The sequence below is a fragment of the Artemia franciscana genome, chromosome 8, assembly GCF_032884065.1.
Source record: "Artemia franciscana chromosome 8, ASM3288406v1, whole genome shotgun sequence".
Taxonomy (NCBI): domain Eukaryota; kingdom Metazoa; phylum Arthropoda; class Branchiopoda; order Anostraca; family Artemiidae; genus Artemia; species Artemia franciscana.
This window is the reverse complement of record NC_088870.1, coordinates 43,409,315-43,478,686: the sequence shown is the minus strand read 5'-3', so window position 1 is coordinate 43,478,686 and position 69,372 is coordinate 43,409,315. Positions and strand designations below refer to the sequence as shown.

General features: G+C 34.9%; 2 protein-coding genes across 2 annotated transcripts; both read right to left on the bottom strand.

Moving 5' to 3' along the window:
• Positions 1 to 10,789: 10,789 nt before the first annotated feature.
• LOC136030684 (SCAN domain-containing protein 3-like) lies at positions 10,790 to 25,201 on the bottom strand. The gene is made up of 2 exons (XM_065709750.1): positions 25,073 to 25,201; positions 10,790 to 11,317 (listed from the first exon to the last, which is right to left on the bottom strand). The coding sequence occupies exons 1-2, from the start codon at positions 25,199 to 25,201 to the stop codon at positions 10,790 to 10,792; spliced, it is 657 nt and encodes a 218-aa protein (XP_065565822.1).
• A 36,654-nt stretch (positions 25,202 to 61,855) lies between these two features.
• Positions 61,856 to 62,221, bottom strand: LOC136030683 (uncharacterized). The gene has a single exon (XM_065709749.1). The coding sequence runs from the start codon at positions 62,219 to 62,221 to the stop codon at positions 61,856 to 61,858; it is 366 nt and encodes a 121-aa protein (XP_065565821.1).
• Positions 62,222 to 69,372: the final 7,151 nt, after the last annotated feature.

Here is a 69,372-nt window from a genome sequence, read left to right as displayed (position 1 = left end):
AATTTCTATATGAGGTGCATCCTTTTGTATAAATAAGTACGATTATTCACAACCAAGCTAAAAACTTGGGAATATACAGCAAAGTGATGAAATGGTTCATTCTTACGTCAAGAAAAAACCTCAGCTTGCAAAAATGTTTTTAGGATTTTCTTTAAAAGACACAAAATTTTCAATTGAGATCTTTCGATTCCTCTCACAAGGTTGGATAGGCAGCTTCATTTTTATGGCACTTGGTATTAGCCAAGTGACATATAGCAATCGCCAATTCCGTCGGTCTGTCTGTTGGTCTGTCTGTCTGTCGGTCCCGGTTTTGCTACTTTAGGCACTTCCAGGTATGCTAGGACGATGAAATTTGGCAGGCTTATCAGGGACAGGACCAGCTTAAATTAGAATAGTCTTTTTTTCCCATTTGGACTATCCAGGGGGGAGTGGGGGGCCAGTTAATTCGGAAAAAGTAGAAAAAATGAAGTATTTTTAACTTATGAATGGGTGGTGGGATCTTTATGAAATTTGATGTTTCGAATGATATTGTGTCTCAAAGCTCTTATTTTAAATCCCGACCGGATCTGATGAAATTGGGGGGAGCTGGAGGGGAAAATCTAAAATCTTGGAAAACACTTGGAGTGGAGGGATCGGGATGAAACTTGATGGGAAAAATAAGCACAAGTCCCAGATACATGATTCAAATCCGCTCTCTTTGGGGTAGTTGGGGGGGGCTAATTCTGAAAAATAAAAAAAATGAGGTATTTCTAACTTACGAACGGGTGATCGGATCTCAATGAAATTTGATGTTTAGAAGGATATCGTGTCTTAGATCTCTTATTTTAAATCCCGACCGGATCTGGTGACATTGAGGGGGGGGGAGAGTTGGGAGGGGGAAACCTAAAACTTGGAAACACTTAGAGTGGTGGGATCGGGATGAAACATGGTGGGAAAAATAAACACAAGTTCTAGATACATGATTGACATAAACGGAGGAGATCCGCTCTCTTTGGGATAGTTGGGGGGGGGGGGGTTATTTCTGAAAAATTAGAAAAAATGAGGTATTTTGAACTCACAAACAGGTGATCAGATCTCAATGAAATTTGATATTAGAAGGATATCGTGGCTCAGAGCTCTTATTTTAAACCCGACAAGATCTGGTGACATTGGGGGGGGGGGGAGTTGGGAGGAGGAAATCTAAACTTGAAAACACTTGGAGTGGAGGGATCGGGATGATGCAGGATGACACTCCACTTTCTTTGGGGTAGTTGGGGGAGGGGTTAATTCTGAAAAATTAGAAAAAATGAGGTATTTTAACTTACGAATGGGTTATTGGATCTCAATGAAATTGGATATTTAGAAGGTTATCGTGTCTCAAAGCTCTTATTTTAAATCCTGACTGGAAGTGGTGACCTTGGAGAAGTTTGGGGTGGGGAACCTAAAATCATAGAAAACGCTTAGATTGGAGGGATCGGGATGAAACTTGTTGGGAAAAATAAGCAGAGGTCTTATATACGTGATTTACATAATTGGAACGGATCTGATCTATTGGGAAGGGGGGGGGGGGGTTGAATTCTGAAAAATAAGAAACAATGACGTATTTTTAACTTACGAAGGAGTGACCGGATCTTCATGAAACTTCATATTTAGAAGGACCTCGTAACTCAGATCTCTTATTTTAAATCTCAACCGGATCAAGCGTAATTGGGGGGGGGGGAGCAGTTGGGGGGGGGGGAGGCCGGAAATCTTAGAAAATACTTAAAGCGGTGAGATCAGGATGAAACCGGATGGGAAGAATCAAAATCTGTCTAAGATACGTGACTGACATAACCGGACCGGATCTGCTCTCTTTGGTGGAATTGGAGGGGGGGGGGTAATTTTGAAAATTGAGGTATTTGTAACTTACGAAAGGGTGACCAGATCGTAATGAAATTTGATATTTAGAAGGAGCTTGTGCTTTAAAGTTCTTATTTTAAATTCTGACCAGATCCTGTGACGTTGGGGGGAGTTGGAGGGGGAAACCGGAATTCATGGAAAACGTGAAAATTGGGGTATTTTATCTTACGAATAGATGATCGGAACTTAATGAAATTTGATTTTTAGAAAGAATTCAGGTTTCAGAGCTCTAATTTCAAATCCCGACCAGATCTTTTGACATTGGGGAGAGTTGGAGGGGGAAATCTTAGAAAAACACTTGGAGTTGAGGAATCGGGATGAAGCTTGGTTGATAGAATAAACAAATGTCCTTGATATGTGATTGACGGAATCGTACTGGATTTGCTCTCTTTGGGGGATTTGGGGGGAGGGGTTCAGTGATTTGGCGAGTTTGGTGCTTCTGGACGTACTAGGACGATGAAAATTGATAGGCGTGTTAGGGAGATGCACAATTTGACTTGATAAAGTCGTTTTTCCAGATTCGACCATCTGGAGGGTTAAAGAGAGAGGAAAAATTGGAAAAAATTGGGTATTTATAACTTACGAGTGGGTGATCGGATCTTAATGAATTTTGATATTTAGAAGGACATCGTGACTCAGAGCTCTTATTTTAATTCCTGACCGGCATTAAGCCTCTTATTTTCCTTTTAAATCAATCTATTGATTCATAGAATTTTGTTAGAGCTCATACCATATGATCTCTTGGCTCTTAGCTCTTCTCGCCTCGTCACAAGTGCCATATGAGCTCTTTGCTCTTGTTTTAAAAGGAAACCTATATTCTTTAACAAGGAAGTAGTTTAATAATAATAATAATTATTATAATTTATTTGTTACCCCGCTTGTTTTGACAAATTAAGTGGAGTAAAAACATGAAGGAAAGAAAAACAAAACAACACAAACAATACAAGGCCTCAGCACCTAATCTAGCATAGAGTTTTTTCTTATAAACAAAAATAATATCAGAGGCACAAAACTTTCTGATAATCTTCTGATTTCTTTAAGAACGCGTCAGATACAATAAATATTTACAATAACAAAAATACAGAACTCTTATACCCTGCAAATCTTGATTATTAAACAACGGGCGCAAACCGGAAAGAAACAATATAGAATGATCGCAATATGTAGAATAAGTCTGGATAAAGCCTTTCGTGAAAATCTGCCTCGGTTCGGGACAATTTTCGCATACCCTTGTTTAAGTTTACATTTATTTAGCCCACAAGATCGAAAAGCCGACAAAGATGAACAAATACTAATACCAAGCCACCAAATCGAAGAAACGAGCTTAACTGAAAAATAACCACAAGCAAGATGGAGACTGCTTGTAAAACACCTTAAGACTCAAAATCGTTCATTCTTTTTATCGGCTTAAATTTTCGTACAAAAGAGCCAATTCAGCGGAATTCAAATTTTCTTAACTGGATTCTAATTTTTACATAGGTTTATTAAACCAATCGGGTTTTTAAAACGTGGAGTTTTCTTTGTGTTTCCATGTTATGCTGGCCAATCATGTGATTGGCCAGCCAAAACCCTGTCACAGCTGTACCAAAATAATTAAAGTAAACTTTTTACCATGGAATTCTGAGATAGAAACCACTCTTTTTTTTGGGTTTTACTCTGATTAACGTTTAATCTTCCATTTTTTCTCTGTGTCTGATTCATTGAAGAAAATGAGATAAAGGTGGAATTGTATAACTTTGTTATTAATTGACAACTTCCTCATTGATATTTCAGACTTAATGAATTTTACATAATTGGAACTGGCATAAAAATAAAATTTTTATCAAACATATTGTTCTTAAATTGTCATTTTTATAATTTTGGTTACTATTCCCACGGGTTGCACTTTACTTACCGTTTGTTATCACTAACAGTTTGAAAAGATGATATAGAACTAACTATTATTTTGTAGATTGAGAAAAGCTAAAATTTTAAATGGAAAACTTAACATCTCTTAACTAGTTAGGTATTCAATAGATACTTTTTTTGATGTTAGCTACTTCGGTAATTAGCATATACTTTTTTGTTGTTGTATGTAATGTTGTAGGTCTATATAAACAACTAATAAAAATACAAACTTGCAGACGGTTTCACAAGTACTTCCAGCAAATTTGCTTCTAGTAAGAATGAAACTTGATTTCCAGTAAGATGTCAGGAGGTAAGTTTCCTTTCGGAGGATCTCTAATTATTTTGGGGTGGAGGCACTATTACTGGCCAATACTAGCCAAACTTGTTAAAACATATGAGTCAACCTCTGAATCAAAACCTTCCCCCCGCACTCAACAACTGCCCAAAACCCTCGGGTCAAATTGCACGCCAGGTCGTAGATATTTGTGCCAGAATCACACTTAAGGGTTGGCTCGCCAGGCGCAAGCAGCCAGCCACTAAGCTAAAGTATGGTTCCTGACAAGCTTTAACTGTTAGTCCACAGTGAGACTTATTCGACAACTTTTAGACTTCTAATAGTTTTGATCTTTCTTAAATTCAGTGTTTCAAAGAAACAATTTATTTTGTCCTGCTAATTCTTATAATTTCTGCTACCCCTGAAAACTAAACTTTTGGTACGCGTTGCTTTATTAGCCTCCTTGGATTTTCTGACAATACACGCTTCTTTTTTTCCATAATGCTTCCAAAACTCACCCTACCCAGTCAAAATCTTGTTTTTCCTCGGCTATTCTGCAGATTTTATGCCGGTTTTTGTTGTTTTATCCTTGGCGCTGAATAAATATGAAGAAATAAACACCATAGGGAGATTAAGAAGACATTAAAGGACGCAAAAAGATATAAAAAGGATAAACAGGCAGAGTAACAACCATTTAAATATCAATAAACGCAAAGGTACTGGTAGCATTTGCGCCTCTCCCAAAGAAATTTCGTGGTAACACGATGTTGCCAAATTATGCCCTTATCCTTTGAATGTTTTCATTGGGATTAATAAAGGCAGCAGTCCCTCCCTTATTTTTGTTGTTCACCAAAATATCTTTTGTGTTTTCTACCATTTATTTATTTTCTTTCTTTTTTGATTATTACTAATTTGTTTTTTTCACATCTGAATAATTACTTTCTAATATCCCTGTCTCTAAAGTGTTTTTAATTTCATAATAAGAAACCTAAAAATTGCGAGCAAAATTTAGACAAATATCAAAATATGTTGTAACACTTTAAATTTGGTAAAGCTAAGATAATAAGTAAGTAATCCGATTGACGACGCTTCTTTGCTACTAACGTCTCTGCGTTGGCCCTCTGGGTTGCCTCTTCAGTCTCTGAGTCCCATATTACCAAGTTAAGGTCAAACCCACTGCGCCAATTCAGGCCACAAAGCTAAGATAATTCATTGAATATGCATCCTGCCATCAATACCTAGTAAATTGTAAATGACATTTAAAACTCCGATCACCGATAGTGTTCCATTCTCTTCATACTTGACTTGTCAAAATTGAATTATTCGAGTTTAAAACCTTCAATCTGAAATAAAATCTCCTGTGTATTATGTTTACAAAAAACGTGTTACCAAGTTTATAAGATAGGGTAAAAATAAAACCTTACCTGGAATGACTGCATCATCCTCTGGTGAAGAAAGGAGAAAAACCTATCAAATTCTTCTACTTCTTCATCATTGATGGACAGGATATCATCTAGTGCATCCTCTTGGCTTATGCTTTCACTCTCAGTTTCACTATCATCAATATAAGGGATAGTGGAGTATTTTGCTTTCTGATATACATGTTGTTCAATGGGATCCAAGATTATGTCTTTAATCTAAAAGAAAAGTCTACAAGTAAGCGGGGATTGCATAATGTAATACAATCCAGGCTGTATAATCAGATCCAATTCGAGGTAATTAGTGGGATTGAATTGATCTACCAAAACTAAATTGACCAAATCAATACCAAAATTGACCTAGTCGGTTATTTGACAGTTTAATATTGTTATAATAGGAATATAGAACTACCAAAACCACAAATGAATATAGATTGACCCGTTAAAAAAAATGCATTACAGGCAGTAAAGCCTTTAAAAATCAAATTATTAAAGTCTCAGCGTTTTCGAATGATTCAACTTTGGCTTCTTATGTAATTTTGGCTTCAATTTCTTCTTTTAGTGACTGGACGACGAAATTAGAAAAATTTGGTCGCCAGATTTTTATTTTTTAAGACTACTTGCAAAAATGTTGAATTTGCTGATATGTAGAGTTAAAAAGTAAGATTTATTTCAGAGCAAAAAAACGAAGCTTAAATAAAGGCACCAAAAGAAGCATTGGGGACAATAAGTATACTCATGTCCGATTCGGGTGGAGATAATTTGTTACTTTTCGATTTATAATTGTCAAGGCCTATTCGTTATTAATATTGCAAAAGGAAACATAAGACAGGTGAAAACGTCTTGAAGAGAAACAAAGCTTGAACACAAGAGGGGAACTTTGTCGTTGATGTCCCACCTAAAGGTCATATTTGACATTTTCACACTTGTAACATAACCAAGAAAAAACCGTATGCTGAGCTATTTTCAAAGAGAGGATGAAAAAGGGATAAATTTGTTCAGCGAACAACTTTTTTGTTTATTTTTTTTATACACGCTTGGAAAACACTGGTTACGACTTATAGGCAAGACAGCAAAAATACTATGTAGAACCTAAAATTATTGCTAAAACAATTATTTTAAAATTATTACAAAAAGACAGCGAAGACAAATATGTTAAAACAATTAGAACAAGACAGCGAAGAGAGCATTACAACTAGAATTATTGTACCAGATTTGGCTGCATAAAAAATAAAACAAAATCGAAAAAAAGTTTTGATGGCCCTCTTCAAGCTCCAGGTCAATTATTTTTCGTTGAATCTGTCTCTAAAGAAAGCGGTTTCAGTAATTCAAAAGGTTTTACATGTCATTGTTGTCAAAATAAAATTTAAAGTCTACATCTTTAAACTTGACATGGTCTATTGATCGGTTCTCGTTTAACTGACATTATATCAAACAATCAGACTCTTTACGGTAACAATGGAAGAAAGGTGAAGATGGTTTCTGTAACGTTTTACGGATGATAGATTGCCTAATAATTTTTTTTGGTCATCCATCTTAGGCAAAATGAAGCAGGTCATCCGCAAATAAGATGGGGAACAGGCATAAGAAAGCATTTAGGGAAAAACTTCGTGGGAGGGGTGGTGAGGGAAGCTTCGATTGAGTTGAGGTAGAGCACGAGCGTAAGCAGCTGTGTTGGGCTCGGGTATCCAGGCACGAGGCATCCAGTTTTACACGTTTTTGGTAGATCCTGTCCTCTAGCAGTTCTACTTTGGGTCCGGATGTCATTAATTCTCTGCTGTTCCATTCTTCTAGACCGCCTACTATCTATATCAGCTGGCAGTTTGTTGACGCAGTTTTGTTGGAAGGGGAAAGGACCCAATGCCTTCTAGGGCGGCTCCATCGATCGACCTGTAAGGCTGGCTAGCGTGGTACGAATCTTAGCACATGGAGGATGGACAACTGGGAGCAACAGTTGTGTGCTGGGTCGGGAGGCAAGCATCCGAATCGCTTCAGCAACTAAAACTTTATGGTAGTCATCTTTGCGACAATCAATAAGAGCATATTCTATTTTAGCTGGGAAAACAAGTGCCAATTTGCGACAAAATTTCTTTCCCTGAAAAGCGGTTACTCTTATTACTAAAATTTACCCGCGCTTCTTCTTGAGCAACCAAGTTGCATTCTTCTGATGACCATGTGCTTGACTTAGGGATAAAAATTATACAATTGTATTCTCCCTTATGGATTTGTAGCTGATGGTGGGAAAGCCTGCTTTTAGTCGTGAACCCGAGCTGACAGCCATTGATCCTGCATGCTAAATGCTCAGGATGATCTGCTATCAGATGGTCGCTAAGACAATCAATTACCATCTGACAAATGGGGCATCTGTTCCTCTTGATTGAAGGGATGGGGGCATCGGGGTGTTTCAGTCTCATATGGGTTGAAAAACCTCTAAGTGAAAATGGTTTATTACAAATTGGACAAACAATAGCGTTGGCAATACTTATAGCTTGGCCAGACTTATTGGAATTAGTAGTTGATACCAAACAACTAAGAATATTTTAGGCAGGGACCTCAATGCTTTGAGAGCTAGTCCCCCGAGGCCAGGACGGGTGGCTTTTCTTTTTATTTTCGTTACTCATTTTAGGTTCGGTACTGTAGGCATCATCAGCCACTGTAGCTGGGATATCAAATCTTGTCTTAAGACTAGAGTATAGGTAGGGACACAACTGCAGTCTTAAACAGTGGTAGGACAAAGTCCTCTCATTTATATGGGGAGCCATGGTATTCCTCTCCATTTCCTACCTTTTTCCATCAGCATGAAGAAGGACATATTAAACCCTCTATTTTATTCAACGGTAAGTAAAAACGGTGAGTAACGGTAATTAATGGTAGTATGCAGCGGTAATTATTAGTAGATAAAACGGAAAGTCAAGGGAACCTTGCAAAACAGTTGAAACTTGAAAGATCCGAAATTTGAAAACAATATACACATCAAAACAATTAAACTTTTATGATGATATCTAGTTTAAAATCATTCATCTTTAAAGCTATTTATAAAAAAGTTATTTCGGTAACAACATTTACACCATTTTGAGACGAAGAAAAGCACCCTCGAAAAAGGCCTGATAACCTCATTACAGAGATATCGGCTCTCTGTCTATACGAATACAAAATCTTGTACTTTTATCTGAAACGGATCGTCATGGATATATGCTTAATTCTTTTTTCGTACCCTGAGTTGTTCGTTGAGTGTCACGAGACGGTTCATCTGAACAAAATATTTATTGGAGTAAACAAATTTGCACAGTTTTGGTACGAAGAGAAACACCCTCAAAAAGGGCCTGAGAAACCACATAGTGAAGGTTTTAACTCTGTTTTAAGAGAAATGCGAAATTTTGTACTTTTTTTCTGAAAGCGGTCGTCACAGAGATGTGCTTAATTATTTGTCTGTGCCCAAGGCCGATCCTAGAGCATCACGATGGGGTACAATCGAATGCAAAATTGGTTCTTCAATATTGGGCTACCAAAATTATACCTAAATAGACTAGACGGTGAAGGTGACTTTGGTTCAGCTTAAATGTTGGGAAAATAAGCTTTACAAGATTACAGTTAGCCGATTCCAACAAACCTAGCCCGTTCCCAACCAGGCTACCAGCTCACTCTCAAAAGTCTAAAATTATCTACGTCAGGCCCAAGATTAGGGACATGCTGTCTATAAATGGGAAAAAATAAACTTTAATTAAAATAGATTGCACAGTCAATGCGCTAAGGGGTTTTCCTTGGCCCGTTTTTACAGGCCATTGCTATTTAAAAGAACGAAAGAAAAAAGATTTTGGCATGAACAGGACCAAATTATTTTCGAGGAAATTTCAGATAGCCACTAATTCAAAAACTAGCAAAAAGCCTCACAGCTCCCGAGGACATTCTTGTACTTAAGACGAGACACAGTTGATTTTTGAAATAATAATCGAATAGTTGGGGTTATCAAGCCATGGCTTATTGTAGAAAAAGTCAAGACAGATACTCCAGTCCAATTGAGTGAGAGGTAAATCTGGCATTACCCCCCCCCCCTTATTAGGATTATATAAAAATGATGTTAGTCTATTTGTTAATATATATTTATATCTATTATCCGTCCATGTATCATTATCCATGGGCAGTAGAACTAGGGTAGATAGTAATAGAACATATAGTTTTCAATGTGTTTTGTTAAATGGCGCAAGTAAAGGGCAGGAGTAAGTGTGCCTATCTTATTGGACCAATACTTGTTTGTTATCTTTTAGCAAGTCAACCCTGCCTAGAGTCTCAGGCAGGTTGACCAAGAATTAAAAATTGTCATAGGACCATTAGATTGCCTGGAATGAGGGGTAAACAAATTCAGCCAAAGTCCGTGCTGAAAACTGTCGATGTTTCAACCGTCATACTACAACTAAGCATTACAGCCACGTAGTATTATAAGGACCAAAGGCGTAACCAGAATTTTTGTCCTGGGGAAGGATATTACAAATTTTTATTGAAAACCCGTCAAAAATATACTTACATGCATTTTTGTTACGTTTTATAAGTCGGAAAAAAAATTTCAGGAGGGTTGGGGGTTAAAACCGTTAAAATCCTCTCCTGGATACGGCCTTGATGAGGACATAGAATTGTAGTGTGGTATATTCCACATCTACACAAACACGTTATTCGTAAGAAACATAAGGAATAATTTAAAAACTTCATGTGAATGACTTGATTCATTTAATAATTTATCCGTTGATGCTCAGTACTAGTACATTAAATGAGCATTAAATAGGAAGGCTCAGCAATTATCTCCATAAGAAGAAGAGGAAGGGATACATGAAGCATCAAAAGTTCTGTTTAGACCAGTGGTTCTTAACCTTTTTTACCCATGGACCCCTTTTCCCTTCTTTTTATCTTGATGGATCCCTTCATAGCTATTGAACATAAGAACAATTTTCTATTCTTCACTAATATAAATCTTAAGGTTTTAATTATCAAAGAAATAATATACAATTAATCTTTATTTTAAATGAAAACTAATTTAATACAAATAAAATATTCTACTATAATGATAATAATTGTTATTATTATTACTATTATTGTGATAATAACTACAATATTACAATGTTTCTTCCATGGGCAATCAACTCAAGCTCATGGAGAATAAAGCTCCCTAGGCAGTTTAATTCACTCCTACATTATTTATATAAACTGGATAAAATAAAGGAGTTGAAAATAAGTCTGTGATTAAAATAAAAGGTAAAGTCATGTTTATTAAATGAGATCCCTGTGGTTGATGCTTCTCGATGAGTTTCTTTATATTTGGTTCTATGGATGATAATGATAGTCAAAGATCATCCCTTTTCACAATGTCAAGTCTATTGCGAGTTTTTGATAACATTTGAGAAACGCGACAAAATCCCGCTTCAACAAGATAAGATGTAGGAAAAACAATAACGTAGAACTGCGCTTTATCCCAGTGGAAAGGGTACTTTGCAGCAACCTCATTTGTTTTCCGTATATTGTACTTTCGATCTTTGAATTTTGCACGCATTATTTCATCACTTTGTAATTCGATGTGGGACTCTTGCAAAGATATGTTTATTTCGGCAACATTAACTTCGAAAGGAATTGAAACCCAAATCGGTATATCCATCCCGAGTAGGTCGCTAAACCGAGTTTGCATATCTTCATGTATATTTTCCAAATATTCACCATATAATGCAAAATCTTTATCTTGCAAATCACTGCTAACACAGGCCAAACAAGGAAACTGTTCAAATGCACGATGCCTGATATTATTTTTATACAGCTTTAGTTTCCTTAGTAAAGTAGCAATTTTAATAGATATCAGATCAGAATCGTTTCCTTGGAGCTATTTATTACGTGAGTTAAATTTTTCAAATATATCTGATAAGCAAAAAACATCACATTTCTTGCATGCAGTTTTGCTCCATGTTGTGGGTCAGCAAGATAGGAAACAATAGATTCCCAAAGTGCAATGAAACGCTTAAGACAACTCCCCTTTGATAGCAATCTCACCACTGTATGTAATACAAGCCAATCAAACTCTTCTCCATTTTGCTTACAGAATTCACGAAAAAGGCGGTATCGGAGAGAATTTGATTTAATATGGCAAACTACTTCTATTAAAACAGTAAGGGCATGATGCAGACGTGCACTCATTTTCTTTGCAACGATGTGTTGACGGTGTATCACACAGTGAATACAATATACTTCTGGGACTGCTTTTTTTAAATGTGCAATAAAACTTTCGTATCTGCCTGTCATAGATGGTGCCCCATCAGTAGCACAGGCAATTATATTTTTGAGTAGGATATTGTTTTCTTGGAAATAAGTAGCAACTTCATTAAAATTGTTTCACCTTTTGTGTCTGTCGTAAGACTTCTAGCAAAAAGCATTGCCTCTTTGGGTTCTTCATTGTTAAATCTAACATATGCTAAAAAAATGGCCTCATTATCTCTTAAAGTGGGTTCATCAAGTTGAAGGGCAAACTGTTTCACTTGCAAATAAGCAATCAAATGTTTTTCTACATCCTCTGCCATTTCATCAATGCGATGTGACACAGAAGAATTGGGAACAAAATTATAGTAGAAACTGCGGGTAGAATTGCTGTTTCACCAATATTATGGGGTTTTCCGGCCTTTACAATTATTTTGCTTATTTCATATGATGCCAGGAAACCATCACTCATTTTACTCACTATGTTATCAAACACTTGAGACACCCTTTTTCTTTTTTGGAAATCATCACGAAGTTTTTTAAAGTATTCTTCTGGATTTATCTTTCTTTTCTATGTGCTTCTTTTCAAGATGGATTTTTTAGTTTATTTGGTTTCATGCCATCATTTGACAGTAAATCCTATGAGGCACATTGGTTTCGTTTTATTTTGTGATGCTGGAATAAATCCGTAAGACAAATATTCAGTGGAGTACTGTCGGCACCTCTTCTTACTTGGAGCAGACATGGGATATCTTTAAAAAATAAAAATGTATATATATATATATATATATATATATATATATATATATATCAGTGCTTCCACTATCCCCGAATTTTCGGGGATTTCCCCGAAAATCTAGAAAAATCCCCGAAAAAAAATGACGTTCCCCGAATCCTTGAAAATTCCCCGAATTTCTTTCTTTTCCCTTGATCTACCCGAAACTAGAGTTATTGGAAGGCTCACTGTTCGTTCCACAATTTAAATACAGTTTTGCAACTTTATACTATGGTACGCTGGCGAACATATGATATTGAAAACTCCATTTTGCAAACCAAAATGGGAATGAAACAATTGGATGCGGATTCCTCCTCTCTTATTGTGACTAGGAATGGCAAAAATGTTGTCATATGTTAAGGCTGATGCAACTGCCAAAGGAGAAGCTACGATTATCTCTAGACTTTCAATTTAATAGTAAGCCAATTTTGTCACATTCTTCCAATTTTTCTAGCTGTTTATCGTTTTTAAATCGCTCATTCCTATTTTGATTTTGGAACATCAAAAACAAAATACTTTGAAGTGATTTTCATTGCTTTATTTTACATGATAATAGACCAAATATATGATGATTTTATCTCTATTCAGCATTTAAGGTTCTATGTAAATATGTCGGTCATCAGATAGTTCATGGGTACAGACTGTAACTAAGGAGAACGTGGCTCAATAGCAGCAGTAGATCCATGGGAGGAGGAGCTGGGGGCGCGCACCCCCTGAGTGAGTTGGTGGATTTGTGTTTGGGAACATTTGCTCTGATTTGGGTTGAGACAAAAGTTATTCTTTTGTAACTGGTTTTTAATAAGTTTTTAATTATTACGATTGTTTCTTTTTGCTATCAAGTTTGAAACAAGGTTTTAGTCACTTTGTGTGGTTTTTTAGATTTTACTAATATTGCATACTGCCAAAAAGTATTTAATTAAATTTAGGTTTATCAAGGGAATCTGTCGGTATTACCACAAAAGCCAACTGGGAGGCGAAATCTTCATTTCGTAATAAAAAGGAGGGGAAATTTAAAACCTTAACTTCTTTAGGCTGTTGAAATGATATTTCAGTATTGTGCTGTCACAACGGGGCTGAAAAGCAAAATATTCACTTCTTTTTACTGTCAAAAATCTGTTTTCGAATTTTGCTAAGACACTGAGATGAAGAAATTGATATCATTATTTATTTGGCTGTTTGTTTTCGGTTTTTTGGTTTGCTTTTTTGCAAAGCAGGGTGATTACTTCAACAATATTGTTTTTAGGCGATTTGTATTATAGGAAGTAAATGTATGAGAAGTGCGAAAATTATTAATTTCAGTTCTGGATTTTGGCGAGGAAATGGTGACCACTTTACTGCCTATTTTCATCAAATTAAAGCTCTGCATTATATGACATATCACCTCCTCTGTTCATCTTAAAACATTAAAATCAAGGCCAAACTCTTCAGGAATTTAATAAAAGTTCTTATAAATATATACTTAAAACTAAATATTTGAGTCGAAATATTCCTTCCAAGGTTGGAGTAATCATTTAAGAAAAATACATTTCCGAAAAACTGTTTATAAAAGATGGTAAATAATTGTGTGTTTATTTCTTTTATATAGCTTGTATAGATGGGTCTCTAAATTCTCATTTTGAATCAGAAGAATGGCATTGATTTTCTTTTTCAAACATTTTCTAATAAAATGTTAATAAAAAGTAGAAATTCATAAGCCTTGAGTTAACCACGGAAATGGAATGCAACTACAATATTACTTCAGAATTTCTCACCTTCTCAATATCAACAAATCACAAAATATAGTTATGTTTTTGTATTGTTCTTGTTTAGCGGTTGCATATATTTGTCCATAAAATTGTTTAAACTGCTATATATACCGCTGAGGATTTTTATACTTACTTTGATACATTTCATCCAATCATATTTCCACGATTAGTTGTTTATAAATCAAAATTTTTACTGGACATTTTTTTTACTTAGTGCTATATCTGAGTCAAATTTCTCATTTTTATATTTGTGCTTAACAGACCTATTGAGATTTAAATGTTTGAATTGAATATCAGAAAATCTCAAGATTAAAAAATAATAATTAGAAATCTACCACAGCTTGAAACCCTGAGAATTTAAATCACCAATCTAGACCTATCAAATACAAAAATAACAAACACTTAATAATTTGTTTTTAAGGAGTATTTCGACTCTTATACTTAGTTTGAAGCAAATACCTATCTGCATCGTCATAAGAGTTCATATTGTTTAGACAATTTTGGTCTTTATTCAAATATTTTTTTATGAATAGAAGAGGAAACTAGACTTACGTTGCTCGGGCAACGTGAATTGTTGCGGTAACTTTTGTCCAGCTTCGCCGACTAAAATGTTGCGAGAGTTTTGTTTGGTTTGGTTTTGTTTCTTCGCTATCGATCAGTAATCACATGATCAAAGCCTATTCCTCAGCGTTGAAAAAAACAACAACTAAATAGTTTCGAAAGAAGAGACTAAATTGACTTTGCAGCCAGTTGACCTTTATCCTTTTCAATCGTAGACATCGTGACGGATGAAAACTTGGAACAATATCTTATATAATCTAGTTGGTATTATAAAGCTATCTGTAACTTTTCAGAATTAAAAATACCATTGGTGACACTAATTATTACAAAACTACCTCACTGTTTTACGTTATCGTTTGTACCCGTTGTGTAAACACTTGATTCTGTCAGATTTAAAGAGATCTAATACAATGTGTACCAATTTGCACAAATTTCTAGCCCAAAGTGAATAGATTCTTACTTACAAGTCCCTCTCCCGTGATAGACATCAAGTTCACTGGAAACAAATAAATGGGTACACCAACTAGCAAAAGTTGCAAACCCCTCATCGCTGAAGATGATTGTAGCCCAATAGTCTATTATTACTTACAAGTCCCCTACATGTCTTACCCCTGGAACCAAATGGGTTTAACCATCAAATACACCGGAAACAAATAATAGGTACACCAACTAGCAAAATTGGCAAACCCCTCATTGCCGAAGATAATTATGAGCTAACAGCCGTTTCTCACCCAAAGTGAACCGATTCTTACTTATAAGTCCCTGTGATAGGCATCAAGTTCACCGGAAACAAATAAATGGGTACATCAACTAGTATACTTGCAAACCCCTCATCGCTGAAGTTGACTGTAGCCTAACAACAGACTATTACTTACAAGTCCCTTCCATGTCTTACCATTGGAACTAAATTGGCTTTACCGTCAAATACACTGGAAACAAATAATAGATACACCAACTAGCAAAAGTTGCTAACCCCTCATTGCCGAAGTTCATTATTACCTAAAAGCCGACTGTTGCTTACAATTCCTCTATATGTCTCACAATTTGTATCGGCCTAGATTTCGTTTCAGTGTGTACCTTACTACTGAAGTTGTCAGCCCCTTGAAACTTTCAAACTGATATACCTCATGAAGGAATTTTTGTACCAAAAAATGGATGTCATATACTTTGATCAGCTCATTAAGAACTATCGATTGCCGTCGAAAAAAATTCTATCTGTCTTAGTTCAGAAGTTGATTTTTTTTTGCCGAAGGCCAACTTTCTAACGTCACCACTTAGAAAAGAGCAAAGGGTAAGCTTCAATTTCTTTAGCAATGAGAGAACTTTTAAATTTTGTTAGGCACATCTGATACCATTTCTCAACCGCAATCCCAAGTCCGAAAAACCGAATGATAAACTCAGCTGAAATTACGAACATAAATGGGTAGAAACAATAGATGACAGTACTTTCGGACCCGTGGGAAAATGCCACATTTTTGCTTCTGTAAATTTTTCTATTTATCACTCAAAGAAGATATATTGGCTGTGGGGCCGGGTAACTGCCGCATATATTTAACACTTAAAGATTTTAGTCCATCTTCAATTTGAAAGTGGTGCCTGCCTGCTTGCCTGCTAGAACAGAGCTTTCCACTCGAAAGCAGAAACATGGTTTGATGAAACGAAAGCTTGGCTGCACAAGTTCAGACACTCCTCTCTGACATAGGCTATATAACTCCACTTCACTTCGCACACCATAGGCTCTGGCTCGTGGACAAGCAAAACCATCCTTTTTGGCCCCAGGCAAGAGTTCTGCTGAGCTTTCCAAAATGTAATGTCATATTCATCAATCCGGCCGGAGGTCCACACTTTCCGTAAAAACCACACAGGTTAGACCCTTACCTGTTTCCAGGAATAAGCTAAGATCGGCGGCATAGGAAAAAAAAAAAAAAAAAAAAACGGGACAAAATTAAAGTGTTGCTCTCGCAACACAATGAAGAGCTCTAAACTGATATGACTCTAGACTGCCAGGACTAGCCGTTACAAACATTCACCTAAATATTGAGGTAGACATCAACTTTTTAATAAATAGATGTGGCGAGAGTAGAAATTGAGAAATAGACTTTTTTCCTTATAAAAGTGTAAATTCTATAATTTAAGTGAAATATATCGAACTTTAAAACATGGAAAGATACGCTACGTTGTTATGAAAAGTAGAATTTTGATTAGTAATTTTTTTAGATTTCGTCAAAGTTGACACTGTTTATTAAAACACTATTTTTAAAAAGAAACAGAGGTTAGTTAATGCTTTATTGCCTGTACTTAAAACTCTCGTTTTAAATGTTTTCTATGCATTTCTATCTATAATGGTCAGAAGTGTAAAGGCCAAAAATTATGCAGAAAATATTAAATATCATTTTTTATAGATGGCGAGCAGCTTTTTATTATTTTTTTTTTATGGCGGGATGGTTCTTATAACACTATTTTTGTATCAATATTTTTATACCATTTCAATTTCAACAGCTTTATTAGAACTTTAACCCTCACCAGGTTTTGGATTAGATTACGACCATTTCCACTACCTACTTACGGCGCATAGTTGTCGAGGTTCCCTTTAAATTGCAGGCATTTCTTTGTTCTCAAGTTTATCAGAGCAACCTATTATGCGCCCCCCCCTAAAGAAAATCCTGGATCCGCTCCTGCTCAATAGTAACCGAAACTCTAAAAAACAACAGACATATTAAAAGGATTGACTTATTATGCTGGTACCAAATATATAAGATACTCTAAGTCCAGTGTTACTTTTCAAAGACTACAAGCCTGAGAAAATTTGCTTAATTTTTGAAAAAAGGGGAAAATACTCCATAAAAATCACAAAGATCCTTAACAAAAATAACACCATCAGATTTAGCGTATCAGAGAACGCAATTGTATGGGGCTAAGGCTCCGATCTGCAAAAATGTGGACTTTCCCAGAATATGTATTTTTCAATGAGGATGGCAACTATGCCCCCTTCCGAGCCCTTTCCCCCTCCCTAAATCGTTTTATCAAAACTTAGAGATACCGTAACCATTTTGTTCAGCATAGTTGACAGACCCAATAACTTTGCCTTTGAAGTTAATTTGACCTCCCACAGCACCTGGGGAAAGCTCTTGAAAATATATAATTGCCGAGGAATCAAAAGAACAGCAAGAAAACAGGCTTGAGGCTGATAGAGAAAGAAAGAACAGAAAGCGTGCCGAGGAACTACCAGAGCAACGCGAAACCAGACTTGCTGCTATAAGAGAAAGTGAAAAAAGGGCGTGCCGAGGAACTACCAGAGCAACATGAAACCAGACTCGCTGCTAAAAGAGAAAGTGAAAAAAGAAGGCATGCCGAGGAACTGCCAGAGCAACATGAAACCAGACTTGCTGCTAAAAGAGAAAGTGAAAAAAGAAGGCGTGCCGAGGAATCACAAGAACAGCAAGAAATCAGGCTTGCTGCTGATAGAGAAAGTAAGAAAAGCAAGCGTGCCGAGGAATCAGAGCAACCTGAAAGTTGTCGCCTGGCATTCAGGTACAGCCCAGTCGATGATTATAGCTTGAGTAGATTTGTTCAAATCGGGACTATGTCTAAAATTTGTCCCTATTGCAAGGCCTTGAATTTCAATGGTGAAACAATGGGAATGTGTTGCGCCTCAGGAAAAGTTAAACTTCCTCTATTGGCTACACCACCAGAGCCATTGAAGACTTTCCTTACTGGAACTACGTCAGAATCTAAGCGTTTTTATCACAAATCAGAAAATATAACTCATGTCTCCTAATGACGTCGTTTGAAGCCCAAATCGAAAATCCAGATCAATTTATGTCTACTTTCAAAGTAAAAGGGCAAATTTATCATAGAATAGGGTCCCTTCTACCATTCTCAGGCGAGAATCATAAATTTTTACAATTGTACTTAATCAGTGATAGAAATTCTGAATTGAATGCACGTTGCGAAATTTCTCCCAACATTGAAAGGACAATCGTTTCCCAATTGCAACATCTTTTCCGAGAAAATAATAATTTAGTGCGTCTGTTCAAAACAGCCATCGATTTGATGCCTACTGATACGCATCAAATTGTTATTTCCGCTGACAAAACGCCTCCTGGCCAACATGTGCGTAGATAAAATGCTCCAACTATCGACGAAGTGGCAATCGTTATGGTCGGTGATCAGTTTTTACCTCGAGATATTATTCTTCATAAGCGAAACGCTCAGTTGTTAAGACTTGCTGAAACAAATCGATGCTACGATGCCCTACAATATCCTATCATTTTTTGGGATGGAGCCGACGGCTATCACTTTAATATTAAATTGATGAATCCAGCCACTAACAAAGAAATGAATAAGAAATGCAGTGCAATGCAGTATTATTCCTATAAACTAATGATTCGGCAGGATGAAGAAAATTATATTTTAAAATGCCGTCAATTGTTTCACCAATACATCGTTGATATATATGCTAAAATTGAATCAGAACGTTTGCTATATATCCGCCTGAATCAGACCAAGCTCCGCTCTGAACAACACATTCATTTGCGAGATGCAGTTGTAAATGACGGTAATACCACAAACGTTGGAAGATTAACAATTTTACCTTCGTCATATGCTGAGAGTCCCCGTCATATGCATGAAAATGCTCAAGATGCTATTGCGTATGTTCGTTTCTATGGTCGTCCAGATTTATTTATTACATTTACATGTAATGAATCTTGGGACGAGATACAGCAGCTTTTACTTCAAGGACAATCGGCGGTTCATAGACATGACATTACGGCCCATGTCTTCCGGCAAAAGTTGAAATCACTGAAAAACTACATAGTAAAACTTGTAGTGTTTGGGTCAGTGCGATGCTGGATGTACTCAGTGGAATGGCAAAAACGAGGTTTGCAACACGCACATATACTAATCTGGCTACATAAAAAAATTACTTCTAACGAAATTTATGATGTGATTTCCACTGAAATACCTGATGAAAATGTCGATAAGGGGTTACATGATATTATTGTTAAAAATATGATAAATGGACCTTGCGGTGCACTGAACGAAAATTCACCATGCATGGCCAAAGGAAGGTGCACAAAGCAATATCCTCGACTTTTAGTATCCAACACAATTACTGGCAATGATGGTTACCCACAATATAGAAGAAGATCTACTGAAGATGGCGGTAAAACAGCAATAATAAAGAAGCGTAACGGTACCACCATCGAAGTAGATAACCAGTGGGTTGTTCCATATTCCCCATTATTGTCAAGAACATTTAATGTACACATAAACGCTGAATACTGTAACTCCGTAAAGGCAATCAAATACATATGTAAATACGTCAACAAAGGCAGTGACAAGGCAGTTTTTAGCTTGCAGCCCGAAATCGAATATATCGACGAAATCGTACAATATCAGGCTGGAAGATACATAAGCAGTAATGAAGCTGTTTGGCGAATTCTTTCATTTCTGATACATGAACGTAGTCCAGCTGTTGTTCACTTAGCGGTATATTTACAGAATGGTCAACGTGTTTATTTCTCGGAAACCAACGTGCAACAAAGAGCCCTGAATCCACCGGATACAAAGTTAACCGCTTTCTTTTCGCTATGCAAAAATGATTCTTTTGCAAAAAAACTGCTGTATACTGAAGTGCCTTCGTATTACACGTGGAATACTAAAAATAAAGTATTTGAACGTCGAAAGCAGGGTAAGTCAGTCGACAGCCAACCTACCATCTTCAAAGATACCACGATAGGAAGACTCTACACCGTTCACCCCAATCAACATGAATGCTAATTTCTACGCCTGCTTTTGGTGAATGTACCTGGTCCGACATCCTTTGAGTATTTGAGAACTATAAACGGTACTATAGATGACACTTACCGTAGTACATGCCAAGCTCTGAATTTATGGGAGAATGACCAACACTGGGATAACTGCATCAATGACGTGTGCGAAACGTCAACTCTCCATCAGCTCCTACAGAGTTATGGGAAAAATATAAGTCAAAAATGTCCGAAGATATACTCCATCGAAAACAGTTAGAGACGTCACATATGACTTTTGATTTTACATCTGAAATTTATAACTACACTTTAGTTATTATAGAAGATTTGTGCGTAAGTATGGCAAACAAACCTCTTCAGGATTTGGGAATGCCTTCACCTAACCGTATCGCTGCTGTTTCGACATATGTAGAATTGGATCGTGAACAAAGTTACAGTACGAGTGATCTATTGTCGTATGTACAAAGTAACATTTCCAAGTTAACGTCGGAACAAAAAGACATTTATGATACGATAATGCATTGTGTCAATAACAACGTTAGAGAAATTTTCTTTTTGGATGCGCCAGGAGGTACTGGTAAAACGATTGTGATAGAACTGATTCTGGCATCAATTCGATCAAAAAATGATATAGCGTTGGCAATTGCGACGTCCGGAATAGCCGCAACATTGCTGCCTGGTGGAAGAACTGCTCATTCCGCTTTGAAATTGCCTCTGAATTTGCATTCTACAGAAACTCCCACGTGCAATATTTCCAAATCATCTGAGATGGGTAAAGTATTGCAGCAATGCAAACTTATTATTTTGGACGAGTGCACAATGGCACACAAAAAACCGCTCGAGGTTATGGATCAATGTTTGAAAGATTTGCGAGGGAATTCGAAACCCTTTGGTAGCACATTAATATTGCTTGCAGGAGATTTCAGGCGAACATTACAATTAATACCTAGATCATCCCCTGCAGACGAAATGAATGCTTGCCTGAAAAATTCTAATTTATGGGCACACGCAAAAACATTAAAATTAACTACAAATATGCGTGTCCGATTGCAAAACGATGACTCTGGTCAAACATTTTCAGATCAATTGCTGGCAATTGGAAACGGAAAGCTCCCAGTAGACTCAATTTCAGGACGTATATAACTACCTTCTGATTTCTGTAATTTAGTGACGTCCAAAACTGAATTGATTGAAAATGTATTTCCGAATATTCTAAACAATTATAAAAATAATAAATGGCAAAGTGAAAGAGCGATTCTTGCACCCAAAAATATAGACGTCCACGAAATCAACAATATTGTTTTGACCAAGATTCGAGACCAGGCAGTCCTTTACAAGTCAGTCGACACAGTTTTGGAACCAAATGAAGCGGTTAATTATCCATCTGAATTTTTAAATTCCGTGGATCTTTCAGGGATTCCACCACACGTGCTACAACTAAAAATAGGCGTACCAACAATACTTTTAAGAAATTTCAACCCACCAAAGCTTTGCAATGGCACGCGACTTGCCGTAAAAAAACAATGGAAAACCTAACAGAGGCCACAATCTTGACAGGGCCTTTTGAGGGTGAGGCTGTTCTTATTCCTCGCATTCCCATGATTCCAACGGATTTGCCTTTTCAATTTAAAAGATTGCAATTCCCAATTCGATAAGCATTTGCAATCACCATTAACCAAGCTCAAGGTCAATCATTAGAAAAATGTGGTATACAACATTTAGAAAAATGTTGTACGTTGCATGTTCGAGGGTCGGTAAACCTGACAATCTATTTACATGCAGCGACAATTGGACAGCGAAGAATGTTGTATATTCGCAAGTTTTACGCAGTTAATTTGTATTGTATCTATCTATCTATCTATCTATATAAAAACGAGTTGTGTGTATGCATGTTTGTTTGTTTGTAAAAAGAGCGTTTGCATATGACGTCATTATTAGTACATAAGGCTTTGTATATGCACAGACAATGGGAAAGCCAAGAATGTTGTATATTCGCAAGTTTTACGTAGTTTAAAACACATATATAAATCTATCTATATTCATAGGTGGTACACAGGGACACAACTACAATGGCGCGTAACTAATATGGCACGTAACGACTTACGCGTGCGGCCACCTATAAATTGCTATTCATTTTTAGAGATTTTTTTGAAAAAAAAAACATTTAGAAACACAGCGTATGGTAAATGTTAGAGGTAAAAAAAAAATGTTTAGTTAATATAACATGAATGATAAGAAAAAAAAATAAAAATAATACATTATTATCATTTGGGTCACCGTTGAAATTTAAACTTCATCAGCTGATAATTATATCAGATACTGCCAAGATATAAATTAATATTTTAAATTTATATCAAAACGGGAAAAATTAGCCATTTTCCTCTTCATTCTTTTATACAGGAAAATAAGTTTAGAGAAAAGTTAAAAGATTTTCACCTAGGCTTGTTCTTGCCACTGACTGATGGGTGAATTTACAAGTCAAAAGAAAGTTTGAAAAAAATGATGAAAGAATTATTAATATATATTTTTCAAAGTAATGTATATTACAGTAGAAATTGAATTTTAAAAAATAAAGAGCGTTCTGAGTTGGTTTTCTTCATGGACCCCCAAAATATCATTGTGGACCCCCAATTTGTTGTGTTTTGCCTCTGGACCCCCGAAATTATTACATGGACCCCTAAGGTCCATGTGGACCCTGGTTGAGATCCAATTTCTACTGTGTTCGAAAGAGAGGAGGGGGTAATTTGCCATTTAACCTCTATCATTTGAAGGAATGTCAAAATTGTTCAAATGAAGGACTATGTTTCATTCAAAGTCTAAGCGAATGAAGAAATATCTTTTGATTCCAGAGAGACTTGAAGAGTAGAAGGGAAGACTAAGTTTGTATACTTACCTTTAGATTAAGATTTCAGAGAGAGAGAAAGAGAGAGAGAGGGGGGAGGGGAGTGGAGCTAGGAGTTAATTAAAAAATTTATATGATTATATAATATAACCAGATCAGAACACGTACGAAAAAAACCCAGAAAGAATGAAGAAAAAAGACAAAGCAAAAACAAGCGAAACGAAAAAATAAAGAAAGCAAATAATAAAGAAAAGAAGATAAATAAAACAAACACGTTAAGTGAAAAAATGAGAAATCAAAGAATGAAGAAAAAAGACAAAGCAAAAAATAAAAAATAAACAGCGAAATAAGCAAATCTCTGTATTCTTCATCTGTTTCTTTAATTTTGTCAACAGCTTGAATTTCTTTTGACTGTTTTATTGTCAGGTGCTCAAGGCTCTAAATGTTCTTCTGCCTTGACCTCAGTTCCAGCTGTATTCATATTGACCAGAAAAAGAAAAATTAATATATTATGAACAAAATTTCATGCTAAACCCTGTAAGTAATATAATACATATGTTGTATTTACTCGTACCCATACGATTCTTGTTATTTTTGCTGGATTTATATGACTATTTCAAGTTCTTTACAATACAATCTTATAACTCCAACTCTGCCCATCAATATTTTCATCTCTTTTTTTTTGTTATAAAAGACTAGATTTTTTTTTATTTTAATCTAACAATCCTAGTTGGAGTAAGATTACAATCCTTCGACTTTACAAATATTTTTTTAAGTTTTATTTACCTGTTCTAAAAAAAATTTAAAAAAAAAAACGCCCCGCTCTTTACGCTAAAGTTTTTTACTGTTTTAAAAAGAAGAATTGAGAGAAAGAGTCAAACTTTAGTGTAAAGAATGGGGCGCTGATGAGGAAGCAGCCTCTTTCATATACGAAGTAATTTCTGCGCGTTAAGTTTTAATGTCGCTCCTTACTTTCAGTTAAAAAAACTTGTTTTTTTTATTTAATAAGTATAAGGGGCACATCTGATACTATTTCTGTATCGGGTCATTTTTGGTTTCGATGTGTTCCTTACTACTGAAGCTGTCAACCCCTTAAAACTTTCAACTGGTATATCGTATAAAAGAATTTTTCTACCAAAAAACGGATGCCATATACTTTGATCAACTCATCAAGAACTATCGACTGCCGTCAAAAAAATATATGTATCTGTCTTAGTTCAAAAGTTGACTATTTTGCCGTAGGCCAAGTTTCAAACGTCGTCACCTAGAAATATGCAAAGGATAAACTCTAATTTCCTTAGCAATGAAAAAACTTTTAAAGTTTAAGAGGTATATCTGATACCATTTCTCTACCCCAGCCCCAAGTCCGAAAAACTGAATGACAAACTCAGCTGAAATCCCGAACAGAAATAGGTAGAAACAATACATAGCTGCGCTTTTGGGGCCGTGGGAAAATTTTTCTATTTATACTCAAAGAGGATATATTGGCTGTGGGGCCAGGTATCTGCTACATATATTTAACACATATCGATTTTAGTTCATCTTCAAATTGAAACTGGTGCCTGTCTGCTGGCTTACTAGAACGGAGCTTTCCACTCGAAAGCAGAAACATGGTTTGATGAAACGAAATCTTGACTGCATAACTTCAGATAGTTTTCTCTGACATAGAACTCCAATTCACACTTCACACCATTTCTGCTATAAAACTCCACTTCACTTCACCGACTATAGGCTCTGGCTCAAGGACAAGCAAAAACCATCCTTTTTGGCCCCAGGCAAGAGTTCTACGAAGCTTTCCAAAATGCAAAGTCATATCCATCAATCCGGCCTAAAGTCCACAGTTCCGTAAAACCACAGAGGTTAGACCCTTACCACTTTCTAGGAATAAGCTTAAGCCGGGGTACTAGGAACCAAAAAAAAAACAAAAAACAGCTCAAATACCATCTGGGACGAGGACTGAAAAGCCAAGAGCCAAGAGCTTCTAATGCAAGAGCTCTAGCAAAATTCTAAGAATCAATCAATTGATTTAGAAGGAAAATCAGTGGCCTAATGCAGATCGGGATTTAAAATAAGTGCTCTGAGACACATGGTCCTTCTAAATATCAAAATTTATTCAGATCCGATCACCCACTCGTAATTAAAAAAATTCCTCTCCTTTCAGCATCTAAGATGGTGGAATCGGTGTAAACGACTATATCAAGTCAATTTCTGCAGGTCCCTGCCATGCCTACCAATTTTCATCGTCCTAGCACGTCCAGAAGCACCAAACTCGCCAAAGCACTGGACCCCCCTCCTAACTCCCCAGAATAGAGAAGATCTAGTCCGGTTTTATCAATCCCATATATACGACATTTGCTTATTACACCCATCAAGTTTTATTCCAATATCTCCACTCTAAGCGTTTTTCAGGATTTCCAGTTTACCCCCTTAAGGCCGTGATTAAGTGAACTTGAAAACATCGAGCTTCAAAATTGAAGTAAGGTTAGCCTTCTGTCTTTTAATTCTCTAGAGATCGTCGATTGTCAAAACTTCAAATAGCACCAATTACCAAGTCTTGTGAAAGGTTTTGATTGACAGCTTCCTTTGGTGAGATGCTTCAGCCGAGAAATAGCAATATATTTGGCTGCGTCTTGCAAAGCTTGGTTACCGACCAAGGGAGAAGAGAAAATGAGCAAAAGAGCACTATCATTCTCAAGTACAAAATGCCCATGTATATGCAACTGTGATGGCATGCATAGAGTGCATTTAAAATATTTTTTTCCTAGGGATAGGCTATTTAAAATACCTCAGTTGATTAATTCGAAACTAAACACCGAACTTAGTTGAAATCTTTCTTCAAGGATTCTTAGAAAACCAAAGTTTTCTTACAAATTAAATGAAAAAAAAATAACTGAAAGTAAGGAGTGACATTAACACTTAAAACGAACAGAAATTACTTCGTATGTGAAAGGGACTGCTTCCTCGTGAACACCCCACTCTTTACGCTGAAATTTTTTTACTGTTTTAAAAAATAGAGTTAGGAGAAAGAGTCAGACTTTAGCGTGAAGAGCGGGGCGTTGATGAGGAAGCAGCCCCTTTCATAAATGAAGTAATTTCTGTTCGTTTCATGTTTTAATGTCACTCCTTACTTTAAGTTAAAAAACACTTGTTTTTATTTAATTTAATTTCTTAACGTTTTTTAATCAATGTATGTTTTGATTTATGCTCTCCGCAGATGAATAATTAAAACGAAATTTGCATATTTTTTTTTTTGGCTAAACGGCTTTCTCATAGTTTTGATCGAACGATTTTGAGAAAAAAAGGAGCGGGGAAGGAGGTCTAGTTACCCTCCGATTATTTGGTTACCTAAAAAGGCTACTAGAACTTTTAATTTTTTTTCGGATTTTTTTATTAGTAAAATTATTAGTAAAAATAAATTTTATTAGTTAAAGACATACGTAACTTACAAATTAGCTTACGTAAGGAACTTCTGTATTCTCATATTTTTATTACATATATGAGGGGAGTTCACCCCCTCGTCAGTACCTCGCTCTTCACGCTAAAGCATAAATTTTGTCCAGATTTCTTATGAATGACCCTTGAATCACAAAAGCCGTAGAATAAATAGTTGAAATTCTAAAAATACTTTAGCGTAGAGAGCGAGGTATTAGGAGGAGGTGAGCCCCTCATATGCGTAATAATTTCAGTTCCTTTTAAGTTTTAATGCTGCTCCTTACTTTTAGTTGAAAAAACTTTGTCATATTTATTTTTTCATTGTTTTTTTTAATAATGCTAGAAAATCCTGCGCTCCCTTCATGGAAATTTTCTTCCTCCATGAAAAGTTCCCCCAGCATATCCCTCTCTTCTCAACCCCTGCCCCCAACCAAATGAAAACGCCCCTGAAAACGTCTGTACACTTCCCAATAATCATTACTGTATGTAAGCACTGGTCAGTGTTTGTAACTTGTAGCCCCTCCCACGGGGACTGTAGGGGAGTAAGTCGTCCCAAAAGACATAGTTATAAGGATTTTCGACTACGCTGAATCAAATGGCTATCTCAGAATTTTGATCCGGTTACTTTGGAAAAATAATTAGCGTGGGACGGGGGTCTAGGTGCCCTCCGATTTATTTGGTGACTTAAAAGGGCACTAGAACTTTTCATTTCCGTTAGAATGAGCCCTTTTGCAACACGCATCTGTGATCTGCCTTCTGAAAAAAAATAAAAAATTCCACATTTTTGCAGATAGGAGCTTGAAACTTCTACAGTAGGGCTCTATAACTTTTAGGGGTTGTTTTCCCCTATTTTCTAAAATAAAGCAAATTTTCTCAGGCTCGTAACTTTTGATGGGTAAAACTAAACTCGATGAAACTTATATATTTAAAATCAGCATTAAAATGCAATTCTTTTGATGTAGCTATTGGTATCAAAATTCCATTTTTTAGAGTTTCGGTTACTATTGAGCCGGGTCGCTCTTTACTACAGTTCGTTACTACGAACTGTTTGATAAAGTTGGAGGACAAGCAATATAAACAAAGGTATTTTATTTCAAATGACAATACAATTAAGTAAGGATAATGAAGGATAGAATGTAAGGAAAATGAATTTTCCTGTTACCGGTACCAGACGATTAATTTTATAAGTACGGTTCTCGTATTGGAAGCCCCTGTGGAACTCTGGGATCAAAGCTTCCATGAAGAATCCTTTCAGCTTGGGAAAAATCTTTTCGGTCCAAAAGCCTGGATCGCGGTCTATCTTTTTAATGTAGAAGTATTTCTGGGTAAAAATCATGAAAAAGCAAGTATCTAGCTGAGCACATTCAAGCTGACATTGTACTTGGTACAATGTCAGTCCATTCTTTCCAACTTCCATGCAACAGTCCTCCTTAGCCTCTTTTCGGTTCTTTGCCACTCGCCTATCCCCAAATTTTTCGCAGTTGCATACCTCTCTTTGATTTAATTTTCCCCATGATTTCGGCTTTGTGTGCACAACTTCACTGAAGGCTCCTGACTATTTCTCATTTCTAGGTTTCTTCATTGCATTGAAATAATTTATGAAAATTTCACACTATTAACAAGCAGCTGATTATATCAGCTTGTCATTTTGGTCTCTAGGGGCTATTATCGGCGATCTGAAACGATTCTTTGTGGCAACCGACTTGTAAAAATTTCAGGTAGCTGAAAATATTCTAGGGGACTGTTAGAAAACAGGAAAATACATCGAAAAATGGTTCCAATCATCTTACAGGTTATTGTCTTCTGCTCATGATAGTACCGATTTTGTTCCAAAAGCAATATCCTTCATAGAGTACACTTGTGAAAAAGACCTAGACATTTTTTAAGATTTCTAAGCAATTAGAGGAAATAGAGCAAAATCCTTTCAAACACTTTGTAGCATCTTCAAGAAGCTATGGCCTGATATTAAAAGCGGCATCTTCCGCCAATCAATACTTGAGTACTTTTTAAATATAAATTTTCAATTTAACATGGGATTTTCGAGTTCCATCAGTTCACTTAATCACGGCCTTAACTCCCCCTAAATCACCAAATATGATCAGGATTTCAAATGAGAGCTCTAACACATGAGTTTCTTCTAAATATCAAATTTTATAAAGATCCGGTCACCCTTTTTTAAGTAAAAAATACCACAATTTCTCTAATTTTTCCAAATTAACACCTCCCCCCACTCCCCTAAAGAGAATGAATCCTTTCCAATTATGTCAATCACGTATCAAGAGCTTGTACTTATTCTTTCCATCAAGTTTCATCGTGATCTCTCCACTTTAAGCACTTTTCAAGATTTCCGGTTTCCAAGATTTCTGTTTCCCCTCTCCAACCCCCTATGTTCCCAGATCCAACTTGAATTGAAAATGGAGCATCTGAGACATAAAATCTTTCTATTTATCAAGTTTCATAAAGTTCTGATCATGCATCGCAAGATATGGATACCTCAATTTTCACATTTTCCAGGATTTCCGATTTCACCCCTCCAGATCCCCCCAATGTCACCAGATCTGGTGGGGATTTAAAATAAGAGCTCTGAAGCACAGGATCCTTCTAAAAATTAGATTTCATCAAGATCTGATCACCCATTCGTAAGCTACAAATACTCATTTTTTCTAATTTTTCCAAATTACCCTCCCCCCAACTCCGCCAAAGAGAGCGGATCTGGTCCGATTATTTCAGTCACGTATCTTAAGTCTTTTGCTCATTCTTCCCACCGAGCTTCATCCTGATCTCTCCACTCTAAGTCTTTTCCAAGATTTCCGCCCCCCCACACTCCCCCCATTGAAACTGGATTCGGTCGAGATTTAAAATAAAAGATCTGAGTTACTAGTTTCTTCTAAATATGAAATTTCATTAAGATCCAGTCACTCCATTGTAAATTAAAAATGCCTCATTTTTTCTAGTTTTTCAGAATTAACAGTCCCCCCCCCCCAACTCCCTCCAGATGGTCAAATTGGAGAAAAGACTATTTCTAATTTAATCTGGTCTGGTCCCTGATACGCCTGCTCAATTTCATCGCCCTAGCTTATCTGGAAGTGCCTAAACTAGAAGAAACCGGGACCCACAGACCGACAGAATTTGCGATCGCTATGTCACTTGGTAAATACCAAGTGCCATAGAAACCACCAAAGTGTTGCTATCGCAATAGAATTAACGAAAAAAACAGGTTCTACAATGTGTCAATGGATCATACAAGTGTGGAGCTATATCATAAAAGTACCTGAATTTTTGTCCGGGGGGGGGGGGGGGGGGGGTACAAAAACTTTAAAAAACACATAAAAGATTTGTCTATATTAATTTGTGTTACGTTTTTACGAGCCAGATAAAAATTATGGGGGAAGGGGTTAAATCCCCCCCCCCGCCTCCTGTACACGGCCTTGCTCTGAACCATCATTAGCATCTTGGCTAAACTATACTATAAAAAAATGATAGATTCGGGAAATTTAAGCTTTAAGACTTCTACCTCTGGATGTTGATGCTTGGAAAATTGTCCTTAGACCTACATGATTTGTTTCATAAAAGCTGAAATTAATTGGGTAATGTGTACCCCTCAAATAGACTTCCCAATCACGTCTCACATCCTCCTGAATACACAAAAGACCTTGAGACACTTAAGAATAGTTAAAAGAATCAGAGAAAAATATTCTAAACTAAAAAAAATTCTACACGGAAGTTAGTGGATGAAAAAATGTCAGGAATTTAACCTGATGGTTAACAAGGTCACAAGCCTTGCCCTTATCTAATTTGTGCAATAATTACCTTAAAATGTGATACGATAATTCACCTTATTACAAGAAACTAAAGTCTATGACCCAATTGATCCGCTTTTTATTTTTATTTTATTTGCCCTAGAGAAACAACTAACCCGCTCTCGAAAATTTAAGTCGCATTCTTGACCTATCTACTTCTTTGTAGCCCAAGGAAAACCCTCTTATTTTGACACTTTTACTTCCGTTAAAGCTTCTTTCAGTCCTACTTCATTTGGCTGATTTAATAAAAAGAAAAAAAAATTTCAACTGAAAGTAGGGAGCAACATTTAAACTTATAATGAGCAGTAATTATTACGTATATGAGAGGGGCTTCCCCTTCTCACTACCTCGCTCTTCACATTAAAGTTTTTTCGTACTTTAAAAAAAAAGCTTCTTATTTTTCTAATAAACGACCTTTGTGTTTCAGCAGTTGTCCTTAAAGAATTGGGACAAAAAAGTCAAATATTAGCGTAAAGAACGGGTAACCCCCCTCATATACGTAATAATATCTGTTCGTTTTGAGTTTGAATGTTGTTCAGTATTTTCAGTTGAAAAAAATTTGTTTTTATCTAATTTCTGATCGTTTTGAAATGCATACCGGTCAAAGTTTTTCCTGAACAATTACCTTTAACATTTCCACACATAAAATTGAGTCGGCAAAGAGAAGGTAAGACAAATGAAAAGAGTTCCATATAGGAATTTTAGAAAATTTCCCGAGAATAAAATTTTCCTTGATAAGATCACCACACAGTAAATTCCCTCCCCATGAAAAACTCCCCTGGAAATTCAGCCCTCCTAAACCAAAAAATGCATGCTTACTTCGCAATAAGAAATACGATGCATAAGCAATGGGCAACTTTAATAACTTAAAGACCTTTCCCCAGGGGCAGTGAGGAGTCATGATATCTCCAAAGTTATAAATATTACACATTTCAACTATACTGGGCAAAATGGCCATCTCAAAATTTTGATCAGACGACTTTGGGGGAAAAGGAGGCTACCTTTCCTCCAATTTTTTGATTGCTTAAAGAAGACACTAGAACTTCTAATTTTCGTTTGAATGAGCTCTTTTCCAATATTCTAGGACTATTGGCTTGATACGATAACGCCAGGAAAAAACAAACAAAATGAAACAACAAACACACACGCATCCCTGATCTTTCTTCTAACAAAAAAAAATATTTTTGCAGATACGAGCCTAAAGCCTCGACAGTGGAGTTCTCTTATGTTGTGATTTTCGTTAAGATTCATTGACTTTTAGAGCGTGTTTCCCTCTTTTTTGAAAATTAGGCGAATTTTCTCAGGCTCATAGTCTTTGATGTGTAACATTAAATTTAATTAATTTTATATATTTGGAATAAGTATAATAAGCCAATTCATTGGATGTACATGTTGATTTCAAAGTTCCCTTTTTTAGAGTTACGATTGAGCCGCACCTCTCCTTACTTACAGTTCGTTGCAACAAACTGTTTGATAATTTGAAAATAACAAACACTAATCTTTGGAAGAACCTCGCTCCCCATGAGGTGCTTAGTTTGCCCTCGGCTGTTTTCAAACTGCAGGTCGAATTCTTATCCTTTCTACTTCTTAGTGACCCAACAACAAACCTTTCCCTTTTACGTTTTCACTTCTGTTATAACTTCCGGTTTTCCTATTTCATTTATATGATAATTTTGATGTTTCCAACAGACCCGTCCCAGGGAGAATCTCCTCATATGTGTACGTGTGCATTTAAGTATCAATTTTGAATTTAAGTAATCACTGTATTCAATGTTGCATACCTCCCCCCTAAAAAAAGAAATATTGTGCTTCCAACTCACCAGAATCTCTTTGGTCAAGAAATGATCAGCTCTTCCTAAATGACTGATAGTTGTATTGTTAACCTCTTTACTTCTTTGTATCCCATCAAAAAATGTTTCACTTTGACCATTAATATTTCCGATAAAACTGCCGGTAATCCAATTTCAGTGGTTTGGGAATTTTGTATCTTGCTAAGGACCACTTTTGAAACTAACTGAGGTATGTTGTATCCATTGACCCCCTCTCCAATAAAAATAAAATATTGCTCATCTAACTCACCTGAAGCTGTCTAGCTCGCATTCAAAAATCCACCAACTCCTTCTCCAAAACTGAAAGCTATATTCATAGCCTCTCTACTTCTTTATTGGCCCTAGAGAAAGCCTCTGACCGTGACACTTGAGCTTCTGTTAATGCTGCCTTTAGTTCTACCACACTTGATTGATAAGCTGAATGCTCCTTTTCCAATAATCTTTCAAGCTCATGAATCCTATTTGCATAATCTTGATTAAAAGTGAGTTTTAACAGGTCTTAATTCAGTGGTTCATTCAAGCACCGACTGGAAGCACTAAAAAAATGATTTGATCAAAAAACTATGCATTAAAAAAATGACATGAAAATTTCTGGGGAACACAGTTAATTCTAAAATTAGAGGGTCTTCAAGTTTCCTTATATTATTCTGTATAAAATGTGCCTACAGAAATGGAGCTTTAGTAAATGAGTGGAATCCAGCTAAACAGTGGCTTTCATTTTGCATTGGCTGTGGTCACCCACACGATGGCTTAATCAACCACTCGGAGACTCTGTATGAAAAAGAAATTTCAATTAGGTTCTGAAGAACCATAATTTAGCGCTCATTCAGAAAATGTGATCCTTATTGCTGAAGTGGAAACCTCTCCAAAGTCTAGAAGAACACCAGCCCTGCCAAAGCCTGAGTACCAATATGTCTAAGAAAAAGTGGATTCGATATTTTTAGAGCTAGCTTCATACACCCAACAAAATTACAGAGGAGTTTTGGGAAAAACAGCTAAATTTATCTCCTTCAAATAAGACGAAATCTAACGTGTTTGTGTTGCCAGGTGAGGTTCAATATCTAATCCTGCAATTAGAGAAAAATCTTCATCTGATGTTGACTAGGCCTACCAATAGTGTGCACAGTTGCCAAATATTGAATGTTTCATAATTCCACTGATTACAACTGTCAAGCCATTTTTTCGAGTCCTTTTTTTGGGGGAGTTGGGGGTCTCAAGTATTACGGACTTCCGTGTAATTTAGTCCGTTTTTTTGCAGATACATCCCCGGAAAGGAGCAATAAAAACAATAAAGAGCTGTGTTAGTACTGGTGGGATTCTGAATCTTGATTTGCGTATTTCACTTCCAACAAGTCCTATTTACTGCATAATCTTCAAAGCTTTTAATGCAATGCCGCGAATGAAACTCCACCAGAGCCCCAAAAAGGGACCGATAAGTGTGCAACATGTGACAAGAACTTAGATGTAGAGTCGAGTGCTATGAACTGTAACGTATGTAGCCTCTGGATTCGCATTGATTGTCGGGAAATGTCACAGTTAGAAAACTCTCTACTAACTAAAATAACACGGTGAGTCCGTTCTGTGTGGAAATACCCAGTTTGCAAAGGTAACCCACAAGTGACGGGTCTTTAAGATAATATTGAAAAAAGAACGGAAAAGAATCTTGAACCGATCTGGTCAACCCTTAATGCAGTAAAAAAACTGGACATCAAAGTAAAAGATACAATGAAAGAAGCATTTGCCGAATTGAGAGAGGAGCTAGCAACTGACATTGATAACTGTTTTAGTAGTGTTGAAAATCAATTGCCAAATCTTGGACAGCGTCCCTTGCGCAACAAGGCTGCAGTTCAGAATTTGGCTGAGTCAGAGATTCAGACGTCAAAAATGACCTTGAGATGTAGCTTGAAACCCAGGTTAAACAAATGATTGCAGACAATAGAGACTGTCAGCATCAAAAACTAAATATTGTCGTTTCTGTTGTCCCCTCTCACACAAGTGATGAACTTTACATCAAAAGATACCTTGCAAGTGATTACGGGGTTCAAAATGTAAGCGTCCCTAATGTTCGTCGTCTGAGCAGTCAGCAAACCTAAAACCAAGTTACAACCACCATAGCCGAAAAGAAACCTGTTTTCATATTATTCTCAGTTCCAGATTTCAAAACTAAGAAACGAATTCTGCAAAAGTCTTACAAAAGAAAAGGGTCAGGTACGATTCATTTCCAAAACGATGTTTCCATGTCCAATCCCTAAAAAACAGAAAAGCTATAAAAGGAGTTGCAGGTCAGGCATGTACAAGGTGAAGCTGATTTGGTTATCTGAGGGAACTTTAGTTCCAAAAACGGACATATTCGTACAGCCCTACTGGCTGCAATGGAAGACTAAAACATAAGCCTAAGGCTGGCACAGGTTCAAGTGGTGAAAAGTAGGGACTTAGGGACCTCTTTTTAGTCGAAAAAGGGACCTCTTTAGGGACCATTATGGACGCAAAATAGATCCCAAAACTCAGTTTTCAGACAGATTTTGAAACAAAAAGCAGTGACACAACAGCAAATGACAAATGGGAATGATCACTTGCAGACATCTCTACATGATGAGAGGCCAAGGGGTAAATAAGAAATTGACCATCTGAGAATCATCATGTTATGGGAAGAGCTTTTTCCTTCTTTTTTTTCTGGACACTTCACTTTCAATACAAAAAATCACATACAAAAATATGATGAAAAAGAAAAGGGTGTTATAACTAAAACACACATCCTGTTTGTTTCCACTTTTTGCACTGCCTTTTTGCACTGCACTGCCTGGAACAGAGATGTAAACACTAACTGTTTCTTTGACTCTAACCACTGCTGGTTCTTTGAGTCCTTTTTGCATGGCTTGCGCTAGCTATATCTTGACCAAGTCCTTGTTTTCTGTGCCTTTTTTTGAGCTGTTTATGAGCTTCCTTCAGTAGCTCGTCTGCAGCCTAATCTTTGGAACCAAATGCTTCTTTTGAGATATTTTTTTCGTGAGTCTCTATTGTCTGTCTTTTCAGAGGTTTTAGTGAGCTGCTGCCCTCTCAGCCATTCGGTCGCCTACAAATCCTGCTGCTCTTTCTCAGTTTTTTCTTTCAAAGCTTTTTCCTGCTGTAGGTACTAATCATAGCTCTTTCAAGCGGATTTGGCCAGTAATATAAAGTCTTCAGCAGCAACAACATTATGCATACGTACTCCATATCTGCTCCACCTATCTATCACAAACAGTTTTGCAAACAAAGTTCACTCATTCACTGAAGCTCTTTCTTTGCTGAGAACTCGCCCAGAAAGGGAGAAACCCCACTCAATGCTGACAGACTAATTTGAAATGTTCAAAGCATTTTTTAGGACTTCTAACAAGTTTGGCTGAGTCCAAGAGCTTCAGCTAAAAAATAAGCAAACTTAGTTTCCTGGAATGAATTTTTTTCCACTGTATCATTGAAAATGCTTCAATATATCTCCAATTTCATCTGCGGATTTTCCGGAATGGTCAGACTAAATCATCTTTTATGCCCATGTAATTTCTAACACTGCTATGTCCTCCCATACTATATAGACACCTAAGTGCATGGGCAGTTTCGTCAGTTTACCAGTCTCCATGGAAGATACTGCCAAGAGACAAAGCCGATTTGGCATTAGCTTTATAGTTATATTCTTCTTGTGATCAGTAATTCTGGCATTCTGCAGTAAAGCGTAGGAACCCTTATGATAGACAAGTGATTGTATTGCAGATAAAACAGTAGAACGTGCAAACACTTCCTGGAACGGCTCAAAACCACTCTTTCATTTAGTGTCCCGTCACATCTTTCTCTTCCAACCAAGTCTCCCAGAATTTGCACATTCAAATTCTAATTCAAACAGAAACTTCTAACCATAAACCTTAAAAAAAGAAAAGAAGTTAGTAGATAAATAAATACGCTATTACCAGAAATGTATTCGAAAAAAGGGCACTAGTAAGTTGTCTAATAGTTCAAGAAATGTATGTAAGCTCAAAATCGCGCAAGAAACCTGGTTTTAACGCTGCTTCTTTTGTATTTTGTACTTCGAGCCATTCCCTTGTTTTTTATTCTTCTGTATGCAACAGAGTGGCCCCAAGACCAATTTTTTAATTAATTAACAAAGCCAAACAAACATTACCACCTCCTAGACTATTGATTCCAGAGGTTAAAGGGGGTCACTCCTTTTTGTCACTAGTCTGTCTGATCTGTCAGGACAATAGCGCTGTAGCCTATGTAACGATAACTTTTGTCTTTCTTAGACAATCTAAAACAGGTTCCAAGAATCTCAATCAGAACAACAATCTCAATACTCACAGGTATTTGTAGCCTTCAGGGTACAGAGCTTTAAACCAAAGCAGGAAAAGGGACTTTAGAGACCCTTATCAATTTAAGGGATCAATAGGGACCTTCAGTCAAATTTTGGGAATTTGTGGAGGCCCTATATACCTTGAAGTGAAACCAGTGTAAATAGTCAGTTAGATGGTAGTGATTTTCAAAGTATAGTCTTTACAAGTAATAACAATAGCTAAACAAACCCAGAGACATCTATGCCTTCTAGCAGACATAGCGTCAATTCTGGTGACTGCCATTGCAAGAAAAGTGCTGGACTTAAGGTTATTTTAGTAAAACAAATGCTTAAATGCAAAATTTCAGCAGATCAGATGTATCCTCTCTGCAAATAAAGCATATATTTATGTATTTTATGAAATCAAAACATGGCGAACCTCCCTACCCCTGAATGAAACTCAAATACAGATCTCAGGGCACATATTGATGCTTTTTGAACTATGACTTTTTTGTTGTTGTTTTTTTTCACCTATATAATAGTGATTTTAGGGTTATTTTACTTATTATTTTAGATACACTTTATCTGCATTTAGTTGAATGAGAAAGGTTATAATGTGTCAAATGGTATTACTTATTATAATTTTGTTGTATATTGCTAAGCGGGGGAGGTTTGTGGATAGGGTTAAGTTAGAGGGTGTTTATTTAAAGGAGGATAGTTGGGAGTTTTAATGCTACGAGGTACTTGGTACTTTTCTAAGTCTTGGTAGCTTAACATTGATATGAGATATGGGATATTTAAATCTAGATATGGGATCTAAGTAGCTAAAAGAATAAGAAGGATCTGTGAATAATCCCCAGTAACTTGGGAGACAGAATCATCTAAGTGATGTTCAGGTCTTCTAAATTGTATAAATTCCCATGGGAAGGTTCCGATAGACTAGAGGAACTGGACCTGATGCCTCAGTTCATAGACAAAAATGATTAATAGATAATAATTTTATTTTCGTACTTACATACAACTTTGGATAAGACAACTTCAACAATCTCTAGCATTGAGTGGTACAAATTAACTACAGAACTGAACTGCCCGCTTTGGCTGCCTTCCTTGCGTAAAAATACGACTAAAACAGGATTTATAAAACACGAACTGGGCAGATGACATGAGCAGGTGACCTCTACTGAAAATGTGGCAATACCATTGGTATTTCCCAATCATGATACGTTGTCTAGCTTCCACTCCCAAGAGTTATTTTTGTAACAAGGATTTCTCCTTCTGGTTCGTTGAGTTCAAATAAACCAGTAATAGAGACTTGATTTTGATTCGCTAATTCAAAAAGTAACTTTTCTGCTTTCTGTAACATTTTTACTGACTCAGATAATAAATAACTTGATTTTGTGCGAAAAAGCACGTATCTTGTGGAGTATTGAATTTAACTTTAAAACTTATAGATACTTCAAAGACTTTTACTTTGAAATTTTCTAAAGGGGTATGAATGATAGATTTGGTCCTGAATTTTATTTGGGAGAGGGGGGAGGGGTGTATGCCTATTTGTTACATATCCCCTTTTCCGTTGTAGATTGATGTTCTCATCAATCAGACTAATCCCTTTCTTTAAATATTACATTCTAAAAATTCTATATTGTCTATTAAATATTTTTATTATAATTTCTTCACCGTAGAATGATTATTTAAAATTTTTAGATATATATTCCTACACCTTACATGGACCCTACACATTACACTCATTAAAATTTCATAACGACAGCACTTGACATCAACTGGGTTTACACATGAATACCTGATTCAAATTGTTTTTTTATTATAATCAATTTTATCTATTGTATTTAATTCTCAATTGATCCAAGGTATTTTAAAATTAAAGTGTAAAAATATATTAAGATTATATAATAAAATAACCACTGGTACTTTTATTTAATTTAAATTTCAATTCACCATTGGCACTTTCTTTAATCGTTCATCACTTATTTTTGGAATGTTACCTTCACACCTATTCACAATTATGTGTCCTTGCCCAATTCACTAATTGAACTGATATAATGTCATTTTCTAGATTATCACCTCAAAGTATTTTTATAGTTTAAAACTCTAGCATTTGTTAAGTCGATACTGTTTTTACGCTTCTAACTAAATGGGAAGTGTGGGATCCGGAGCACCTATCCCCAGCAGTTTCAGTACAAAAGTACAGCCGGTACTACGGCTGTTTCGTTCCGTTCCCGCTCTCTTCTGCATTTGTATTGTTTTTAAGTGTTTTTTATATTGTTCACGAGTCAATTGACTAAGGTACTTCTTAAGACTTTACTTGCAACGTTGACAAACAAGTTATAAAATTAGGATTCAATTTGTTCTGTTCTAAATCTTCATCTATGTCTGTGACGTTTCTAATGTTGGGTTTCTATCTTGATGCAAGCTATCCGTTATGGTGTCTTCGTTGGTGTGGTGGGTGTACCTGCTCAACTGAATATTACGCCTTCTCAGGTCTACGATGCTCAGTTGGGAAGGTGAAAATGATTGTAGGACAGTAGGTGGAGCTATTTGAGGTGTGCTACTTTGGTCGACAGCTGTCCGGTTGAATCAGATGCGTGATTTGGGCATTTTTCTGCGGTTGATAAATCATGATAGGTTTTTCTCAATTCCTGACCATGACACATCGTCGGTTAATGCCAGAGTATGACAATTTCTATAAAAAAAAAATTCCAAGCAGAATCATATTGTTAACACACAAAATAATAATAACGGTAAGTAACTATAGAAGCATTGTTATAACATATATAATTGCACTTGTTTCAAAGAATAATTAAATTTATGATAAACTTTTAGGTAGATTAGAAGTAACGCTGGAGGTGTATAAGGTCATATAGCCCATAAGATATTATCTTATGCGTTATTATTCTAACACTATCTATATATCATTATTGTGTCATGTAAATATAAAACACTGTTCTAAAGGGGTGGTTAAATGTAAGATTACATAGAGGTCTTGATTTACTTTGGATTATATTTTTCTCCAATTTTTTAAATTTCCAATGCAAGATTTTGTCGAAAAGAAACACAATTTATTGCATCAGAGCCTTCCAACTATCATGCGTTTGGAATACTTTTGCCTTGGGAACAAATTACCAAATTTAAAAGAGACAACCTCTTAATTCTTTAGCACATCTATAAAAGTAACAAATTTTCCGTACTTGTGGGAGGTCTGTATTTACATAAAATTTGCTGCCAAATGTTTAATATTTTTGATGTTATACGCCAAAAAGAAACACAATATATTGCGTCATAGCCTTTCAGCTGCCATACATCAATAATATTTCTTACGGCAGGGGCAGGATATGTGAATGTAAGGGAAAAGACCTCTCGATTTCCCTGTATTATTATATCCTCCCAGCTATAATGGCTTAAATATCATCAGGGGCATTAGGGTCTAATTGATTAATCCCTTGTGCCTCAATTATATCATTTTTGTCCTTCTTCGCTTCAAGAGTTTTCCATAGTTTACTGAAAGTAGCGCTCTTATTGTTAGGGAAATAAGAAATACCATAAATATGGTGATTATAATATTGTACCTTGAATTTGATGAAAACAATCCATATTGGCTTTCTACGTACTTTAATCTTTGGTCCTCGTCAGTGAATAAAGGTATTTGCATATCTATGTTTTTTTATTTTCGTTAATTGAATTGTACCTTTAATCTTTTCTAGTTTTGGCCACACGGTTGTTTTTAATTAAGGCTTTTGATAGTCTTTGAGTCTGTTTTTACCCTATGATTTTGCATTACTGAGGCCTTTTCTTTTATTTGATTATTTTTTATTTGAATTGCCAAAGAGAAGTTAGTTTGATTTTTTTCCATTTTGTGAATTTTTCTTTTTCTTTGCAGGCTTACTTACCCAATTTTCCAAAAAAAAATACAATATTGAGTTCTGTCTAGCATACAACATTAATTTATTAAAAATAGAAACAAGAATAGGTAAAAATATGGCGTTGTTATTTTTTATTAGTATATTTTTCTTTTCTTAATTTTTTTTACAAGTTATTAACATAGCTTTTTTATATAGAATATTTCAAGATAATAATATATTTTAACATAGAATAAGTCCTTATTTAGTACTTTTTTTTATCGAAGTTCCAACGAAATTTTGCTCCAAGTTGATAGTGGTCTGATCCATTTTGACTATTGGGCAATGGGCCTGTTCTTATGCAGTCCTTATTTGTTGGAAGATGAAGCCTTCCCAATAGTGTTAGTTCTCGTTTTTCTGGTTTATCCAATTTTTGTTATTTTCACTGTAGAAAATATTGTCAACTACTGTTCACTCATTTTGATAAGTCGAATCCATGTGAGCTTTTGGAAATTTATCTGAGTTATAAACACTTTTGAAGGCAAATTCTTTTGTCAATGTACCGGATGAAAAGATTACTTTTTCAATACAATTCCTTTGTTCTAGTGCTTTTAAGTGTTGACAAGAATCAGAAATATATAATTCCTTTGGAAGAAAGGTCTTCCCTATTTTCTTTGAACCATAGTTAGTTAGTTTTTTAGTTCTAAATGTTCATACTAAAGCCTCCCTTTGGTAAAAAAGGAGTAAAATTGCTTGAAGGGGTTAAATTTAAATCACCATAAAGAATAACTGGAAAGTAGGTAGCATTATTGAAAGCAATGCGATCAATTTCTACCAGAAGTATTTGGATCTGGGCTGAAAATATATCTTCTCTTTTACAATTGTATAACAAATGCGTGTTTACAATACATATCTTTTTATTAGGGTTCTTAAATGGGGTGAGAATAGCAATAAGTGCAATGTTATTTCGATTAAGAATATTTATCCCGTTTTTTTTTGCATTTCTAAGGAACGATCTCCTTTTAGGCTGAATTTACATTTCTTAAAAAAGGTAGAACATCCATCAACCGTCTTGGGTTTTTGTTTGAAAACACCATAATATCCCTGAGATTGAAAGTAAGATAGGTAGGTCATATAATAATGGTCAGCTTCCACCTCATGTAAGCACACAATATCTGCGTTAGACTCTTTGAATTGGTTCAAAACTTTTTGTTTTCTAACTGGCCATTTAAAATTTTCTCCGATAAGCTTATAGTACAAATAAGGCATTGTTTCAAGATATATTTGAGCTAGCACATTATATGACATAATCGTAAAGTCCAAAGATTGACTTTCTTGGTTTTCTGTTGGCTTTTGGCAATCTGTTGCATTTTCCAAATTTCTGATTTGCTTCAGCCTCATTTTCTTAAAATTTGTAACTTTATTGAATTTTGAAGTGTTAACATCAACTCGTCATCTGATTTGTTTCTCCAACAGTAAAAATGGATTGGTAAAATAATGAATTGAAGAAAAAAGGATAGTATTAATGTTCAGTACTGCTTGGTATAATTAAATTGTCCCTTGATACTAAATATTTTGTTATGACCTCAATACTAAATCGTCAATACTAAATTATCTACTTCGATGGTGGTACCGTTACGCTTCTTTATTATTGCTGTTTTACCGCCATCTTCAGTAGATCTTCTTCTATATTGTGGGTAACCATCATTGCCAGTAATTGATTTGGATACTAAAAGTCGAGGATATTGCTTTGTGCACCTTCCTTTGGCCATGCATGGGGAATTTTCTTTCAGTGCACCGCAAGGTCCATGTATCATATTTTTTACAAAAGTATCATGTAACCCCTTATCGACATTTTCATCAGGTATTTCAGCTGAAATCACATCATCAATTTCGTTCGAAGTAATTTTCTTATGTAGCCAGATTAGTATATGTGCGTGTGGCAAACCTCGTTTTTGCCATTCCACTGAGTACATCCAGCATCGCACTGACCCAAACACTTCAAGTTTTACTATGTAGTTTATCAGTGATTTCAACTTTTGCCGGAAGACACGGGCCATAATGTCATATTTATGAACCGCCGATTGTCCTTGAAGTAAAAGCTGCTGTATCTCGTCCCAAGATTGATTACATGTAAATGTAATAAATAAATCTGGACGACCATAGAGACGAACATACGCAATAGCATCTTGAGCATATTCATGCATATGACGGGGACTGCCAGCATATGACGAAGGTAAAATTGTTAATCAACCAACGTTTGTGGTATTACCGTCATTTGCAACTGCATCTCGCAAATGAATGTATTGTTCAAAGCGGAGTTTGGTCTGATTCAGGCGGATATATAGCAAACGTTCTGATTCAATTTTAGCATACATATCAACGACGTATTGGTGAAACAATTGAAGGCATTTTAAAATATAATTTTCTTCGTCCTGCCGAATCATTAGTCTATAGGAATAATAATGCATTGCACTGCATTTCTTATTCATTTCTTTGTTATTGGCTGGATTCATGAATTTAATATTAAAGTGATAGCCGTCGGCTCCATCTCAAAAAATGATAGGATATTGTAGGGCATCGTAGCATCGATGAGTTTCAGCAATTCTTAACAACGGAGCGTGTCGCTTATGAAGAATAATGTCTCGAGGTAAAAACTGATCACTGACCATAACGATTGCCACTTTGTCGATAGTTGGAGCATTGTATCTACGCACATGTTGGCCAGGAGGCGTTTTGTCAGCGGAAATAACAATTTTATGCGTATCAGTAGGCATCAAATCGATGGCTGTTTTGAACAGACGCACTAAATTATTATTTTCGTGGAAAAGATGTTGCAACTGGGAAACGATTGTCCTTTCAACATTGGTAGAAATTTCGCAACGTGCATTCAATTCAGAATTTCTATCACTGATGAAGTACAATTGTAAAAATTTATGATTCTCGCCTGAGAATGGTAGAAGGGACCCTGCTCTATGATAAATTTGCCCTTTTACTTTGAAAGTAGACATAAATTGATCTGGATTTTCGATTTGGGCTCCAAACGACGTCATTTGGAAACATGAGATATATTTTCTGATTTGTGATAAAAAACGCTTGGATTCTGACATAGTTCCAGTAAGGAAAGTCTTCAATGGCTCTGGTGGTGCAGCCAATGGAGGAAGTTTAACTTTTCCTGAGGCGCAACACATTCCCATTGTTTCACCATTGAATTTCAAGGCCTTGCAATGGGGACAAATTTTAGACATAGTCCCGATTTGAACACATCTACTCAAGCTATAATCATCGACTGGGCTGTACCTGAATGCCAGGCAATAACTTTCAGATTGGTCTGATTCCTCGGCACGCTTTCTTTTCTTACTTTCTCTATCAGTAGCAAGCCTGATTTCTTGCTGTTCTTGTGATTCCTCGGCACGCCTTCTTTTTTCACTTTCTCTTTTAGCAGCAAGTCTGGTTTCATGTTACTCTGGTAGTTCCTCGGCATGCCTTTTTTTTCACTTTCTCTTTTAGCAGCAAGTCTGGTTTCATGTTGCTCTGGTAGTTCCTCGGCAAGCCTTCTTTTTTCACTTTCTCTTTTAGCAGCAAGTCTGGTTTCGCGTTACTCTGGTAGTTACTCGGCACGCTCTCTGTTCTTTCTTTCTCTATCAGCCTCAAGCCTGTTTTCTTGCTGTTCTTTTGATTCCTCTGCACGCTTTCTTTTCTTACTTTATCTATCAGCAGCAAGTTTTTTGGCATAGACTCTTTGAGCATCTTCCTCGGCTGTTGCCATTGTTAGTTCATCAGTCATTTTACAGTTAAACATTAATAGATTTCTCCGTGAACACATGTCTTAAATACCTTTAATGACGTCACCATCATAACAGAAATGACGACAACTAACTTTATGACGTCAGTCAACACACAAACATGACGTCACCCGAAAGACCCACACAAACACAAACAACTTATTTTTATATATATAGATATATATATATACATATATATATATATATATATATATATATATATATATATATATATATATATATATATATATATATATATATATTATTATCAAAAACATTTAATGCACACATAAACGTTGAATACTGTAACTCCGTAAAGGCAATCAAATACATATGTAAATACGTCAACAAAGGCAGTGACATGGCAGTTTTTGGCTTGCAGCCCGAAATCAAAGATATCGACGAAATCGTACAATATCAGGCTGGAAGATACATAAGCAGTAATGAAGCTGTTTGGCGAATTCTTTCATTTCCGATACATGAACGTAGTCCAGCTGTTGTTCATTTATCGGTACATTTACAGAATGGTCAACTCATTTACAGAATGTTTATTTCTCGGAAACCAACGTGCAACAAAGAGCCCTGAATCCACCGGATACAAAGTTAACCGCTTTCTTTTTGCTTTGCAAAAATGATTCTTTTGCAAAAAAACTGCTGTATACTGAAGTGCCTTCGTATTACACGTGGAATACTAAAAACAAAGTATTTGAACGTCGAAAACAGGGTAAGTCAGTCGACGGCCAGCCTACCATCTTCAAAGATACCACGATAGGAAGACTCTACAGCGTTCACCCCAATCAACATGAATACTTCTTTCTACGCCTGCTTTTGGTGAATGTACCCGGTCTGACATCCTCTGAGTATTTGAGAACCGTAAACGGTACTATACATGACACTTACCGTAGTGCATGCCAAGCTCTAAATTTATTGGAGAATGACCAACGCTGGGATAACTGCATCAATGACGCGTGCGAAACGTCAACTCCAAGTCAAATTCGTGCATTGTTTGGCATCATTTTAACAACTTGCTCTCCATCAGCTCCTAAAGAGTTATGGGAAAAATATAAGTCAAAAATGTAAGAAGATATACTCCATCGAAAACAGTTAGAGACGTCAGATATGACTTTTGATTTTACATCAGAAATTTATAACTACACTTTAGTTATTATAGAAGATTTGTGCGTACGTATGGCAAACAAACCTCTTCAGGATTTGGGAATGCCTTCACCTAACCGTATCGCTGCTGTTTCGACATGTGTAGAATTGGATCGTGAACAAAGTTACAGTACGAGTGATCTATTGTCGTATGTACAAAATAACATTTCCAAGTTAACGTCAGAACAAAAAGACATTTATGATACGATAATGCATTGTGTCGATAACAACGTTGGAGAAATTTTCTTTTTGGATGCGCCAGGAGGTACTGGTAAAACATTTGTGATAGAACTGATTCTGGCATCAATTCAATCAAAAAATGATATAGCGTTGGCAATTGCGTCGTCCGGAATAGCCGCAACATTGCTGCCTGGTGGAAGAACTGCTCATTCGGCTTTGAAATTGCCTCTGAATTTGCATTCTACAGAAACTCCCACGTGCAAAATTTCCAAATCATCTGGGATAGGTAAAGTATTGCAGCAATGCAAACATATTATTTGGGATGAGTGCAAAATGGCACACAAAAAATTGCTCGAGGCTCTGGATCAATGCTTAAAAGATTTACGAGGGAAGTCGAAACCCTTTGGAAGCACAGTAATATTGCTTGCGGGAGATTTCAGGCAAACATTACCTATAATACCTAGATCAACCCCTGCAGACGAAATGAATGCTTGCCTGAAAAATTCTAATTTATGGGCACACGTAAAAACATTAAAATTAACTACAAATATGCGTGTCCGATTGCAAAACGATGACTCTGGTCAAACATTTTCAGATCAATTGCTGGCAATTGGAAACGGAAAGCTCCCAGTAGACTCAATTTTAGGACGTATACAACTACCTGCTTATTTCTGTAATTTAGTGACGTCCAAAAATGAATTGATTGAAAAAGTATTTCCGAATATTCTAAACAATTATAAAAATAATAAATGGCTAAGTGAAAGAGCGATTCTTGCACCCAAAAATATAGACGTCCACGAAATCAACAATATTGTTTTGACCAAGGTTTGAAACCAGGCAGTCCTTTACAAGTCAGTCGACACAGTTTTGGAACCAAATGAAGCGGTTAATTATCCAACTGAATTTTTAAATTCCGTGTATCTTTCAGGGTTTCCACCACACGTGCTACAACTAAAAATAGGCGTACCAATAATACTTTTAAGAAATATCAACCCACCAAAGCTTTGCAATGGCACGCGACTTGCAATAAAAAAAAAACAATGGAAAACCGAATAGAGGCCACAATCTTGACAGGGCCCTTTGAGGGTGAGGCAGTTCTTATTCCTCGCATTCCCAGGATTCCAACGGATCTGCCTTTTCAATTAAAAAGATTGCAATTCCCAATTCGATTAGCATTTGCAATCACCATGAACAAAGCTCAAGGTCAATCATTAGAAAAATGTGGTACAGATCTTTATACTGATCGTTTTTCCCATGGACAATTGTACGTTGCATGTTCGAGGGTCGGTAAACCTGACAATCTGTTTGTATGCAGCGACAATTGGACAGCGAAGAATGTTGTATATTCGTAAGTTTTACGCAGTTAATTTGTATTGTATTATATATATATATATATATATATATATATATATATTTATATATATATATATATATATATATATATATATAGATATATATATACATATATATATATATTTATATATATATATATATATATATATATCTATATATATAAAAATAAGTTGTCTGTGGATGTGTGGATGGATCAGGTGACGTCATGTTTCGGCTGACGTCATGAAATTAGTTGCCGTCATTTTTGCTTTGAAGGTGACGTCATTCAAGTTATATAAGACATATGTTCGCCGTCATGTTTCGGCTGACGTCATGAAATTAGCTGCCATCATTTTTGCTTTGAAGGCATCATTTTTGCTTTGAAGGCGTGACGTCATTCAAGTTATATAAGACGGATGTTCGTGTAGAATTCTATTAATGCTTAAGTTTATAATGACTGATGAAGATGCTCAAAGAGTCTATGCCAGAAAACTTGCTGCTGACAGAGAAAGTCAGAAAAGAAAGCGTGCCGAGGAACTACCAGAGCAACGCGAAAGCAGACTTGCTGCTAAAAGAGAAAGTGAAAAAAGAAAGCAAGCCGAGGAACTACCAGAGCAACGCAGAAGCAGACTTGCTGCTAAAAGAGAATGTGAAAAAAGAAAGCATGCCGAGGAACTACCAGAGCAACGCGAAAGCAGACTTGCTGCTAAAAGAGAAAGTGAAAAAAGAAAGCATGCCGAGGAACTACCAGAGCAACGCAGAAGCAGACTTGCTGCTAAAAGAGAATGTGAAAAAAGAAGGCGTGCCGAGGAATCAAAAGACCAGCAAGAAATCAGGCTTGCTGCTGATAGAGAAAGTAAGAAAAGAAAGCGTGCCGAGGAATCAGAGCAATCTGAAAGTTATCGCCTGGCATTCAGGTACAACCCAGTCGATGATTATAGCTTGAGTAGATGTGTTCAAATCGGGACAATGTCTAAAATTTGTCCCTATTGCAAGGCCTTGAAATTCAATGGTGAAACAATGGGAATGTGTTGCGCCTCAGGAAAAGTTAAACTTCCTCTATTGGCTGCACCACCAGAGCCATTGAAGACTTTCCTTACTGGAACTACGTCAGAATCTAAGCGTTTTTTGTCAAAAATCAGACAATACAACTCATGTTTCCAAATGACGTCGTTTGGAGCCCAAATCGAAAATCCAGATCAATTTATGTCTACTTTCAAAGTAAAAGGGCAAATTTATCATAAAGCAGGGTCCCTTCTACCATTATTAGGCGAGAATCATAAATTTTTACAATTGTACTTCATCAGTGATAGAAATTCTGAATTGAATGCACGTTGCGAAATTTCTCCCAACGTTGAAAGGACAATCGTTTCCCAATTGCAACATCTTTTCCACGAAAATAATAATTTAGTGCGTCTGTTCAAAACAGCCATCGATTTGATGCCTACTGATACTCATAAAATTGTTATTTCCGCTGACAAAACGCCTCCTGGCCAACATGTGCGTAGATACAATGCTCCGACTATCGACGAAGTGGCAATCGTTATGGTCGGTGATCAGTTTTTACCTCGAGATATTATTCTACATAAGCGAAACGCCCAGTTGTTAAGAATTGCTGAAACTCATCGATGCTACGATGCCCTACAATATCCTATCATTTTTTGGGATGGAGCCGACGGCTATCACTTTAATATTAAATTGATGAATCCAGCCACTAACAAAGAAATGAATAAGAAATGCAGTGCAATGCATTATTATTCCTATCGACTAATGATTCGGCAGGATGAAGAAAATTATATTTTAAAATGCCGTGAATTGTTTCACCAATTTGTCGTGGATATGTATGCAAAAATTGAATCAGAACGTTTGCTATATATCCGCCTGAATCAGACCAAGCTCCGCTCTGAACAATACATTCATTTGCGAGATGCAGTTATAAATGACGGTAATACCACAAACGTTGGAAGATTAACAATTTTACCTTCGTCATATGCTGGCAGTCCCCGTCATATGCATGAATATGCTCAAGATGCTATTGCGTATGTTCGTCTCTATGGTCGTCCAGATTTATTTATTACATTTACATGTAATCAATCTTGGGACGAGATACTGCAGCTTTTACTTCAAGGACAATCGGCGGTTCATAGGCATGACATTACGGCACGTGTCTTCCGGCAAAAGTTGAAATCACTGATAAACTACCTTGTAAAACATGAAGTGTTTGGGTCAGTGCGATGCTGGATGTACTCAGTGGAATGGCAAAAACGAGGTTTGCCACACGCACATATACTAATCTGGCTACATAAAAAAATTACTTCAAACGAAATTGATGATGTGATTTCCGCTGAAATACCTGATAAAAATGTCGATAAGGGGTTACATGATATTATTGTAAAAAATATGATACATGGACCTTGCGGTGCACTGAACGAAAATTCACCATGCATGGCCAAAGGAAGGTGCACAAAGCAATATCCTCGACTTTTAGTACCCAAAACAATTACTGGCAATGATGGTTACCCACAATATAGAAGAAGATCTACTGAAGATGGCGGTAAAACAGCAATAATAAAGAAGCGTAACGGTACCACCATCGAAGTAGATAACCAGTGGGTTGTTCCATATTCCCCTTTATTATCCAAAACATTTAATGCACATATGAACGTTGAATACTGTAACTCCGTAAAGGCAATAAAATATATATGTAAATACGTCAACAAAGGCAGTGACATGGCAGTTTTTGGCTTGCAGTCCGAAATCAAAGATTTCGATGAAATCGTAGAATATCAGGCTGGAAGATACATAAGCAGTAATGAAGCTGTTTGGCGAATTCTTTCATTTCCGATACATGAACGTAGTCCAGCTGTTGTTCACTTAGCGGTACATTTACAGAATGGTCAACGTGTTTATTTCACGGAAACCAACGTGCAACAAAGAGTCCTGAATCCACCGGATACAACATTAACAGCTTTTTTTTCGCTTTGCAAAAATGATTCTTTTGCGAAAAAACTGCTGTATACTGAAGTGCCTTCGTATTACACGTGGAATACTAAAAATAAAGTATTTGAACGTCGAAAACAGGGTAAGTCAGTCGACGGCCAACCTACCATCTTCAAAGATACCACGATAGGAAGACTCTACACCGTTCACCCCAATCAACATGAATGCTTCTTTCTACGCCTGCTTTTGGTGAATGTACCCGGTCCGACATCCTTTGAGTATTTGAGGACTGTAAATGGTACTATACATGACACTTACCGTAGTGCATGCCAAGCTCTGAATTTATTGGAGAATGACCAACACTGGGATAACTGCATCAATGACGCGTGCGAAACGTCAACCCCAAGTCAAATTCGTGCATTGTTTGGCATCATTTTAACAACTTGCTCTCCATCAGCTCCTACAGAGTTATGGGAAAAATATAAGTCAAAAATGTCCGAAGATATACTTCATCGAAAACAGTTAGAGACGTCAGACATGACTTTTGATTTTACACCAGAAATTTATAACTACACTTTAGTTGTTATAGAAGATATTTGCATAAGTATGGCAAACAAACCTCTTCAGGGTTTGGGAATGCCTTCACCTAACCGTATCGCTGCTGTTTCGACATGTGTAGAATTGGATCGTGAACAAAGTTACAGTACGAGTGATCTATTGTCGTATGTACAAAATAACATTTCCAAGTTAACGTCGGAACAAAAAGACATTTATGATACGATAATGCATTGTGTCGATAACAACGTTGGAGAAATTTTCTTTTTGGATGCGCCAGGAGGTACTGGTAAAACGTTTGTGATAAAACTGATTCTGGCATCAATTCGATCTAAAAATGATATAGCGTTGGCAATTGCGTCGTCCGGAATAGCCGCAACATTACTGCCTGGTGGAAGAACTGCTCATTCCGCTTTGAAATTGCCTCTGAACTTGCATTCTACAGAAACTCCCACGTGCAATATTTCCAAATCATCTGGGATGGGTAAAGTATTGCAGCAATGCAAACTTATTATTTGGGATGAGTGCACAATGGCACACAAAAAATCGCTCGAGGCTCTGGATCAATGCTTGAAAGATTTAAGAGGGAATTCGAAACCCTTTGGCAGCACATTAATATTGCTTGCAGGAGATTTCAGGCAAACATTACCTATAATACCTAGATCAACTCCTGCAGACGAAATGAATGCTTGCCTGAAAAATTCTAATTTATGGGCACACGTAAAAACATTAAAATTAACTACAAATATGCGTGTCCGATTGCAAAACGATGACTCTGGTCAAACATTTTCAGATCAATTGCTAGCAATGGGAAACGGAAAGCTCCCAGTAGACTCAATTTCAGGACGTATACAACTACCTGCTGATTTCTGTAATTTAGTGACGTCCAAAAATGAATTGATTGAAAATATATTTCCGAATATTCTAAAAAATTATAAAAATAATAAATGGCTAAGTGAAAGAGCGATTCTCGCACCCAAGAATATAGACGTCCACGAAATCAACAATATTGTTTTGACCAAGATTCAAGACCAGGCAGTCCTTTACAAGTCAGTCGACACAGTTTTGGAACCAAATGAAGCGGTTAATTATCCATCTGAATTTTTAAATTCCATAGATCTTTCAGGGTTTCCACCACACGTGCTACAACTAAAAATAGGCGTACCAATAATATTGTTACGTAACATAAACCCACCAAAGCTTTGCAATGGCACTCGACTTGCCGTAAAAAAAACAATGGAAAACCTAATAGAGGCCACAATCCTGACAGGGCCTTTTGAGGGTGAGGCTGTTCTTATTCCTCGCATTCCCATGATTCCAACAGATCTGCCTTTTCAATTTAAAAGATTGCAATTCCCAATTCGATTAGCATTTGCAATCACCATTAACAAAGCTCAAGGTCAATCATTAGAAAAATGTGGTATTGATCTTAATACTGATTGTTTTTCCCATGGACAATTGTACGTTGCATGTTCGAGGGTCGGTAAACCTGACAATCTATTTATATGCAGCGAGAATTGGACAGCGAAGAATGTTGTATATTCTCAAGTTTTACGAAGTTAGTTGTATTTCGGAACCAAATGAAGCGGTTAATTATCCATCTGAATTTTTAAATTCCATAGATCCTTCAGGGTGTCCACCACACCTGCTACAACTAAAAATAGGTGCACCAATAATACTTTTAAGAAATATCAACCCACCAAAGCTTTGCAATGGCACGCGACTTGCCGTAAAAAAAACAATGGAAAACCTAATAGATGCCACAATCTTGACAGGGCCTTATGAGGGTGAGGCTGTTCTTATTCCTCGCATTCCCATGATTCCAACAGATCTGCTTTTTCAATTTAAAAGATTGCAATTCCCAATTCGATTAGCATTTGCAACCACCATCAACAAAGCTCGAGGGCAATCACTAGAAAAATGCGGTATAGATCTTAATACAGATTGCTTTACCAATGTACAATGGTATGTTGCATCTTTGAGGGTCGGTAAACCTGACAATCTATTTATACGCACAGACAATGGGACAGCGAAGACTGTTGTATATTCACAAATTTTACGTAGTTAATTTGTATTGTATCTATCTATCTATCTATCTATATAAAAACGAGTTGTGTGTATGCATGTTTGTTTGTTTGTAAAAAGAGCGTTTGCATATGACGTCATTATTAGTACATACGGCTTTGTATATGGACAGACAATGGGAAAGCCAAGAATGTTGTATATTCGCAATTTTTACGTAGTTTGAAACACATATATAAATCTATCTATATTCACAGGTGGGACACAGGGACACAACTACAATGGCGCGTAACTAATATGGCGCGTAACGACTTACGCGCGCGGGGGGGCTTGGGGGGGGCGCGAAGCGCCCCCACCAACTAGGTGTTGGGGTGGCGCGAAGCGCCACCCCAACAGCTAGTATATATATATATATATATATATATATAATATATATATATATATATATATATATATATATATATATATATATATATATATATATGTATATATGTATATATATATATATATATATATATATATATATATATATATATATATATATATATATATATATATATATATACATATATATATATATATATATATATATATATATATATATATATATATATATATATATATATATATATACATATATATATATATATATATATATATATATATATATATATATATATATATATATATATATATATATATATATATATATATATATATATATATCATGAAAAGAGAAATCACCAATGCAGCAGCACAAACACACAAAAAAAAAAAAAAAAAAAGAGAGAGAGACAGAAGGAGAAAAGGAAGACTGTTTTCCTAAATTAGTGATTAATATAGACCAGCACTTGAATGAGGCATTAACCCTACTCATCCATACAATCACATAGGTCAAACAGCATAGCCATACACAATCAACCATAAAGAATAATCCATGGACAGGCAGTCATGTCGTCAATAAGTATAAGTCGTCATAGCCAAACAATAGAAAAAATAATATAGATAAATAGTTCAGAGGCAACACCCAACACAAGGGCTCATCAGGAGAATACACTGGCCTATATAGGGTTTCGCCACTTTAAATTCTCTACCCAGCACAGTGTTGTGGCTACCAGAAAATATCCATGGCATCCCCGTGTCAGGTATCACCCCCAAAATACATGCCTATGAAAGAAAAAAAAACAGTAAATGTAAAACAACCAAGTAAAACAAAAACAAGCTTATCCTGTTAATATATCCCTCTTTTTAGCAACAATAGGTAAACTAAATATTATAAATTTTACCAAATCACAAATATTAACACATTGCAAAAAACCTGAATGAACTAAACAATTATAGAATTCATCTTTACCATGTGGCTAATTTTTAAAAAAATACGTTCAATTAGAAACACAATATAAAATAAATGGCGCTGCGACAACATTTCTTTAACCTCCGAAATTAGTTGAAAATTTCTTTATGTATTTCTAGATAATTCTTTTGATATTTATTTAAAAGTTCGTTATAATGAAAACTAAATTTTTTAAATTGCCAAGTTAATTTATTTGCAGAAAAACCTCTTGATATCAATTTTTGGCTTAAGATTTTACATCTATTTTTAAAATCAATATAATTACTACAAATCCTTGTATAACGAAGTAACTGTGAGAAATTCGCTGAATATGTGATATTTGAGTGTATATTACTTTCAGGGAATGGGAAACTAATCACTTCGAAATCAAAATCATCCGTTTATTATACATTTTAAAACTTAATTTATTATTATCACAAATATTAATATTTAAATATAATATATATATATATATATATATATATATATATATATATATATATATATATATATATATATATATATATATATATATATATATATATATATATTTTCATATATAAAAAGCCTATAATTGAATTTTGAAAAAACTAGAATGTAAGAAACCAAATAAACTGATAAATTTTAAGCTTAACCGAATACTAATGACAATTTAATGGTAAACCCTTCTCTTGCTCATCCAGAAAAACGTTATTATTCTGAGTTCTAGGCTATATTACATAAATATTTATTTCATAATTTTAGTCAAATACTTATAAATAAAATAATACGAAAACTTTACTACTTTTAACTAAAATACAAAATCATCAAGTAGTATGCGCCTAATGACATTAACCACTGCCCTACCCTATAATTTTTTTTTATTAAACAATAAAATAATTTTTTCTAAAATCATGTTGCTAACGTCTATTCATTTCGCCCTAAGCCCCCTTGTATTAACGAGTAATAAAATAATAATAGGTCTCCAATCAACCACATACCAGACATCAAAACGAAAGTTCAAGAAAGTCGCTAATAAATTATTATAATTAAATCTGAAGTTGATCCTTTAACTTACTGGCAGTATACCTAATAGGATACTGAATACTACATCCTTGGAGTATTATTTTTTTCCTTTCAAAATTTGTTTTAATTTGTCAAACTATTTTTTTTGTGAAAAAATGAGTTTTCAAAACTAGTCTGATTATTTAAAGTTACTAAAAAGACGGGGAGGTACTTTTTTGCTTTAATCGATGTTTTTGTAGCCTATTCTTAAAAATTTAATATACTTATAATGTTAATATTCGTTAATACTTAATTTATAAGGCTATTAGTCTTGTTTTTAATAAGTATAGTCTTATTATCTTATCTTATTAGTTATTAGTGTTTAAATTACATTATCAAGGGCAGGCCTAGTACAAGGGCTAATTTTTCCTGTTGACCATAATATGGGTTGTACAACTTCTACAGTTCAGATAGTATTTGTCAGCACATGTTCTTGCGTTCAGCAATTTGAATTATATTTAATCAATTTTGCAATTTGTGCCCTTCAAATTAGAAGGACCTTCGCTATTACTAAATAATTGTCTTCTTAATCATTTTTTATCAATGCATTTGCACAAGTGGAGGCATTACTTTGGATATTTGTTTTTGTATTTTGGTCTTCCTTGTCTGACTTTCTTGAATTTCCGTTATTTTTATTTCGTGCTTGCTTGCGCAACTTCGAATCCAAATTTGAATTCTATATATTTTTGATTAAGGTAATTTAATTTATTTTGATTAACTTTAATTTTCTTTATTAAATAATGCCAATTTATTTTAAATTGAAAGTAGGTTTAATAAGCTCCTTTTTTTCTTTCCAAGGAGTGTTTTAGCTTGTCAGGAAAGATTAACTTAAATTTTTTTTGAATTTCTGGTTAATGCTATGGTATCAAAATTTACTTTCAATTTGGTATTAATTATTAATGAAATTAATTCAAAATGCTGGTTAGCTCCGTGAACTTGAATCGAATTTTTGGCTTGAACCTGAAACTTGTATGTTTTGGCAATTTGTTTTTGTTACGAGATTGTTTTCTTTTCGAATTTTGTTTTTGAACTAACACTGCTAAAACTTAACATTTTGATTTGAAACTAGTCCTTTGTTTTTCTTTATAGATAAGTTAATTTTGACATAATACAAGTTAAATTAACTTTGGTACATGACATATTAGAAGGATATCATATTCTATATGAGAAGGATTATGAAATATTGAAGAAAATCACACTCAATTTATCCAAAAATGACCAGATATTAAAAAAGAATAAAGAAAAAATATTATCTAACAGAAAATATGGTTGCAAGGGACAATATAACTATACCAAGCAGTACTGACCGTTAATACTATCCTTTTGTTGCTCGATTATTTGCTAAATGATAATTTTTATAGTCGTCATAAATGCTAAGAAGTATGTTTGGTTTTTCTAGTATATTATATTTTTTTCTATGAGTATTGATAAAAATCTTAAAGGCAAAATGATTGTGAAGCCTTCGTCGTTAAATATTCTCCAGAAGTTCTCGCGAATTAGGGTTGCTGTTAGAGGATATTTTTTTTTTTTTGGGGGGGGGGGTATTGTTGAGTAGAATGGTAAAAATCAAAGACACAAATCGTTGTTTTTATTGAAAGTCTCCCTTCATTATTTTAGGTGAAAATGAACAGTATAACAAAATGAATAATATTCTGATTCTTAAGTTATTGCTAAGGAAAATGGGAATTTGTTGTAGGAAGGACAGGGTTTTTATAATGTAGATTCCTTGTTGCGTCCTTAAGAGCCGTTTCCAAAACTTTGTCATTTAAATTGTGGTCAATTTCTGATTGACCACAAGTATAGTCTTATTATCTTATCTTATTAGTTATTAGTGTTTAAATTACATTATCAAGGGCAGGCCTAGTACAAGAGCTCATTTTTCCTGTTGACCATAATATGGGTTGTACAGCTTCTACAGTTCAGATAGTATTTGTCAGCACATGTACTTGCGTTCAGCAATTTGAATTATATTTAATACATTTTGCAGTTTGAGCCCTTCAAATTAGAAGGACCTTCGCTATTACTAAATAATTGTCTTCTTAATCATTTTTATCAATGCATTTGCCCAAGTGGAGGCATTACTTTGGATATTTGTTTTTGTATTTTGGTCTTCCTTGGCTGACTTTCTCGAATTTCCCTTATTTTTATTTCGTGCTTGCTTGCGCAACTTCGAATCCAAAATTGAATTCTATATTTTTTTTAATAAGGTAATTTAATTTATTTTGATTAACTTTAATTTTCTTTATTAAATAATGCCAATTTATTTTAAATTGAAAGTAGGTTTAATAAGCTCCTTTTTTTTCTTTCCAAGGAGTGTGTTAGCTTGTCAGGAAAGATTAACTTAAAAAATTTTTGATTTTCTGGTTAATGCTATGGTATCAAAATTTACTTTCAATTTGGTATTAATTATTAATGAAATTTATTCAAAATGCTGGTTAGCTCCGTGAACTTGAATCGACTTTTCGGCTTGAACCTGAAACTTGCATGAAACTTACGTTAGATAAGTTAATTTTGACATAATACAAGTTAAATTAACTTTGGTACATGACATATTAGAAAGATATCATATTCTATATGAGAAGGATTATGAAATATTGAAGAAATTCACACTCAACTTATCCAAAAATGACCAGATATTAAAAAAGAATAAAGAAAAAATATCATCTAACAAAATATATGGTTGCAAGGGACAATATAACTATACCAAGCAGTACTGAACATTAATACTATCCTTTTGTTGCTCAATTATTTGCTAAATGATAATTTTTATAGTCTTCATAAATGCTAAGAAGTATGTTTGGTTTTTCTAGTATATTATACTTTTTTTCTATGAGTATTGATAAAAATTTTAAAGGCGAAATGATTGTGAAGCCTCCGTCGTTAAATATTCTCCGGAAGTTCTCGCGAATTAGGGTTGCTGTTAGAGGATATTTTTTTTTGGTGGGGGGGGATATTGTTGAGTAGAATGGTAAAAATTACAGACACAAATCGTTGTTTATATTGAAAGTCTCCCCTCATTATTTTAGGTGAAAAGGAACAGTATGACAAAATGAATAATATTCTGGTTCTTAAGTTATTGCTAAGGACAATGGGAATTTGTAGTAGTAAGGACATGATTTTTATAACGTAGATTCCTTGTTGCGTCCTTCAGAGCCGTTTCCAGAACTTTGTCATTTAAATTGTGGTCAATTTCTGATGTTTGGCAAACTTAGGGTTTTATCTGGGACCCAAGGAATTTCGTTTTGAGTTCTATTGGGGGTGTTTTAGGCCTGTATGTTACATCATAACTGCTAAAACTGCTGAAAGCGGTAAGGTTTAGATTCCTTGGGGCTCATTTTAATGGCATTCTTCTTATTAGTATCTGTTATTTATAAAAGCAGGTTAACTAGTTAATGAGTGTTTACCTGGTTGACATGGGGTTCTTCTGGGGATGGGGTATGATGTTGTCTTTTTAGGATATTGACTTTCTTGTCTCACGGCCAGCCAAATTTATATTTATATTTATATATATATTTATATATAGATATTTCTATTTAAAATTTATTATTTAATCTTATTATTTAGTCAGTTCTTCTTTATCTATGAATTAGAGAAATTACATAAAAGGGGTGGAAAGAGTTGGCCAATTTTTTTTAATTTGAGCTTTTGCTCAGAAGAAATTATTATTACGGGAGAATATGTTTATTTTTGAATTTGTACATCTATATTGGTTATTTTATATATATAAAAACTTAACTTTTTGTTGTATTTAATAGCAAGATTCGATCTAATTGACCTGACATAATTTTTTCTTCAGTAATTGAGAAATTAATGTTTAACTTTTTCTTCGAATAAGTATTTTGCTCGTGCTGAGAAAAGGAAAAAACATGTATCATTGTACAGCGAAGAGCTTACTTGAAAGATAATTTGACTAGGATTTTTAAATTTACGGAACGTATTTTTTGTATTCGTTGGTGGGATTCATTGTTGCATTTTCAGTCGTACTTCCTCTTGGGGGAACAACTAAAGAACATTTTGATTCTCTGGAACAATCTTTTAATCGTCATAGGGGTGAGAAAAAAATATGGGTGTACTTAGCAGAAGTCAATTTTATTAATATATTTCTGGTACGTGAGCCCCATAATTTTCTGTAATTCTTAAGGTTGGTCCATTATTGGTCGATAGGTCACTTTCTGATTTTAATAGGTATGGGGTTGTAAATGTTAATTGGAATTCTTGATTGCCTTTTTTGAGAACATCTTCGATGTACATTAAATATTTCTTCAGACTTGTGGGGAGCTGGAGGCTATGTAGGGTATGGTGAATGTCCATTTTCTCATAATTTGACGTATTTGTTTCCTAGATTGATCTTTTAGACTTGGTTTATTTGGGACTCTATAAATTATTTTGTAAGTCAATTGCTAATGAAAATAATGTCCTTTCTTTGTAAAATTTTTGATCCAAAATTCTCATCATTTATGTAGAATTTAATTGTTGCATTTTTTAATTGTACATATTACTCTTCATAAAAGAAATGGATTGAATTTTGATCACCATTGGATTGTAATTCTGCACTGTAATACAAATAATTTTCATAGATCCCAAGCAGTATGTTTTTATTTTCAACTATTCTGTAAGCTAAGTCCATCAGTAATCCTATTAACTTTAAAGGCCAAATAAATTTGAAACTTTTTTCTTCTCGTATGTACCAAAAGTTTTCGCGAATTAGGGATGCTTTTAAGGGGTATTTCTTGGGGAGGGGGTGTTGCAAGAAGTAGCGCTACAAAGGTGTAACAAGTATATTTATGCTTACATTTGTAGTCTTTTCTCATTGCTTCTTGTGAAAAGGAACCATATAATAAAATAATCATTCTTTGTATAATAAAATCGTATCAAGGATGATGGGAACTCGTAGTAAAGAGCTTAAGGTACTATACTGTAAGTTCCTTACTGCATTTGTCACCGCAGATTCCAGAATTATTTTGTTTAGTTCATGATCTATTTCTGATAAATTTGGCAAGCTTTTGGTTTTACTTGGAATCCAAAAGTTTCGTTCCGTAGGCTTTTAGTTTTGGTCAGGTCTTAAAATTACAGTATCACTTGAAGTTCTTTTTCGCTGCATTTTTCCTGGTTAGTACTGGTTACTCTTATAAGTAGGTTGATTAGTTAATGGGTAATTACCTTGTCAGCTTGGAGTTCTTCTGGGGACTCGTCTTGAAATGATATGTTTTGTTAGGATTTGAATATTTTCGAATTTAATTTATTTTATGCGCGTCTTTTTTTGCTTGCTTTGACTTTTTACTCTTTAAGAAAATTTTATTTCCCCTTAAGGCATATTCTTGAGATGTTTGACCATACAAGAATTGGACATAATGTCAGATTTCATCTAAGGGCCGCTGAATAAATAACGCTGAATAAATAACATTTTCCTTAGCATGAATTTTTGAAATAAATTCCGTGTCTATAATTACTTTGGACATGTTTTGGTAGTAAATTGGGTGACAAATTAAATTGAGAAGGATTTAGCAACTAAGGGAAATCTGAAATGATAAAAAGAATAATTTTTTTTTTTTGGAAATTAGAAATTGGAAATGTGGAAGGAAAATGAGAAAAATACAACACACAAGAATTTGAATTTAATTTCGTTCAAAAACGTAACAGTATTTTATACAATGGGAATATTCAGATGGGATAACATCAGTTGAAGCAATGAAATTCAGTTGAAACAAGGGAAATAGTACAGATACTGCGTATAAATAGATGTAAACTCATAAGCGATATCCTCCACAATTCCCGGCCGTGGACATCCAAGGATTTAGGTTTTGTCAAATTGATTTGTTTTTGGTGGGGGGAAGGTTTAATCTTTTTTTTAAGTTTTTTAGTTTTTCTTTTTGGCACTTATAATTTAATTTCACTTGTTCACTTTATCACTTGTTGTAACAACGAAGAAGTAACGCTCAAGGATCTGAATTATCACCACTAATGGGTCCAGCAGAATTGCCCCATAAACGATGACAGTCCCTAACCTCGACTGTGGGTTTAAATGGTGATTCTGAAATTTCCTGTTTGGTATGCGCAGTAGCGATATTAATAAGCTTTATAATTAAAGTTTTGTTAATGTTAAATTGTTCTTTTGGCAAGATATGCTATTGAAGGGAGAGATTCATTTTATTTATTGAAGAGAATAGAGGTCAAGAATTTGGGACAGTCTCCCCAACACATCCAACAAATAGATTCGTTGGGGACACAATCCCAAACCCGAGCCGCAAATGGAGTCCGATCCTGTGCCTTGGAGGGATTTCTTATGATAGGGATATATTACGTAATTAGTTTGCAATAAGGAAATGACAATTAAGAAATTATTGGATGAAACTGGAACACGTTTGGTTCCTTGACAACGGCTCGTGAGGGAGCTTGTCGTCGCCTGACTTTTTGAATCTTTTACGGATAATATTGAACTTTAATTAAGTATTTGTTAGACAGTGCTTTCGATAGGCCTTTTTGTTCTATAAATTTATAAGATTACAATTGAAATTCTTGTTGTACAAGTGTTAGTTATAGAGGTATTAACAAGCTTTAACGTTAAGGAATTGTTTCTGCGGTGGAATATGTTAGCAGAAACAGTTGCTTTTTATTATTATATTCTTGTTAGAAATATATGATCTGGAGCTTACTTAAAATATTGAGCACATTAGTTAACAAGGTTGGCCAATTCTCTCAATCAGAGCTTTAGCAAAATTCCTGAAAAGTAATTTATTTAGGGATTTCTTATCACAGAATTGTTTCTTGGTTAGAAAAAAAATTTATTAGTCATTTCTTTATTTTATCGGTAAATGATTTATTCATTTTACCCCTGTCAAAAAAATTTCTCATTAATATTCTAATTTATCTGGCTTTTTGATTACTCGGCCGGACTTGGTTGTTACCTTTTCCTCTTTAGATTGAGTATCCTTTATTTTTGGTTTTGCTAGGGACATTAAATCGAATTTTTATATTGTTTTTTGGGAACTTTTGACCTTTCAGCTGTGCCTTTTTGGCTTGAGCAGTAGCACTATTTGGACTTGCTCTTTGTGAGCCCTTGAGTTTGTCCGTGTCTGATTCACTTTCTGTTTCTGAGGAACTCGTACTCGTAGATTTAGTACTTATTTCTTTGGAAGATGTTTGAGATTTTGGTGTTGACCCTGCTTTACCTTCAAAAATTTCTTCTCGTGATGTGGAGAGTTTACTACTTGGTTCTTGTTGTTGATTTTTTTGCTTTGGAGAGCTGAAAGATTCTTGGGAGCTAAGTGAGAAATCAAACATTTTCTTAGGATGTCTCTATTGTTAAAAAGCCTTGTCCTCAGGAGGATGAGAAATTGATTGCATCATCGTTTATTTTCAAGATAGCCAGTCCTTTGGTTTTGCTTTTGAAACTGTTATATCATGATTCTGGTGTTCATTAGTGACCTTGCTATTATCAAATGTACCTCGTCTGGCCTTCATCGGATTATTAATAAGATTCATGGCTTCTCGTAATGTCTGTCTTTGTGGCTGGTTACCCTGTTCCTGCCTTTTGTCACCGGGTGTATATATGGCCATATTTAATTCATCGGATAATGTTAAGGAACTGTCTATGGGGTGTGATAGGAGGTACTGCATCGTCAGGGTATCGTTTTGGGGGGGGGGGCAAGGAGTTGAAATCCTATCTTGGAAAAACTGAGTTTTTGGGGAAATTGTTTTGTCCAATTCTTCCGAATCTTCGGTTGAGGATGAATCGCTTTCTTTGTGTTTTCATGTGTTGGATATTCTATCTTTGGGATTAACTATATTGGTCATCGTTAGATATTTGCGAAACTTTTCCTTGTCGCTACTATTTTCAAAATACCCTTGTTTAAAATTGAAAGGCTTTACTCAGTCTAGATTTGGGTGGTTCATTTACATCTTCCGATGAATTCGATGTTGACGGGTGCAGGATCCAAGTTTTTGTGAATTTTGGCCTTTTTATAAAACTAATATGAGTCTTATAAGTTTTTCCAGATTTAGGTTTCAAGAGTTTAAATGTTACATTATTGTCATACTTTTTTATTATTCTGTAAGGTCCTGAATATCTATCAGAGAGTTTTTGCCGTCTAATTTTGTTTCATTTTTTAAATAAACGCAATCTTCCATCTGAAAATGTAGTTCTTCTTTAACATTTTGAATATATTTGGCCTCTTGTTTATTTTTAATTTTTCGATTTCTTGTTTTACAAGTTTATAAGTTTTTCTCATTCTATTGATAAATTCTTTTTCATGATCTTCGGAATCATTATAGTTTTGTCTTGACTATAATTTCATCATACGGGATTTAAAATCTCGTCCGAATAATATATAAAATGGGTTATCACGTATAATTGGGGAGTAAGCTGTATTAATTACATTTGTTAAATAAGGTAAGGTTTCGTGCCAATCTTTTCAATTATATTTTGTGTAAATACCTAAAATACTAGAGAATAGCCTATGTCTGTTTTCAATTTTGCCATTGGCTTGGGGGTGTTATGGGGTTGATACCAATTTTTTTATTTGAAGAAATGATATTAAATCCTTGGTTACTTTTGATATGAAATTTGGATCATTGTTTCTTAATACTATATTAGTAACACCGAAATTAAGAAATATTTTAGAGAGGGCTTTGCTTATGGTAAAAGCGCTTTGGTTTTTTAATGGTTTATCAAACGTGAAACCAGAAAAATGATCGATTACTAAAAGTACGCAGGTATGTCCTTTGTTGGATGTGGGTAATCAACCACTTGTACCATATACATCGAAAGAAACTATATCGAATGTAAACTTGTCTGTAGGCGTTCTTCCTATTGTTGGATTAGGGTGGATTTGAGGATTTTTTCTTAAATTACATGTTTCATAATTATTAACATAATTCTTCAACTTTGTTAAGGCTGAAGTAACGAAAAAGTATTGTTTTAGACAACAGAAGGTATTGTATATCCCCCAAGTGTCCACCTATTTCGGAATGAAAAATTTCAAAAGCGGGTTTTTCTAAAATTTGGAGTAAAACTGGTATTATGGAAGTTTGATTTCTATTATTGTTATCAGTCATTATTCTACAAAATATTTTTTCATCTAAATCATAGTAGAAATTATCAATTTCTTTTTTGAAAGGTTTCAGAGTATGAGCTAGTTCTTTATCATACAAGAAATAATCTATTAGAGCAGCGCAGATATTGTCTTTCTGTTGACATATTTTTATGTTATTTAATGACAAAGGGCTGTCTTTGTGTTCTTCCTTAACCGGATTATTGGTTTTTATTTAAAATTTTTGTTTTTTGGAGTATATTTTGCTTTTATTGTGTTAACTTCTTCGTTTTCATTTTCTACGAGAGTATTATCTGGAAATCTAAGTAGATAATTGCATGGGGCATTTGTTTTCCCTTAAGGTATTCAAATTCATAGTCTAAGTCTTGGATTTTTAGTATTCATCTCACGAGGATTCCTGCTGGCTTTTTGGAAGTCTTTAAATATTGTAGGCCTTTATGGTTGGAACGTAGTTTAAATTTTCTTACTACTAAATAATGTCGAAACTCATCTAGATGATGTATAATTGACAATTATTTAAGCTGTGACTCTTTAGCAATTGCTTCAGCTAAAAGAATTGAGTCTTTCGATTTTGTGACAATGTATATTAATTCATCACTTATTGTAGTGGTAGAAAATTTAAAAACAGTTATCAAGAAATCTTTCCTCTTATCTAGTAAGAGGTTCTAAAAAATATACACTTATAATAAAAAAGCTATATGGACAAACTTCTTTAAGACTACAGTTAGTTCGAGATGTTACAACTTAGATATTTTAGAATCGATTAGAATCGGTTTTGTATAATACTTATTTAAGATTTAATGGTAATTTGTACAAGCAAATCGTGGGAATTCCCACAGGGGGGGGGGGATGCCAGCCCACTTATAGCTGACTTGCTTTTAAATCAACTCGATTATAAATATATGATCGATAAGAATAATCCAAATAAGTTAAAACATGTTTTGTCAAATAATAAAAGATATTTGGATGTTATTTTGGTTTTAAATTGTAAGGAATTCATTGATATTTCTAAAAATATATATCCATCAAAGCTTACTCTTGGGTCTAGTCACGGCACTGGTCTAGAAGATCATTACTTAGATTTGAATATTAATATTTCTACGAAAAATTGATTAAAGAAAATACGGGTTTAATTTCTATAAAGCAGTGACCAAAAATAAAATATATAAGCTACACTTTAACTAAAAAAAAAAATACTCCGAATATTTTGGCCCCACGTCCAGGAGCCTTTCTCAGCGGAAAAAAGAAGAAAATTACAAACCGACAATTTAAGATTTTTAAATAAAATGCCACGAAAAATAAAACACCACAAAAAAAACAATGAAATAAATAAGAAACAAACTCACGCTATGAAAAAAAACTCCTGCGCTGACGGTAATAACTTTAGAATAAGACCAAAGCAATGGTATATAATTAAACTTTTCTCGGCCGCATTCGGTGTATAAATAGGAATAGGTTAATGAAACAAAGTTAACATCAAGCAAAGTTAAAGATAGCATAACTTTGTTTCAATAACTTATTCCCATTTATCCACCAAATGTGGCAGAGGAAAGTTTCATTATATACAATTGCTTTAGTTTTATTCTAAAGTTATTACCATAAGTGCAGGAATTTGTTTTATAATGTGAGTTTGTTTCTTTTTTATTTTATTGTTTATATTTTTTGTGGTGTTTTATTTGTCGTGGCATTTTATTTATGATGTCTTAAAAACAGTCTTAAATTGTCGGTTTGTAATTTTCTTCTTTTTTTCCGCTGAGAAAGGCTCCCGGATTTGAGGCCGAAATATTCAGATTATTTTTATTTTTTTAGTTAAAGTGTAGCTCATATATTTTTTTTTTTACTGCTTTATAGAAATTAAATCCTTTTTTTTCAATCAATTTTTCACAAATGGAAAAACAGTGTGGTGTAAGAAATTATTAATATTTCTGATAATAATAAATTAGCTTTTAAAATGTATAATAAAACGGATGATTTCGATTTTGAAGTGATTAATTCCCCGTTCCCTGAAAGTTCTATACACTAAAATATCACATATTCAGCATTTTACTCACAGTTTCTTAGATATGCAAGGATTTGTAGTAATTATATTGATTTTAAAAATAGATTTAGTTTTAAGCCAAAAATTGATTTCAAGAGGTTTTTCTGCAAATAAATTCACTTGGCAATTTAAAGAATTTAGTTTTCATTATAACGAACTTTTAAATAAATACCGAAGGAATTATCTTGAAATACTTAGTGAAATCTTTGGTTGATTTTGATTTTCTTTGTTACTGTTTGGCATGTCCTTAATGTTTGACAGTGGATTTACGGAGGTTTTTGCATTTATAAAATTTGCAAATGATCTTATTTTGCATTCATTTCCTTGATTTTTATCTAGGTCACATTTTCATCAATAGCGAAGTTTTGATATAGTGAAAAAATTTTTTAATAATTGTTTAGTATTAATCTAGATTGTGAATTCGTATTTTATATACAAGAAGGCAAGAACCAAGGTATGATAAGTTTATTTTTGGTGTTAATTGGTTGTTTTACATTTGTAATTTTCATATGCATATATTTTTGGGGTGATACCTAGCACGGGGATACCATAGTGATTTTGTGGTAGGCACGCCACTTGCCTGGGTAGGGAATTTAAACTGCCGAAACCCTATAGGCAAGTGTGTATTCTCCTGATGAGCCCTTTTGTTGGGTTGTTGCCTCTGATTTATTTGTCTTTTACTATTTTTTATTTTTCATATTTGGTAATTGACGACTTATACTTACTTACGACAGGACTGCCTGTCCATGGATTTTGTTGTTGTTGATTGTTTATGGCTATGCTGTTTGACCTATGTGATTGTATGGATGAGTAGGGTTAAGGCCTCATTTAAGTACTGATCTATATTAATTACTAATGTAGGAAAACAGTCTTACTTTTTTCTTTTTTTTATGTGTGTTCTGTTGCATTGATGATTGCTTTTTTCATTATATATATATATATATGTATGTATATATATATATACATATATATATATATATATATATATATATATATATATATATATATATATATATATATATATATATATATATATATATATATAGAGAGAGAGAGAGAGAGAGAGAGAGAGAGAGAGAGAGAGAGAGAGAGAGAGACATACAGAGAAAAACACAAACAAGGTCATTATGCCAAAGTTTATCTTCAGAACATTCAAAAAAGCTTATTATTCTTATCAAACGGACCGTGTATTTCAGGGGTCATTCATAAACAATTGGGATGAAAGTCATATAGTAGCGTAAAGAGCGAGGAATTGAGGAGAGGACAACCCCCCCAACATTAGTAATAATTTATGTTCGTTTAAGTTTTAATATTACTCCTTACTTTCAGTTTTTTTTAAAATTTAATTCCCTTTTGAATCAAAAAGCTTGACAAATATCTTCCTGGGACAAGCTTTAAAAAGTGAGTGAATCAGATTTAGAGTAGGCTTAATATATATTTGGTTCGGGACGGGAGGTAGTGACTTGATTTTGTAAGCTAAGCCGGAATCAACTCTGCTCTAAATGGGTACCTGAAAAAATGTGGAGAAACTAAGTAGGAATGATGTGCAAAAGCACAGAATGGTTTTCCTCCACCCGCCCTTGCACGTCCTGACTGAAGGAGCACGATAAGGAGATTAGCACTACGGGTTTGGCCCATAAGGGGCCTGTGGTTTCATACTTACTAACGTTCATTTTGAACTCGTTATCATTATTGCTTTCACTTGTCCACTAAAGGAAAATTATTTGCTCCTCAAATTCATTTTTTACATGTTCTGATACTCACTCTTGCATGCCTGCTTACTAGACAATCATTTCTTCTTTGCTTTAATTTTTAACACAATTTGATTATCCTGTCGCTTGAAATTCACGCTGTTGCTTATCTTCTATCCATATTATTTGTGGCACTTACATAAACCGTTGGTACAAAAAAATAAAAAAAAATATAGTTGCCTTTTTAAGTAACCAAGAATAAACTATATGTAATTTGTTTATTGGGTATAAATTTTGTTTGTTAATATTGAGTGTCTTTTAGTTTTACTGCTGATGATGGAAACTGTATGTGTGTCCAAAATATCCAGTTAAAATTTTATATTCGTTTTACTGTCAATTAAAAAGTTTTATCCCTATTTTGAACTGTTGTATTTTCATATTAAAAAAAAATAATTAAAAGTCTTACATTGTCAAGAGCTGAGCAAGCAGTCCCAACCCGAAATCCACCACTACATTAATATACCCCCCAGTCCCCTCTTGGATCTGCCATTGGTGATATGATGATCCTATAGCCAAGTTGCTGATCAGTGAAAATAGTGTGCTGACTGGTCAAGTGAGTATCAAATGTTTACCAGGGCTTGTTGCACTACTTCTTGTCAAATGATGATTCAAATGACTCATTACTAGCAGATAGTACAAAAAATCATACAAAAATTAGTTTGTATTATTTTTTAATGTTTTTACAAGTAGGAAACTTTTTTTTGGGAGGGGGAGGGGCTCAAACCCCCTACCCCTCTGGATATGACTTTGCTTGTGGTGATAAGCCAGAGTGGGTAATAATAGAAGTCAATCTAATAATAGAAGGAAACACAATTATATGTTTAATATAAGTATGCTGCATTTTTTATAGTAAGATCTCATTGTTTTAGTGTTTATTTTAGTTTGATAGCCTATATGTCCTAAAGATATATATGGACAATCAGGGAAAGGGTGTGGATGGATTGCCACAAACATAAATTTAACAAATAAAAAGCATAAAATTTGCAATCTAAAAGACCTTGTTTTTCCTTTAGTATATCTGCTTCTGGAGAGCTGGTGGCCATCTAAACCTGCAAATATGGATGTAAAGAGGTCCAGTCCCAAGTTGAGGAATTAGAAAATTTGTACAAGCAAGTTCAAGGGTTATTGCTTGTTGCTAGTACACTGATTACACATGTTTTTTTTTATTTAAGAAGAATTAATGACGCTTCTTGACTACTAAGGTCCCTGCGTCGGCCCTGCAGTGCATTCCTGCTGCGTGATTCGATCTCTGGGTCCTGTATTACCAAGCTAAGGTCAAATCCACTGCGCCACCACAGGACTTTTTATTGCATTGCATGGTTAGCTTGCATGTGTCAAAACATGTCCTGAAAGTCCATGCTCAGTAGTTGATTGTGTTTTTTTATTATGATTTACAATGGCAGTCTTTAGATATTTCTTGTTCCACAAAACAGTCATAAATTTTGAGGTACAGTTGCTTCAGTTCAGGAAAATTAGGGGATGTATTTGTTTAATCTAAGGAGAGCTAATTTTGTTTTTCTTTTTCAATTTGTTCAATGTAAATACCTAATAATGACGTTTTTTACTATAAATACCTAAGAGAAAGAAGTTTAA

Coding starts and splice junctions, on each gene's coding strand:
- LOC136030684 (XM_065709750.1), bottom strand. CDS start 25,201: ATGGATATGACTTTGCATTTTGGAAAGCTTCGTAGAACTCTTGCCTGG. Junction 11,318..25,072: donor GGAGTTTTATAGCAGAAATG/GTGTGAAGTGTG, acceptor CGTAATAAATAG/CTCCAAGGAAACGATTCTGA.
- LOC136030683 (XM_065709749.1), bottom strand. CDS start 62,221: ATGTTTGATTTCTCACTTAGCTCCCAAGAATCTTTCAGCTCTCCAAAG.